The sequence below is a fragment of the Botryllus schlosseri genome, chromosome 1 (assembly GCF_051294905.1).
Source record: "Botryllus schlosseri isolate E-star chromosome 1, Bs_hap1, whole genome shotgun sequence".
In the NCBI taxonomy this organism is placed as follows: Eukaryota; Metazoa; Chordata; class Ascidiacea; order Stolidobranchia; family Styelidae; genus Botryllus; species Botryllus schlosseri.
Genome location: NC_137236.1, coordinates 25670674 through 25742762, shown reverse-complemented (window position 1 = coordinate 25742762; position 72089 = coordinate 25670674). Strand labels below are relative to the sequence as shown.

At 39.6% G+C, this 72089-nt stretch overlaps 1 protein-coding gene and 1 long non-coding RNA gene across 3 annotated transcripts; one reads left to right on the top strand and one right to left on the bottom strand.

The window, feature by feature from the left end:
- Positions 1-26849: 26849 nt before the first annotated feature.
- On the bottom strand, positions 26850-71370 carry LOC145446073 (uncharacterized). Of its 2 annotated transcripts, XR_013917201.1 has the most exons (4): positions 71199-71370; positions 70912-71018; positions 68029-69457; positions 26850-27711 (listed from the first exon to the last, which is right to left on the bottom strand). It is a non-coding gene; the product is annotated as an uncharacterized LOC145446073 (long non-coding RNA). The 2 variants fall into 2 exon arrangements; XR_013917200.1 differs by lacking the exon at positions 26850-27711 and having other exon boundaries at positions 67575-69457; positions 71199-71365.
- LOC145445811 (G-protein coupled receptor GRL101-like) lies at positions 54788-63113 on the top strand. The gene is made up of 10 exons (XM_080323952.1): positions 54788-54842; positions 55027-55125; positions 55560-55689; positions 56592-56740; positions 56803-56984; positions 57541-57666; positions 59239-59349; positions 59406-59624; positions 60746-60900; positions 61789-63113. Exons 4-10 carry the CDS (start codon positions 56648-56650, stop codon positions 62031-62033), a joined length of 1131 nt encoding a protein of 376 aa, XP_080180078.1. The 5' UTR covers positions 54788-54842; positions 55027-55125; positions 55560-55689; positions 56592-56647; the 3' UTR covers positions 62034-63113.
- Positions 71371-72089: the final 719 nt, after the last annotated feature.

The following is a 72089-nucleotide window of genomic DNA, read 5'->3' as shown; positions in this document are numbered from 1 at the left end:
AAATTGCCTTTGACCAAACGAAAAGTGGGCCGTAAGTAGTATATACGATCGCTCGCATGACGCAATGGGGTTCTTATGGGCCCGCTCGTGACTTGCCGCGAAAACTCGTGTTGGTGACCACACCCTTTTAGACCCCCTATCGCTGGTGACTTGCCATTGTTTCTTATGGGATCTCTGGTGACCCCACCCTTTCAGGTATAGGGCTCGCTCATGACCTGCCGTGAAAACTCGTAGTGATGATGGTACCCTTTCAGACCCCCTATCGCTCGTGATGTGCCAATGGTTCTTATGGGATCTCTGGTGATGTGTCATTGTTTCTTACGCGGTCTCTGGTGATGTGCGATTGGTTCTTATGGGATCTCTGGTGATGTGCCATTGTTTCTTATGGTATCTCTGGTGACGGCACCCTTTTGGGTATAGGCTGCGTCGGTGATGTGCCTGTCATGTATTCTTACGGGATCTGTGGTGATTCGCCATGTGTTCTTATGGGTGCGGCCGTGAATTGCCCTTTCGGGTGTAGGCATCTCTCGCACATCGTACTTTCGCATGTCGTACTTTCGCGTATAGGCTGTGTTGGTGATTCGCTATGTGTTCTTATGGTTGCGTCGGCATATCGTACTTTCGGGTGTAGGCATCTCTCGCACATCGTACTTTCGCATGCCGTACTTTCGCGTATAGATTGTGTTGGTGATTCGCCATGTGTTCTTATGGGTGCGGTCGTGATTCGCACTTTCAACCATCTCTCGCGTGGTGTTGAATAGTCACCAACAATAACCGCACAAACGGAAACGTGGCTTGTTGTGAGGATTAAGCAGTGCGACCTATATTTCGAATGACCTGCGTGTGGAATTGTTTCACGACCAGCCACATGCTACTATCGATTACACTAATCCAGTCAGCGCTATTACATTCAGGAGTATTCAGTATTCAGCAGCGACACGAAAAGCAACCAACAAATAACCGCGCTCGTAAATTAACACTTCAAAAAGTGTAAAATAGATTACAAATCCCGCGATCGCTAACAAGATAATGTCTCGGGTATAACCATTTTAGTGATTTGGTGTAAAAGACATACCGATCGCTCACAAGGTAATATTTCGGTAATTAGTTTGTCACAGAGCCGTCGCAGACGGTGATTCGAAAACCAACAATTTGACACTTTCTGGTGGTCGCTATATGTTTTGACACTTCGAACAGCGGCTGACTTTAGTTGCACGATAAGAATTATGAGAATATTCAATCAATGTATCAATTTGTCAAATCGAAATGAAATTCACTACACAAACCGAGTTGATTCGTATTTGAATGTGTTAATTCGGTACAATTCTAATTATTTTGAGAAATCTTTTCGTGATCTTTTGATTCGACCATAACCCGAATATTACTGACGCCGACTTTCAGCTACATCGAATTATTCGCACATTCCACGCCGCTGTTTTCACACTTATAGAATCAATACCAACTATAATTCTACAAGAATCAAGAATCACAAGTATGTGCATTATACAGTTATTGTCTTTATCAACATGAAATCAAACTCTTAACAAAAACACGCATCTTATCACTCGTCAACTCTATCATGAAAACCCTCGAACCCGTATTATTAAGAATGTTATAGTACGGTATCGGAATCCATTCGCGAGATGTACTAAAGGTAAATCCAAATAATCCAGAATGAAATATTTGGACTTGACATAGTGTGAATAGAAATAGGTTTGACAAACATGACTACCAACTTTGATCCAGTCACATTTCAAGATTACACTTTGAAACAATCCTTGAAACTTACAACTCTATTCACGACTGAGTTTTCCATTTGTCAAATAGAGTTTCAGTAAATACTATCGCGATATTTTAATGTGTTACTACACACAATAGAATCAATCAATGAAATATCGCCCGTTGTTGTAAATATTTCTATCTTGACAACCACTTATGCATACCGCGATCGAGTTGTGACGCGATGAGTTAAATCGGAATATTTCAATCTATTTGTCGAAACCTTGAACAAACTATCAGGTTATTTTTTGTTGCAATCGAGTGATTCCCATACACAAAAGAGTAAAATACAAAAAACCTTGTCAAGTCAATCCGTTTGTAACTTACCCAACCAAAACAAAAAGTATCGTTACGAAAAGTAGTCAAGACTACGCAAGTAATCACTACAACCAACAAACATATCAAGTTCGGTTTTAGGCATATACCACCAACTCGTCTTATTGGAATGTCAGCAACTCTTTACGGTCATAGTTACAACCACATTATCTAATTTACCCGACCAACTCGTCATGATCATTCCTCAAATCAACACAAACGCGATCACCGACTTGAGTTAACCACAAAACGGCATCAAGTTTTTAATCCACTTGTAGCTGACAGATTATTCGAATACATCGATGGAGACTATTATTGAACTCGTCGATATTGTTACTTCAACAAATTATCGCTTACGCCGACTGCGAAAGTTAATATCGAATGGTAAGGATTGATCACATATTTGTTGAACACAGACATGACAAAGAACATGATCGGGATTTTATAAACTAGTCATATTACTTTTCACATCTATCAATATCAGAATACAAGTCATCAAACTTTTTTGTTAAATGTAACATAGCACTTTTGGAATCGGATTCGTTATAGTCGTACAAATTGTATTAAACCCAACATCAAAAGGACTTTTTTAGTTCATTGAAATCAAATCATTCGTCTTCGACTTGTGCTTTTTTAGATTGCCCGCAACAATTCGTTTCGAGTGAGTTGTAACCAAAGTCGGGATATCTTTGTGTCCACAGATATGGAAGATGAATATAGCTAACACAATCACGAATCGACGTTTCAGAGTATTTCACGGATGTAATAAACTTGTTAGTGTCACCTATCTAAAAGTACGCACGCGTTCGATTTCCATACCGACTGTTGCGATGTTTAGGATTCACTTACAATAACCACGGGTGAGGATTTTACATCAATGTCGTTACTGTCGGAATTCACAACAGAGAATTGAAACATTACACAGGGTGAAAATATCTCTTTGATATCAAAGCACTACACCAAGTACACGATTAATACTCAACTCCGCTCACACTTTCTATATTACATGCTAAATGTAAAATATCACGAGGTCGCACTCTAAGACTTTGATCATTACAAAAGTAAATTGGAATATGTTTGCTAGATGCATTCAAATCAGCTAGAAATGTCTGGTGCACAACAATCGTAATATCAAGGAAGTACTTGCTACACTATAATTCACTAAACGTGTTTTGTATTGTTGTTCATTTGTAGTATTGATTGTTTTTGAACCCTCAAATAATAATTCCCGACATGAAACTAAGCCGCCGAAAGTCGTTACCATCACAAAGAAACAATTTACACGATGTTTGCCAAATGTATCCTATAGTTAGGGGAACTGGAATTATTTGTAAAACACACTCTGGTAAAGAAATCGAAAAGATATCGTACACCTAAATCTGATAAAACCATTTTGCACTTTGTGTTCGTCAGTAGTATCCATTTGAATTTTTCAATTTCCTCTCATCAAAGTAGATGTAATCATAGTCGCTAAAGAAATTACTTGGATGTGTTTGAATTCTAGACATAGTTCCAATTTACTCGACGCAAGACCCAAGAACAACCGTAGTTTACAACCGTGCACACATATCCAAAATATCGCACACTATGCTATTCCTAAAGTACAAACACCCGATACAAAATATTACTTGTTGTGTTGTTGCGGCATCATCTTCACAATATCACCCTCAATACAAATGATGTTTATGTGTAACATGCTATTGATTTGAATCACACCCACCTGACGGAGGAGGATTTACTCAATCTTTACAAAATGGATATTGACCAACATCACATCATCGGATTGTATCTGTTTTGTTGGATATGAGTTATGTTAGTTTAACAGTAAACAAATTTCACCCTCTTGGATTATGAATTCAATGCGTTAGCAGTCATTCGATATTTTGTTTGTGTCAACTAGTTACTTTGTATGTTACTCCACAACTCTTACAAAAGTACGAAGGATATTAACATCGCACTAAGTAATTAACTTTACTCGATATTCTCGCATTACGAAACTAAAGAATGGTTGGTTAGACTCTACAAACTGTTTCGATATCACAAGACCTTTATTGTCTGAATGGGTGTTCATGTATCTTAATAATCAAATAGTTCAACACAGAACTAGTACTAACAGAAACATCAGAGTTGTTTACACAAAAGTTTGTATATGTGCACAGTATGCGAATACCATGTGTAAGTCCAGCACAATTGCGGTATCCATCCGAGTTTAGTTAACACAAATTTATTACAACGGAGTCACGTAAACTTTCGTGAAAGAAAAGCATACTCACTCCCAGAAGGTTATGTCAATGCCATAGCAGTACCCCAACAGCAAAGTACATATGTTTTCTAGTCACGGTCCTTACATCTTTCACATAGATCAATCTACTTTGCTAACGAAAAGTGCTGAGTCATCACATGATCACCCTCACAACAAAACAGCTAGTAGATATTATCATTCAAAATATTCCTAACCCTTTACACACCAGTGACAAATCATACAACGAATATGTTTTGTGGGTCGAATTGTTGTTCAGCGTCAAGTCTCCATGTTGGAGCGTACATTAAAACAGCGCAGTCACAATCCAATTAAAACCACGAATCTATTTTCATTTCGTCACATACAGAAAAATAAATTTAATTTCCCAAAACATACTTGTAACCAATCGCTTTCATTAAACATACAACACCATAAAAGTATTTACTTTCTACAACATAGACATTCCGATGTAGTCAAGAAATATTTTTATTAATCAAAATCATCGACTTCTGTTTACGGCGTTAGTGTGTGCATGTCATATATGTGGGATCCGTATTAAAATGGACACGACGCGACTGAATGTAAGGAGATGGAAGTCTATCGCATAGATTTACATGCGGTCTTCGCTACGGTTTCAAAAAACTAATCATCTCTTTTGCATTGATCGAGACCGGCCATGATTGTGTTTGTCATATGCGAATGATAGGGTTACTGTCAAATCTACATACAACAATCTTAATCTTCTGACGATCATAATAGCAATTTCATTTTCCGCCCCTTCATAATTGTACAACTCGGTAACTACGTTTAACAAGACCAATCACACTACCGGCGTTGAACACAAGATACCTACCCAAGTAAAAATATCATTCTGGTTTGGACAACTGACGTTTACCTGTGTAAAATTATCATTTTCACTTGGAGGTCCACCGTTACCTAACTAAAATACCATTGTCCTTTGGAGATTTATCGTTTACCCAGTGTAACAATCCCCTTTTCACTTGGAAATCTATTTTTGGCCTGAATAACAAACCCCTTTTCACTTGGAAATCTATTTTTGCCCTGGATAACAAACCTTTTTCATTTGGAAATATATTTTTTCTCTTGGTAACAAACCTTTTTCACTTGGAAATATATTTTTTCTCTGGGTAACAAACCTTTTTCACTTGGAAATATATTTTTTCTCTTGGTAATAAACCTTTTTCACTTGGAAATATATTTTTTCTCTTGGTAATAAACCTTTTTCACTTGGAAATATATTTTTTTTCTCTGAGTAACAAACCTTTTTCACTTGGGAATATATTTTTTCTCTGGTTAACAAACCTTTTTCACTTGGAAATATATTTTTTCCCCGGGTAACAAACTTTTTTCCCTGAGCAACAAACCTTTTTCACTTGCAAATATATTTTTTCCTGGGTAACAAACCTTTTTCACTTGGAAATATATTTTTTTCCCTGGGTAACAAACCTTTTTCGCTTGGAAATATATTTTTCCCTGGGTTACAAACCTTTTTCACTTGGTGATCCGTCGTTTACCTGAGTAAAAATATCATTTTCCTTTGGGGATCTGGCGTTTACCCAGTGTAACAATACATTTTCTCTTGGTCATCTAGCTTTTCCTAGAGTAACAAAACCATTTTCATTTTGAAATCTGACAACCACACCGACAATTTGATATTTTTGTATTTTCTTACAGCGAACAGCGACAAAATATACACCAACAACGACTCCGATACATTTGTCTAATCAAATATTCACTTGTGTTGGTGCATCCCATCAAAATCGTCGGTTACCCACATGCAATGCGCTCTTGTACACAGAAATGCATGTTTTGGAAAATTGGACAATAGGCTTCGATAGTTCTGTGATGTCCGGGTTCGTGCTTTGGATTTTCCAGAGTCAAAATGTCTGAATAAAACACCTCCTTGACGATGGTTGGTATGTGGATAACGGTGTTCGGAAAACGGTTGGATTTATGTCACCCATCGCGATAACAATTCCAGGTCGAGTTTTCCCCCGCGCGTTTACTATATTGTGTCTTTATTGGTCAATGTATGTCTCGACATTCAGTTTGAAATCGGAAACCCCGATAAGTATGTAACCGGATCCGGATATCAACTCTGAATCGATAAACCAATGAACAATATTCAAATTAAACATGTTACATTCCACGAAAAAATACCATCCAGACATACGTCGCGCTTGTTTGCCCACATCAGTATACGCGTAAATGGAGGTGTGTGACATTGCATGCAATGTGTTGGTATACAAACATCGATCCACAGACATTATCATAGCCGGTAGTTTTGATGTAGATCGAATGTCATCACACCCGATAACAATACCAATAAGCCACATTGCAATGACTCTGAGTCAATCTGAAGTATGACAGACAGACACACAAACATGGAACCGTAACATGGGTTATTCGCACGACGGTGAAAGTGAACTGTACAACATATACCAATAGAGCGTTCACAGTGGAATATGCGAACCATGCACAATCATATACCCAGATTTTTGTTGGATATGTGCGAAACCAATAAATCGATACATTTCTGTTCCTTCGACATCAATAATACAAGCGTCATTCCAATGCATCGCTCGAATGTTAGGTTCATCGGGTGTAAAATCCATGTCAAACAACACTGAAGTGCCCCTTCCGTGATTAATTATTTCCACCATCGCATCTTGTCTGTGTCGTAACACTATGGTGCGGGGAGTTGAAAAACGGTGGATTGTGAAACGGATTGACATGACCAACAGAATCGGCGTCAATAGACTTGTGACGATGTCGTTTCAAAATGATACCGATCTCTTGTGGCGACGACCGTTTCGAAATGACACCGGACGAACTGGACCCTTACGATGATGTGTTTTATGATTTCTATTGTGGTGTACGATTGCAGTCTTTATTCCACAAAAACACACCTTATTGAATCACAGTATCAGTCCGAGATTTGCACGATATTTATCTGGAGTCGTTATGTGGGAGTAGCGACATCCATGCATCGTGACTGAAAGACTGATTGCAATCATTTCGAGCACCACTTCGATAGTTCACCATGGTCAAACGCTGCAGCAGAAAACTTCGGTGTGGACAACACATTGATCGATGTATCCAATTGGTCTGGGTGGTCTGTCCGGAGATAGGGCCATGACTATCTTGTAATGTTACAACACGATAACACCATCGAGTAAATCAGTGAACGGTATCGAAATATCGATGTAATAGCGCAGACTCAGAGTCATGGCAATGTGGCTTATTGGTATTGTTATCGGGTGTGATGACATTCGATCTACATCAAAACTACCGGCTATGATAATGTCTGTGGATCGATGTTTGTATACCAACACATTGCATGCAATGTCACACACCTCCATTTACGCGTATACTGATGTGGGCAAACAAGCGCGACGTATGTCTGGATGGTATTTTTTCGTGGAATGTAACATGTTTACTTTGAATATTGTTCATTGGTTTATCGATTCAGAGTTGATATCCGGATCCGGTTACATACTTATCAGGGTTTCCGATTTCAAACTGAATGTCGAGACATACATTGACCAATAAAGACACAATATAGTAAACGCGCGGGGGAAAACTCGACCTGGAATTGTTATCGCGATGGGTGACATAAATCCAACCGTTTTCCAAACACCGTTATCCACATACCAACCATCGTCAAGGAGGTGTTTTATTCGGACATTTTGACTCTGGAAAATCCAAAGCACGAACCCGGACATCACAGAACTATCGAAGCCTATTGTCCAATTTTCCAAAACATGCATTTCTGTGTACAAGAGCGCATTGCATGTGGGTAACCGACGATTTTGATGGGATGCACCAACACAAGTGAATATTTGATTAGACAAATGTATCGGAGTCGTTGTTGGTGTATATTTTGTCGCTGTTCGCTGTAAGAAAATACAAAAATATCAAATTGTCGGTGTGGTTGTCAGATTTCAAAATGAAAATGGTTTTGTTACTCTAGGAAAAGCTAGATGACCAAGAGAAAATGTATTGTTACACTGGGTAAACGCCAGATCCCCAAAGGAAAATGATATTTTTACTCAGGTAAACGACGGATCACCAAGTGAAAAAGGTTTGTAACCCAGGGAAAAATATATTTCCAAGCGAAAAAGGTTTGTTACCCAGGGGAAAAAATATATTTCCAAGTGAAAAAGGTTTGTTACCCAGGAAAAAATATATTTGCAAGTGAAAAAGGTTTGTTGCTCAGGGAAAAAGGTTTGTTACCCGGGGAAAAAATATATTTCCAAGTGAAAAAGGTTTGTTACCCAGAGAAAAAATATATTTCCAAGTGAAAAAGGTTTGTTAACCAGAGAAAAAATATATTCCCAAGTGAAAAAGGTTTGTTACTCAGAGAAAAAAAAATATATTTCCAAGTGAAAAAGGTTTATTACCAAGAGAAAAAATATATTTCCAAGTGAAAAAGGTTTATTACCAAGAGAAAAAATATATTTCCAAGTGAAAAAGGTTTGTTACCCAGAGAAAAAATATATTTCCAAGTGAAAAAGGTTTGTTACCAAGAGAAAAAATATATTTCCAAATGAAAAAGGTTTGTTATCCAGGGCAAAAATAGATTTCCAAGTGAAAAGGGGTTTGTTATTCAGGCCAAAAATAGATTTCCAAGTGAAAAGGGGATTGTTACACTGGGTAAACGATAAATCTCCAAAGGACAATGGTATTTTAGTTAGGTAACGGTGGACCTCCAAGTGAAAATGATAATTTTACACAGGTAAACGTCAGTTGTCCAAACCAGAATGATATTTTTACTTGGGTAGGTATCTTGTGTTCGACGCCGGTAGTGTGATTGGTCTTGTTAAACGTAGTTACCGAGTTGTACAATTATGAAGGGGCGGAAAATGAAATTGCTATTATGATCGTCAGAAGATTAAGATTGTTGTATGTAGATTTGACAGTAACCCTATCATTCGCATATGACAAACACAATCATGGCCGGTCTCGATCAATGCAAAAGAGATGATTAGTTTTTTGAAACCGTAGCGAAGACCGCATGTAAATCTATGCGATAGACTTCTATCTCCTTACATTCAGTCGCGTCGTGTCCATTTTAATACGGATCCCACATATATGACATGCACACACTAACGCCGTAAACAGAAGTCGATGATTTTGATTAATAAAAATATTTCTTGACTACATCGGAATGTCTATGTTGTAGAAAGTAAATACTTTTATGGTGTTGTATGTTTAATGAAAGCGATTGGTTACAAGTATGTTTTGGGAAAGTAAATTTATTTTTCTGTATGTGACGAAATGAAAATAGATTCGTGGTTTTAATTGGATTGTGACTGCGCTGTTTTAATGTACGCTCCAACATGGAGACTTGACGCTGAACAACAATTCGACCCACAAAACATATTCGTTGTATGATTTGTCACTGGTGTGTAAAGGGTTAGGAATATTTTGAATGATAATATCTACCAGCTGTTTTGTTGTGAGGGTGATCATGTGATGACTCAGCACTTTTCGTTAGCAAAGTAGATTGATCTATGTGAAAGATGTAAGGACCGTGACTAGAAAACATATGTACTTTGCTGTTGGGGTACTGCTATGGCATTGACATAACCTTCTGGGAGTGAGTATGCTTTTCTTTCACGAAAGTTTACGTGACTCCGTTGTAATAAATTTGTGTTAACTAAACTCGGATGGATACCGCAATTGTGCTGGACTTACACATGGTATTCGCATACTGTGCACATATACAAACTTTTGTGTAAACAACTCTGATGTTTCTGTTAGTACTAGTTCTGTGTTGAACTATTTGATTATTAAGATACATGAACACCCATTCAGACAATAAAGGTCTTGTGATATCGAAACAGTTTGTAGAGTCTAACCAACCATTCTTTAGTTTCGTAATGCGAGAATATCGAGTAAAGTTAATTACTTAGTGCGATGTTAATATCCTTCGTACTTTTGTAAGAGTTGTGGAGTAACATACAAAGTAACTAGTTGACACAAACAAAATATCGAATGACTGCTAACGCATTGAATTCATAATCCAAGAGGGTGAAATTTGTTTACTGTTAAACTAACATAACTCATATCCAACAAAACAGATACAATCCGATGATGTGATGTTGGTCAATATCCATTTTGTAAAGATTGAGTAAATCCTCCTCCGTCAGGTGGGTGTGATTCAAATCAATAGCATGTTACACATAAACATCATTTGTATTGAGGGTGATATTGTGAAGATGATGCCGCAACAACACAACAAGTAATATTTTGTATCGGGTGTTTGTACTTTAGGAATAGCATAGTGTGCGATATTTTGGATATGTGTGCACGGTTGTAAACTACGGTTGTTCTTGGGTCTTGCGTCGAGTAAATTGGAACTATGTCTAGAATTCAAACACATCCAAGTAATTTCTTTAGCGACTATGATTACATCTACTTTGATGAGAGGAAATTGAAAAATTCAAATGGATACTACTGACGAACACAAAGTGCAAAATGGTTTTATCAGATTTAGGTGTAGGATATCTTTTCGATTTCTTTACCAGAGTGTGTTTTACAAATAATTCCAGTTCCCCTAACTATAGGATACATTTGGCAAACATCGTGTAAATTGTTTCTTTGTGATGGTAACGACTTTCGGCGGCTTAGTTTCATGTCGGGAATTATTATTTGAGGGTTCAAAAACAATCAATACTACAAATGAACAACAATACAAAACACGTTTAGTGAATTATAGTGTAGCAAGTACTTCCTTGATATTACGATTGTTGTGCACCAGACATTTCTAGCTGATTTGAATGCATCTAGCAAACATATTCCAATTTACTTTTGTAATGATCAAAGTCTTAGAGTGCGACCTCGTGATATTTTACATTTAGCATGTAATATAGAAAGTGTGAGCGGAGTTGAGTATTAATCGTGTACTTGGTGTAGTGCTTTGATATCAAAGAGATATTTTCACCCTGTGTAATGTTTCAATTCTCTGTTGTGAATTCCGACAGTAACGACATTGATGTAAAATCCTCACCCGTGGTTATTGTAAGTGAATCCTAAACATCGCAACAGTCGGTATGGAAATCGAACGCGTGCGTACTTTTAGATAGGTGACACTAACAAGTTTATTACATCCGTGAAATACTCTGAAACGTCGATTCGTGATTGTGTTAGCTATATTCATCTTCCATATCTGTGGACACAAAGATATCCCGACTTTGGTTACAACTCACTCGAAACGAATTGTTGCGGGCAATCTAAAAAAGCACAAGTCGAAGACGAATGATTTGATTTCAATGAACTAAAAAAGTCCTTTTGATGTTGGGTTTAATACAATTTGTACGACTATAACGAATCCGATTCCAAAAGTGCTATGTTACATTTAACAAAAAAGTTTGATGACTTGTATTCTGATATTGATAGATGTGAAAAGTAATATGACTAGTTTATAAAATCCCGATCATGTTCTTTGTCATGTCTGTGTTCAACAAATATGTGATCAATCCTTACCATTCGATATTAACTTTCGCAGTCGGCGTAAGCGATAATTTGTTGAAGTAACAATATCGACGAGTTCAATAATAGTCTCCATCGATGTATTCGAATAATCTGTCAGCTACAAGTGGATTAAAAACTTGATGCCGTTTTGTGGTTAACTCAAGTCGGTGATCGCGTTTGTGTTGATTTGAGGAATGATCATGACGAGTTGGTCGGGTAAATTAGATAATGTGGTTGTAACTATGACCGTAAAGAGTTGCTGACATTCCAATAAGACGAGTTGGTGGTATATGCCTAAAACCGAACTTGATATGTTTGTTGGTTGTAGTGATTACTTGCGTAGTCTTGACTACTTTTCGTAACGATACTTTTTGTTTTGGTTGGGTAAGTTACAAACGGATTGACTTGACAAGGTTTTTTGTATTTTACTCTTTTGTGTATGGGAATCACTCGATTGCAACAAAAAATAACCTGATAGTTTGTTCAAGGTTTCGACAAATAGATTGAAATATTCCGATTTAACTCATCGCGTCACAACTCGATCGCGGTATGCATAAGTGGTTGTCAAGATAGAAATATTTACAACAACGGGCGATATTTCATTGATTGATTCTATTGTGTGTAGTAACACATTAAAATATCGCGATAGTATTTACTGAAACTCTATTTGACAAATGGAAAACTCAGTCGTGAATAGAGTTGTAAGTTTCAAGGATTGTTTCAAAGTGTAATCTTGAAATGTGACTGGATCAAAGTTGGTAGTCATGTTTGTCAAACCTATTTCTATTCACACTATGTCAAGTCCAAATATTTCATTCTGGATTATTTGGATTTACCTTTAGTACATCTCGCGAATGGATTCCGATACCGTACTATAACATTCTTAATAATACGGGTTCGAGGGTTTTCATGATAGAGTTGACGAGTGATAAGATGCGTGTTTTTGTTAAGAGTTTGATTTCATGTTGATAAAGACAATTACTGTATAATGCACATACTTGTGATTCTTGATTCTTGTAGAATTATAGTTGGTATTGATTCTATAAGTGTGAAAACAGCGGCGTGGAATGTGCGAATAATTCGATGTAGCTGAAAGTCGGCGTCAGTAATATTCGGGTTATGGTCGAATCAAAAGATCACGAAAAGATTTCTCAAAATAATTAGAATTGTACCGAATTAACACATTCAAATACGAATCAACTCGGTTTGTGTAGTGAATTTCATTTCGATTTGACAAATTGATACATTGATTGAATATTCTCATAATTCTTATCGTGCAACTAAAGTCAGCCGCTGTTCGAAGTGTCAAAACATATAGCGACCACCAGAAAGTGTCAAATTGTTGGTTTTCGAATCACCGTCTGCGACGGCTCTGTGACAAACTAATTACCGAAATATTACCTTGTGAGCGATCGGTATGTCTTTTACACCAAATCACTAAAATGGTTATACCCGAGACATTATCTTGTTAGCGATCGCGGGATTTGTAATCTATTTTACACTTTTTGAAGTGTTAATTTACGAGCGCGGTTATTTGTTGGTTGCTTTTCGTGTCGCTGCTGAATACTGAATACTCCTGAATGTAATAGCGCTGACTGGATTAGTGTAATCGATAGTAGCATGTGGCTGGTCGTGAAACAATTCCACACGCAGGTCATTCGAAATATAGGTCGCACTGCTTAATCCTCACAACAAGCCACGTTTCCGTTTGTGCGGTTATTGTTGGTGACTATTCAACACCACGCGAGAGATGGTTGAAAGTGCGAATCACGACCGCACCCATAAGAACACATGGCGAATCACCAACACAATCTATACGCGAAAGTACGGCATGCGAAAGTACGATGTGCGAGAGATGCCTACACCCGAAAGTACGATATGCCGACGCAACCATAAGAACACATAGCGAATCACCAACACAGCCTATACGCGAAAGTACGACATGCGAAAGTACGATGTGCGAGAGATGCCTACACCCGAAAGGGCAATTCACGGCCGCACCCATAAGAACACATGGCGAATCACCACAGATCCCGTAAGAATACATGACAGGCACATCACCGACGCAGCCTATACCCAAAAGGGTGCCGTCACCAGAGATACCATAAGAAACAATGGCACATCACCAGAGATCCCATAAGAACCAATCGCACATCACCAGAGACCGCGTAAGAAACAATGACACATCACCAGAGATCCCATAAGAACCATTGGCACATCACGAGCGATAGGGGGTCTGAAAGGGTACCATCATCACTACGAGTTTTCACGGCAGGTCATGAGCGAGCCCTATACCTGAAAGGGTGGGGTCACCAGAGATCCCATAAGAAACAATGGCAAGTCACCAGCGATAGGGGGTCTAAAAGGGTGTGGTCACCAACACGAGTTTTCGCGGCAAGTCACGAGCGGGCCCATAAGAACCCCATTGCGTCATGCGAGCGATCGTATATACTACTGCCGTAGACCAATTTCACCGAGCCGTGAGATTTATGCTTGTGTCCACACCATATAGGACACTATTAACAAACTATGAAAACTTGTATAAGAAATGGTAAAATATCAAAAAGTCGTAGCTTGCGTTGCGTAGCTTATTTAGATATCTAAGCAGGTAGGTATGGCAACCGCCATCGGCATTATGTTACCCCTTTGATGTATAGTTGGATACATGCTGAGTCATCTTGGGTATCTTTATATATGTCATTATCGCCAATTTAATGTGGCGAGTATTAATTAGTCGTATCCTCCGCTTTACAGCTGTAACACCAATGGATTCTTCGGCGATTACACATTTCTATTGCTATATCGCACAGTATCCATTGTGTTCAAGTTGTTATTGACCAGTTCCAAAATTCGAAGGTAAAATCAAACGCTGATTCTTGACTTCGGTAATGACATGATTAATATAGCCTAGTTATCAGGAGAAGGCCTATGCTCCAAACCGGAAATAAGGCCTACTTTGAAATACATTGAATTCCCCTATTATTGGTACTGCGGCCCGCGGCGTCATCAAAAAGTAGGAATTGGCCCGCGAGCACACTTGAGTTTGAGACCTCTGGACTAAAGAATCTATACTGTGATAGTGTGATTAGATAGACACTTTACATGCTGGAAAACTATCTTCTCGTAAAGCTTGGTGTTTTGGGGAGCCCGAAGTCGTTTTCTAAGCGTCTCGGTCTGGGCAATGGTGGGCCAGAACGTCAAGGCAATATGCTCAATTGCTCATTCATATCTGGAAATTCTTCCTCCATGGAATGATATTACAATCGCCGAAGCCGTAACGGCTAGTAGGCAATAGTAAGATGGGGCATAGGAGAATAGCTCACATTGAATGCCAACAACAATATGTCCAAACTGAAATCATCAGCATTTCAAAATGCTTTACTAAGCGTTCTTCCGAAATTTCAATTCAGGTCGCGGGCCGCGTGTTGGTGACTCCTGATGTAGGCCTATCGCGTTCAAACACTGATGTGACGTCTTATTAATACCGGCAACACACTAATTACTATCAAGACATACAGTAATTTATATTGATACGAATATTAAAGTCTGACCGAAGCATGAACAATATTAGCGTATGACCTTATCGACAGAACATTCCCGTTCAAACGATTCGAATGAAATCAAAATTCGTTCTGCGGAAAAGCTGATTTAATTCAACGCCTCACAGTGCGCAGTTGAAGGATATGCCAATAAACGTTTGCAAGGGGATGGATTTTTTCAAAAATACTGGTGCTTGTACTTGCATATTTTGCATATTATCCTATCTCATCACACGTGATCAGATTTGCCTGATGGAAGTGATGACTTCGGCAATTCACGGCATGTAATTGTACAGTAAATCTTATGCAATGTCCACGCCACGCGAAGAATACTATTCGTTAGTTTCTCGCAGATTACCTTCAAGTTAGTCCATTGTTATTATATTTATAACTTTGTTAAACCATGTTATTTCGCCATTCCCAGAAAAAGACTGCGCTATTGAAATGATATCAGTATCGCTGACGCGTACGAGACCATACTAAAAGAAAAATCTCTTTCGTGAGGCCCATGTCATTGCAAATTATCATTTCTTCACAGTGAGCAATGTACCTCGGTTTCAGACAATAGCGAGAACACTATCTGCCCTTGGCAATGTCCCTTCTAATTTTTCACGAGTCTGCGCGCTTGCGCGGTACCTTGGAGAACAGTGCGCAAAGATTTTAAAAAAAGAGTCATCACTTCAGATTTTTTGTGCGCAGCTTAGATTTCTGTGCGCAGAGACCGTTTCAACACTGCGCATTTGCGCACGTGCGCCGCTTAGAGGGAACATTGTATATAAGTATTTACCTAGAAATTCAAATAAATTGGCAGTAATTCAATCAGTTTTACGTCAACCACCTATTGTAATTGTGAAATATTCAGTTGGAATATAATATTATTCATTTATTTCAAGGCACAATTGTTTTTTGTACGATTTTCTCCTGTAAGCAATTTACTGTAGTCTCTCGGAAGATTCCAGCAATGATCTGCCATAATATGTTCGTCTCATCTGCCCTAATATATTTCATTGTTGTTTTGATGTCTTGGTGGAATCTCCCCCCTTGCTAATCAACGAGATATTCAGGAAATATATCAAGATGACTGAACAGGAAATGAACTTTTATGCTCAATTGCTCATGTTTGTTACTCGTTTTCAATATGGAGATAAGAATTTTCGGATCAACTGTTTGTAGTTGGGTGCTTTGTGATCATGATAATCTAAACAGTTCTATTCACTACATCTTAGGATAAATCCAATGCAGTGAACTCCTTCCTAATATGAAATTAGAATATTGCATCCGTATTTGAATCCGAAATCTTTCCTAAATACCAGATTTAGCCTTCTCGTTTGATAGGGACACTATAGGGAAAACAATATATTTGGTTTTTACACGCCTCTTCTATCTCGGTAGAATGACCAATCGATACAGGACAATTTGCATTTCCGTTGTGCAAAAGTACAATTTTGAGGCTTGACAAACTGCTTTTTTGAGAGAGATAGATAGATATTCTTTTTCGCCTGTACCATTGAGATGCTTTGACGACGGAGTTGCGATACGACGGTGAGGTCATCTAGTCTGCGCCACCGTTTTTTTCTCTCCTCCATGCTATCCGTTATTGCTGACCGCCTAGCACAGTGGTTCTTAACCTTTTTTCCTCCAGCGCCCCCTTTCAAAAATTATCGTGCTCCAGCGCCCCCCAACCGCATATTGTAAGGAATGTAATAAAGACAATGAGTAAGAGGGAGGGCCGTAACAGCACTTCGTCATCCCCCTTAAAAATGATTGCCTTGCGCACCCATAGCGTGATAAACCAAACTTCCGAGGGCTTCGCCCCCAAAAACCCCGTAATGGGGTTTCGATTGTGAGCAAAGTTTGTGTGGCATGGTCGCCCTAGGTAACAAAATTTTCTATAATGCATGAATGTATAGGTGGTAATTACATATATAAGTCGCTATAAACTTTTTATCCTCTCAGCCCACGTAATCAGATTTACCAGTAGCGCTGATTGAGCTGTTGTATGGGAAGATGGTGGGCACGTAATTAATAATTAAACATATTCGGGCGTGCCCGTAGGTACAATTAATTCGTTACCAGGGCCGTAACAGCACTTCGTCAGCCCCCAAAAAACGTTGGTCTTAGTCCCCCCCATCGGGTGATAAACCAAACTTCCGGGGGGCTTCGCCCCCAGACCACCTTTCGGTTATCCACTATTTGCTGATACTAGTCATCTACATTGGGTGTCCATTTACTTAGCCAGGTATTCCCGCCTAGACGCGCGAAGCGCTAAAAATTTCAATAAATAATGATTGAATTGGTAAATATGATCGGGAATTGCATGTATATCGATATCAAATTTTATCCTCTCTCTGCTCACGTAAACAAATTTACCGGTAGAGCTGAGTGATGTGTAATTGAAAAGGTAGGACCCCTCAATAATAATTATACATCTTCGGGCGTATACCCGTTAGCAGGAACGAAACGGTACTTCGTCAGGCCCCCCGAAAAAACTGGGTGTTGGGCCCCCATAAGGTGATAAACCGACCGCCCCCATCACGTTGTTCGTTTTGCCACGAAATCAGCTGTACTGTTTAGCGAGCCAGTGCGACGTGCGAAAACTTTCGATAATATATGATAAAATCGGTCAGTAAGATCGGGAATTGCATATATATTGCTATTAATTTCTTGTCCTCTCTGCTCACGTTACCAGATTTACCGGTAGAGCTGAGTGAGGTGCAATGTTCCGTCTAAGCTGCTCATGTGCGCAGTGACATGGTATCTGTGCACAGAAAATCTACGTTGCGCACAACTAATCCGAAGTTTTGATCTTTTTTTAGTCGTTACGCACTGTTGTCCAAGAATCTGCGCAGTGAGTTTATTGAGTGTGCGCAGACGCATCAAAACGTGGAGCGAACAATGTGAGGTGTCTTGGAAACTGTAGGGCCCGTAACTAATAATTAAACATAGTCGGGCAGGCGAACCCGTTGGTATGACTTCGTTGCATGATGTTATTTCGTGGCCTCCTGTCTGCTTTATCAAAAAATATAGAATCGCCCAACAGGGATATCGCCCAACAAGAATATCTAGTTTTAGATATCCCTGTCGCCCAATCGTACTAAACTAAAAGACGAACACGATTTCAAATTGGTATTTCTTCACTGGCATATATTTTTTCCCTGCCGGATGTAATTCGTCTTCTGGGGTTCAGATTGCCAACATAGGAATATTCGGTGCCAGTCATTTAGGCGCCCATGGACAATTAAACCTATATGTCTTTTGTAGGCTATATATAACGAAGTTTTCGGTGTTCATTTTCTCTGAATACTCATTAAGGATATGTCCTACCACCACATCATCTACTGCGAAGCCATTTTCTCCAGCGCACCCCATACCGCCCCCCTGTGCCCAGCGCCCCCCATATCGCCCCCTGAGCGTTTCCGCCCCATTCAAAATCGCCAGCGCCCCCCAGGGGCGCTGGAGGAAAGGTTAGGAACCACTGGCCTAGCAGGATAGCTGTGGATACCAATTTTCGAGTTTTTGGTATGACCGTTTTAGAGATGTTTATTCAAATATGTACATAAAATATCAAAATTTCATAAAGAAAGTCTTTCCCCATCATCATTCATCAGGTCATCTCGTATCAGCCGTTGTCGAAGTCGGATTTGTATTCGCGGTCGTAGTAGGCGCCGTCGTAAGTTGGCGGTCGTAGTCGCTCGGCTCATCTCATCGCAGCAGTCGATGTCCATTCGTGGTCGCGGTCGTAGTAGGAGCCGACAGTACTTGGCGCTTGTTTGCGTGTGTTTTTCATATAAATTCGGTGGAGTGGTGGTAGGTGGGGTAGGAATAGGGTAGGGGGGGTGGTGGATAGGGTAGGTCGGGGGAGGGTTTAGTGGTTTAGGGGTGGGGTAAAGAGGGATGGGATGGGAGGTTTGGGGGGCTGGGATAGGTTGTAGGTGGATTGGTTGGGCTTTGTGGGTCGATCAATACAATACGATTTATCGCACAAGCGTTTAATGGGCTCGCTTAAATTATTCGGTATATTTTAGTTCTTATATAGTAGATGCGTTCGTCAATATTTTGGGCGAATTCATTTTGTATGTCGAGTGCATTTTTCCATTCCCACACAAGGGTTTTCACGTTCATAAAAGCTTGTATTATAGTCGGAGCTTGTGGTCCGTCGTAGACGTAGCTCATGATCTCGTCGGGTGTAGCGTCAATAGTCGTTTGCAGGTCGTTCTCGAGATCCTGTATTACAAAGAGAGAACAGTTTTTTGTAAGTTGAACATTCGGCGAAGGTGTGACGCAGAGTATCTTCGGCGTGTTGACAGAATTTGCATTTTTTTTTCAAGTAGGCGTCATTTCTTCGTACCCAGCCTGCGTTGGTTTTTCTGGAGCCTGTAAAGTAGCTCTCAGTGTTAATGCGATACGAAATCTCACGTTTCTTGTTGTCAATGTGATATTTGATATTGGGTTGGTATAGCCAGACATCTCTTTCCAGTCCACCATGCGGCTTCCTCCTTGTTGCGTTTTTTTTAACAAGGATCTGGTACATTTCTTTCTGGATTAGTTCTTGTATATCTTGTGATTGGCTTTTAATTACGTCGAAGATTTCCTTTTCCTTCTTCCATTCCTCCGTCAATGTATTTCTGTGAGGGTAGAGGTTGTTGTATAAATTGCAATTTATATCGCCCACCTTCGTTGTCAGATTGTACATCGCTTTTGCATGGCAGATATCAATTGGGTTCTCGAGTCGACTCAGTTGTTGTAGTCTTTTTGCTCTCTTTGCTTGTGTTGCAGATTCGATATCTGGCATATCAATTCCTCCTTCTGGCTTAGTTCTGATCAGTTGCATTCTGCTTTTTTGCTCGAGTTTCTCAGGACTCCACAGTAGGCCGAAGACGAGGCGTTCGAGTTGCTTGAGCTTGTCGCCTGGAATTTGCTTGTTAGCATATGTAAAAAGTTATTTTGCTAATTATGTATGCCTTAATCGCCGTTATTTTACCAATCCAAGAAAGCCGTTTTGATTTAATATGCCTTACGCTTTTCTCGACTCCTTGTCAGAGTCTGTGGAAGTTCATTTCCAGTTCGCTTTCTCCGTGGTATAAGCCCAGTATCTTAATTACTGGCTTTAGCATATGTGCGTGCGCAGTTTCTTGCAGTCTGATACGTGATTTTTCGTTCAGCGGTAGGATTTCCGTCTTGTCTGTGTTGATATCTTGACCTGTCACTCTATGCAAGCTTTGATATACGTTAAGGACTGTGGTAATAGAGTCAGTTGTTCTTAGATACAGTGTGACGTCATCAGCAAATTGGTCTAATTTATGCTTTATCCCGTCGATTCGGATACCTTTGATGTTGTCGTTAGTGCATAGCAGGGTTGTAATGACTCGAGTCATGACTCGACTCGAGTCAGACTCGAGTCACGATTTTTTTGTGACTCGACTTGACTCGAGTCATTTTCTTGAAATGGGAAAATGACTCGACTGGACTCGAGTCAATATTTGGATTGACTCGACTTGTACTCGAGTCATTACGCATGACTCGACTCAAGTCATTGACTCGGCTTATTTTATGTGACTTGAAGGTGAAGAAAGTTGCGAATCACAATGGTTAGATCAACGCCTGTGACGAATTCTGTCGACATCGCTATTTGTCACCACTGCATAATACAAGGTTGACAATCTGTCAACGTGTGTGCCGATAAAGTTACTTAAAATTACTGGGCTCGCGGACTCACCCAGGACCTTCCGCGGACTCAAATGAGTCCGCGGACTCGGGGTTGGGGAACACTGCTCTAAGGACATCCTTGTCTAATGTCCCTTGTACAATTTACATTGGCTGCTTGGAGGCCGTTAACCTCGAGGGTCGCAATAGGATTATCATATGTGGCTTTGATCACTTTTAGAGTTTCTCCCGGGACGGGCAGTTTGTCAATCACTTTGAAAAGCATTTGTTGGTCCACCTCATCAAAGGCTTTCCTTGCGTCTATGGTCATTATATAACCTTCTAAAGGTTTTTCTTGATGATAATTCACAATTGCACTCACATTGTTGTGTATCACGTCCATTTGTCTTCCGGGAATTCCCACTTTCTGCGTCATGTTGATGTTGCTCGTAATTTCCTCAACCAGTCTGTTATTGAGAATTTTCGCCATTATTTTGTAGTCCGTGTTTAGCAGCGAAATGGGTCGCCAGTTCGCTAAATCCTTTTTGTCCTTTCCTTTGTGAATCAGAATAATTTTAGCGCGTTTCCAGCTATGCGGTATGTTTCCGTATATTAGCGCGTTGTTTATGATTTCTGCTAATCTCGAACCAATGTTTTGCCACGTAGCAAGGTAGAATTCCACTGTTAGGCCGTCGAAACCCGGTGACCTTTCCCTGTTCATTGCTTTCAGTATTTGTAATATTTCGCTAGATTGTATTACCGATGTTTGTTCATTGTCTCTCCCGTGCATGCGGTCGTGCTGATACGATGATAGATATTCGACTTGAACGTACGAATTAATGGCGTCGTGTCGGGTCCACAATTCTGCGTAAAATTGTTCAATCTGTTTAGCAATAATATTACGGTCAGTCGTTACCGTTCCATCTCTGAGCAGGAGTTCTTTAAGCTCGGTCTTGCGCCTTCTGGTCTTCAATTCTTGCCAAAATTGTCTCATCGTGTTAGGTTCACCTTCGCAATGGTCAATTTTGGTTAACATGCGCAATTTTCCCTTTACCCTCTGATACGTTATCTGGGAGCCACAGATTTATATTTGTCTATTTCATATCTCTTGCTTACGTTGGCAATTCTATTAGTCTGTCCCACCATTGTTTGTTTGTTTGTTTTTGGGTTATTCATGGTGTGTCGACTGCTATGGTCATTTACACCAGGCCGATATTCTTCTTATTTTTCCGTAACTGCCGACTTATAGCACGGCCCACCCCTAGGCTTTTGTAAGACACCGCTGATGAGGTGGTGAGGAGGAGCCTAGGTAAACCTCCAACACTTAGATATCGAATTTCGGAAGTCGACCTCGGTCGGACTCGAACCCGCACCCATTGGTGTTGCAGCCGCGGATTATACCACTGCGCTATCTCGCCACTCCCACCATTGTTGAATTCCGTGACAGTGTTGGATATTATTTTCTTCGAAGCTTATGAGATTAGATATTATATCTCGGTACACTTCATCTCGCAAAAGGTCATTACTACACTTCCAATTTTTTCTTCCCCATAGAGTGCCTGGCTCAATTGCAAGTGTTATTGTCGGACTTATGTGGTCAGCCACAAGGTTATTTTCATGTCCTGCATTCTGAACAGGGCCCACGAGTTCACGAGTTGCGTAGAAACGATCTAGTCTCCTCGCGTTTTTTCCAGTGACGTAAGTGAATACTTCGGCAAGAGGATGTTTACTCCTAAACACGTCAATCAGTTCCGCGTCGTTAGTTAGCTTTTCAAAGTGTCTCTCGGCGCTTCTAACATCGAGGTTCTGTTTAATTCGAGTGTCTTTTTTGTCAATAAGTCGGTTGAAGTCACCACCCAATATAACCGGGACTTCAAGTTCATGGATTTCTGATTCGAGTTGAATTAGGAAACCATCACGTAACTTTCTCGCATCTGCGGATTGTCCAGACGGGGCATAAATATTTATTATAGCTATTGGGCATTTTTCAATTTGAATGCAGAGGCATTGTGCACGGTTTTCTATCATGCTGTAGTGACGAAAAATTTTACCTTCGTGATGTTCTTTGATCATTATCGCATTGCCAGAATATTGTCTCACTTCGTTCTTTGTGTTGAAGTAGATAATAAATCCTATATCGGCTGCCCAGTTACGTATATCCACATTATCGATCTTATGCGTTTCCTGAATCAATAATATATCCAAATTCGAAGTCTGTATACATTGTTCCAAATCCTGTAGTCTGTTTGATAATCCATTTACGTTAATCGATGCTAGCTTCAATAGGTTCGCCATTGATTATGTTTTGGGGTCTTGCGGGATTCTGGCTGTCTTCTTTTTCGTGTTGTCTTTTTTAATCCCATTTATATTCGGTTTTGTTATTATTGCTTGGTTGCTTGTGGTGTTTCTGGTCGTTACTCTGTTTCCGTTTTGTTGTTTCGCCGCCCTATCACAGCTGGCGCTCGATTTTGGTCCTTTGATGGCATTAGGCGGTCTTTTATTGAGCGCCATTTCGGCCGTCTGTGTTTTTTTTGATTTGCTTGATTCGTGTTTTTCCTCGTTGACCTGAGGATGTACGGACTGTTCTTATGTTGTGTCTTCATTCCCGAATGCAGCGTCCGGTGATGTGTAAGATTTCGTCATCACCGGTCTATTCGGCGCTGTTTGATTTCTGTTCGTGTCCTCATTCTGACTCATATTCAGGTCAACTGGTTTCTCTGTTGTTATTTTCGTCGATTCGTTCGTTTCGTCGGTTATTCTCTCACCAGCATGGGGTTCGTCTGAGTTTTCTCTCACAAGTTTATCTGCGATTTGATCATTGACTCCCTCAGCCTTTTCGATTCCAGCCTCGTGATCGCTTTGTCTTTTGCTACGTTTTGCTTTGCATGTTTCTGCGCCATGGCCAAGCCCGCCGCACTTCGCGCATTCCAATTTGTCGGCTTGGCAATCTCTGACCATATGACCCGCCGCCTTACAGTTGTAGCATCGCTTTTGATATGCATCTACAGCAGTCTTGGTCCAGCATCTCACACCATTAATAATCATACTTTCTGGCATATCTTCTTTACCGAAATCCTCCATCCAGATGTTAGTGAAGCCGTTGTAATAGTTAGTATTCTTGTAAAATACTCTTGTCTGATTGACAACCGTTCCGAATCCATATTCGCTCAGTTGTTTAACTGCCGTGTCCTTTTTAGTTTAACATGCTATGCCTTTGACAATAAGATGTGTTGCTGGACGCTTTGGGAGCTCTATGGTTATCTCGTTAAACCTTGCTTGCGTAGGGTTTAGGCTTAGCTGTTGTAGCAATTCGTATTTTAGCTTCCTTCCACTTTTCTCGCTGACAAACAAATATTTCGCACCAGGTCATGTTTTTATTGATAGAATGACTGAGAACGACATGAGGGTTCTTCATAGTCAACTATCTCTTTATGCGCAGTATAAAATTAGAATAAAAAGTACGATTTTCTTCCTATCAAGTGAAATGGGGTAGATACAGTAATTTTGGGCTTTTTTAGGGGTATAAATATATCCTGAACAAGAGCCAATCTGGCAAAACTAATGTGATATTGGTAATCAGCAATCTCGAAAGCCCCTGAAACGGCTCTCAGATATTCTGCCAAAAATTTTTTTTCATTTTTTTTGACCAGTGTAATGTTTCCTTTACAAACTTATGTCTACAAATTGAGCTAAGTCTATAGCAATAAATTCGATTACATGGGGTGCGAGAGGATATAATTAATAGTAATATGCCTTTATTACGCGCTATTGCGATTCGTTCGTGAATCGCGTAATACTGGATTAAGTTTCCTATAGTGTGTAGGGCCGTAACAGCACTTCGTCAGCCCCCCAAAAAAACTTTGGTCTTGGGCCCCCCATAGGGTTATAGTCCGAACGTCTGGGGGGTTTCGTCCCCCAGACCCCCCTCCGGCGATACACTTTTACCCCTGTTTACCACTAATAATCATGTTCACTGGGAGTTTATTTTGTGGATCGCTTTTGCCGCCTAAGCGCGCAAAAATTCTAGAGTTCAAGCTTTCATCGGTCAGTATGATCGGGAATTGCATACATTGTTATCAATTTTTATCTTCTCTCAGCTCACGTAATCAGATTTGCCGTTAGAGCTGAGTGAGGTGTGTTTGAAAAGGTAGGTCGACTCAATAATAATTAAACATCTTCGGGCGTATACCCGTTGGCAGGAACGAAACAGCACCTCGTCAGGCCCCAAAAACGTGGGTCTTGGGCTTCCATAGGGTGATAAAACGACCCACCCCATCACGTTGTTCGCGTTTGTCACGAAATTACCGGTACTGTATTGTGAGCCAGCGCCACGCGCGAAGATTTTCGATAATTTATGATAAAATCGGTCCATCAGATCGGCGATTGCATATATAATATGCTATCAATTTATTGTCCTCTCTACTCACGTTATTAGATTTATCGGTAGAGCTGAGTTAAGTGTCTTGAAAACGGAAGGGCCCGTAAATAATGATTAAACATCTTCGGGCAGGCGAAACCGTTGATATGACTTCGTTACATGATGTTATTTCGTGACTTCCAGTCTGCTATATTAAAAAATATAGAACCGCCCAAACGTAGGCTTCTAAACTAAGAGACGCACACGATTTGAAATTGGTATTTCTTCACTGGCATAAATTTTTTCTTAGCGGGATGGTATTTGTCTTGTTAGGTTCAGATTGCAAAGACAGGAACATTCGGCGCCAGTCATTTAGGCGCCTATGAACAAGTAAACCTATATGTATTTTGTATATATAGCGAAGTCTTTGGTCTGCATAAGGGCATAGACCAGTGCTCTTCAACCGGGGTTGTTGTAGGGGGAGATGTGGTACCGATGGATCACTGGGACCGAAAATACTTTGAAAATTCTCTATGATAACTCCATGATTACACTCCGTGAACTTGTCTACAATTGCATGCTGGCAAAATCTTTCCTCACATACAAAAAAATTAGACGTGGGCGAGCTATGGGGTCTCTCACAGATGATTTTTGTTTTGGGGGGTCTGAACTAAATTTAGATCGACATATACATTTTTCTTTGTAACCTTCAACACGAACAAACCAGCGATAATTTTTATTGTGAAGTGTAGGGCTTGTATCAGGCTATATAATGGCACCTAATATTTTTTCAGTACTTTCGTTGAGTGGACTTTTTTTGGATTCATGTATAAAATTCGTAGGGTGGGGACCAATGATACAATAGCCAAATCAAGCAAAATAATCAAGCATACTAATCATGAAATCGATGAAACATGCCTACGTACAGAAAATCTTTATCTAATAATTGCATATGATGTTTTATCGCTATAACGAGGTATTTGGAAGTCACACTGTCGATTTCGGGCAATTTGTATGTACCCACAAATTTATAAGTTCGAGCCTAAATCGAAACGTGATTTTATGACAACATTTGAGTTAATATTTATTCTATTTTTTCACAATTGCGACCAAACATTCTTCTTTGGCTTGCTGCAGCTTAGATTATAATACTGAGCAAGAAAAGTAGTCACATTTGAGTTTTTTAGGGTATATGTGTCATAGGTCCCCGGGTCGTGTGTCATTGGACCCACCGGGTGGGGACCGATGACATGTTCGAGCAACAAATTTTGAACGTCCATAAATATTTTTTGAAAAGACGGGTATTCATGTATATGTGCGCGATACGTAGAGCTTGTATCAAAGTGCTGAGCCATCAAAAGATCTGCTGTTTTCGGCTGAACATTTCGGGGCCAGCGATCATTTTCCAATTTTTGATCCATCGGTACCCCATCTCCCCTACACCCTGTACCAGAATTTGCAAAGGGTGTACCACTTGGATGGGGTGTACAGGGGTGTACGAGATCCGAATTACAATGAGCCGATGGCTAGCTATCACAAAGGCAGGTTTATGGGCCATTACAGGTTTACGCACAGGTTAATGAGCAATATGGTACGATGTTATCTCAAGTGTAATACTGTACACCGCTTGATTGTGATGTCATAAGCATTTCTCCTATTCATTTAGCTGTTGGCAATAGACCAATGGATCCGTTTGGTGTTGGAAAGTATGCAGTTAACAAACATGTTTTCAGCTAGTCATTTGTCTTTTAGTGATTTTTGAGGGAACCGCCGCGATAGCTCAGACTTCTTGAATCGGTACTTCCTACCCGACGTTAATAAATACCGCAATGCACATAAATGAAGTGACTTAGCCAGCCAGGGTCGAAACAGCTTCCATGTTGAAATCGAAAACCTTTTGTTTTAAAATGCCGATTTTATGTCAAATGTTTCGCCATACATTTGCAATTTGGTATTTTGTTATTAGTGATGCAAATTAGCGACAATAGACTGTGTATAGCGGCATACGATCTGAGGTTACTGACATCTCTTGCAGCCCAAGTGCTACTATCGACTGTGTGTGGTGTGGTGTGGGGCAGGCCTGATACGCAGTAGGCTGGTGCGCCTGCTATCATCGCTGATCTGAATTACCGCTTCTGCAGCAGTAACTTTACCTACTCTCTCCCCAATACTGTTACATTTAGGTTGATTTACGTTCGTAATGCCATGCTGTTTTGCGGCTGACACGAAATAAATTCCAATTTGCGTGGCGGGCGGCTTAACTGGCTGCGAATACACTCTGTGACCAAATACTATTTTATTCAAATCCAAATTTTTTGACGGCAATAACTCCGCTTCTACTGGTCGGAAGTGAACCAAATTTGAAGAACATCGTTTTTATAGACAACCTAATACTTTCATGGGGTGAACAGTAAAATTTCAAATTTTTCGTTATTTATTTTATATAATAAATAGAAACTTTCTTCTCCCGTAGCAATGCGGCTACCGGTTGGAATTGAGCCAAATTTGGTGTGTAGGCTTAAGTTAGGTAACCTAACAATTTTATCAAGTAGCCAGTACGATTTGAGAAAAATTGTCATTTTTGAAGACCCATAATGAACAGGGGTGTACGAGTTTTGAGCAAACGGTAAAAGGGTGTACCACGTCGAAAAAGGTTGAAGAGCACTGGCATAGACCTTTTCGGCCAAGCGTTTCTCGCTGCCAATCGTTCTGACGCACTTCTTGGAGTCGCATGTTATATGGCCTAAAACTTGATTGTATGTCTTGGTGGGTCGTGGCGCGGTAATGGCCCAATAACCAATAATAAAGATAAATGGCTACTTGAATTTTGAAAAAATTGCTTAAATATTCCAAAAATACTCTATGATTTATGCTAATTCACGAAATAATTTTGGGCCTCCCATCGAGCTCGGTTTGGGGTGCGGCAGTTACGGTGCTGATTTGTGTGTGTATGTTAATCGTATGTATAATTGGTAATGATGGAAATACCTGCAGAAAAATGGGTCAGGAATGATTTCGCGTATTTCATTTGGGCTCTGGCAAATCAGCTTCCTCACTTGATTGAGAATTATGTATATACACACCTTGATGTCGTTACTGGACATCTTACTGTCGACTGCAGACTGAATTTGCAGCATCCAATGAGCTACCGGTAGGTGTTATGTTCGTGCATTTTACGTTGGTGTCGTTTGTTTTTTATTTGTCTAGGATTAGTAATTACCGCCAATCATTATTTCCTCGTGTGTCGTGCTTCGTATTCATACCCTGTGTTCTATTGTCTACTCGTCTTTCGTTTAACTGAACTCTGGATCGTGTCGCCTGTCTTAAAGTTATTCAGCTGTATAATATACTGATTTCATATTGCAACCTCGTCGTATGAGTTATTGTTCAAGCAAGATCAAGAACATAACAATTGTTGTCAGAAGTCGGATTCATAGTTATTTCTGCGACGAAGATGAAGCATGGATTCAGGTATGCTAAAGCTGCTCGAGAAGCAGTAGGCAATGATGGCGAGCTTACATGAAACAAAGGCAAATCAAAAAGCACAGCTGGAGCAGCAAAATGCTGGTCACAGATAAGATTTGGACCAAAAACGAGCACAGCACAAAGAAGATATGACACAGCAAAAGCTGCAGCATTAGCGCAGAGGTTAAGTCCCGGTGCGTGAACATCTGAAGCTACCGCTCGTAATTAGATTCGTTTGTAAAATCAAAGGAGAAATGGGACCAGTATCCGCAACGATTCAACCATCACCTAGCAATTTACGGCATTTCCAACATGGAGAAGAAAAGAGCGTGTCTACTCCCATGGGTTGGACCCGAAACCTACTCGCTCATACGAAACTTGTTTGGTGCTGCTGATGTCAGTGCACAATCCTTCGACGCGTTGACTGAGAAGTTGTCTACTCACTTCAAGGACTCAATTCATGTGCAAGCAGCCAGGTACGAATTTTCCAATTGCAAAATGCAGCCGGGACAGTCGTACGCCGATTGGATCGCTGCTCTACGCGGAATCTCCAAGGATTGCAACTTCACATGCTCAAGAGAAGGCTGTGATCAGAGCTACGTTGATAACTAATGCACGATCTCATCATTAAAGATACGCCGCACGCACATGTGAGACGGCATTGTCTTAACACAAACCAATCAGTCCCTCGACGACGTGTTCTCAAAGTAGCCGCAACATACGTGAGACCGCTTGAATCTGATACGGTTATCCAGGGCGAGAGTAACGGTAAAGATACTTCCATCGTCAATAAAATGACGGGAAGTTATCAGAAGGGGAAAAAACCTTCCAAATCCATTTAAGGGCAACTTCCCCGAAATACTGATATCCTGCAGCCGCTGTTTCATCGATCACCAGAGACAAGACTGTCAATATCGACATGCAGTATGTCAGAAATGTGGTCGTAAAGGTCACATCAAACCTGTGGGCATGTCGACCAAACGCAGTGTCACGCAACAGGTCACATCTGTCAATTTCTGCTCAACGCCGCTCCTCTCCTTCGACATCGATCAACTATATCGACGAGTAGGAAACCAGCTCTGGATCAACTCCAGCATCGACGGCATTGCGTGCCGACACAGTGGGACACTGGTGCACCCGCCTCCATGGTGGGATTGACTGGGTACAAAACTTTGGCTCTCCGAAACTCTCAGCATACCATTGCTCTTTCGTAGCGTACATCGACAAGCCACTGAAAGTGAAAGGTATTTGCGCTGCAGGTGGGTTCCGAAGTTCGAGTTGGCTTGAAATTGGTAGTTCTCGACGAACACCGTGGGCAAAACATTTTTGGTCTCGATTGGAGCGATGCTTTCTCCATGCCCGCTAAGGGAACGTCTGCTTTGGATGCAATTTCCTCGCAGATGGTCAAATCGCAGTCCTGTAATACTATTGACGTTTGTGATTCGAACGACAAATTGGTAGCCTTTCAAGTCTAAGTTTCCCTCTGTTTTCTCTAATGTATTAAGACGATGCACCAAGACCAGTGGTTCTCAACCTTTTTTGACACGCACCCCCCTTGGAGATGGTCAAAAGATTCGCGCCCCCCATGAAACCCCTTTCAATTATCGTCATGTCAAAAACAGCACATCATCTAATACAGAGGTGGGCAACGTTTTTGATAATCATGGCCGCATTTCGATTGCTTATGTAGCGAAAGGCTGCATTCCAGGGCATAGCCGCAATGAACCATCTGGACGCAAAATTCCTATGGTAAACTGTCCATATCCATTCCGGTGAACTCCAGACTATTCTACTTTTCACAATGGCCTATTGTGCGCACCGAAAAAGCGAGTGGCAATGTTATGAATAGTTGCGGGGAGCTGCGCATTGTCGCGCGAAGCGCGAAAAATTTTCAGGGCCGCGAACGAATTGTAATTTCTTGACAATTCCCATTCCGGCTCAGATTAAGAAGGGCGCTACTGCATTAAAATCGAAAAATGAATTCTTGTTGAATTGTGCGGAGGGCGAAGAAAATTTCAAGATTAATTAAAATCTCTCGAAAATGCGGGAGTGAATTAGTAATTGCAATTTCCATGTCTACGGCCGCCAACACATACTAATTGAATTAGGCGTCGACGGCCGCTCAAATTCCCTTCTATACGGCCGCAGGCTGCCCACCCCTGATCTAATAGTATACATAAGGTATATCTTACGCCAATTTTGAATCTGCATTCCAGTTGTTGAGTCTTTTACATTGCTGAAAAATTTCTCAAAACTTATTTGAAAATAACAAAAAAACATAGAACAAGACATCCATTAATTAATTTCAAGGTAGGTCACCCTGAGACTAATCCTGATGTTGGTAGTGAGTACAGAGAGCAAGGCGTCGTTCTGTCCTGCCAGGCTAAATTTGATCAGTTTTGGAAATTAATTAAATTGTGTTGATTTATAGCCTAATTGAGGCCGACACCGGGACACCTATGTTGGATCTAAGTCTGTCTTAGGCAGTGCAGTTCGCAAGCTACTAACAACAGCTGCCCAGCGCGACAAGCTTTAGGCTACTGTCAAAGCTATGAAGCAATGAATGACTTACACGTGGGAATTGCTCTCTGTATCTCCGAAGAATTTCAAAAAATTGCTCAAATGAAGTTGAAATCAGACTATACTCCGTTGAGCGCGGTTGCTAGAGTTGCAAGCTTTCTTGAATATGGAATAAATTTCATCTTCATTAATCGTCTTCTCATAATGGATGTGAAACACATGTTCAGACACGTACAATATATACCGACTTTGTCAATTTCTCGCGCCCCCCCCCCCCTATATTGACTTCGTCAATTTCTCGCGCCCCCCTGACAGCTTCCAGCGCCCCCCAAGGGGGGCGCGCCCCCAGGTTGAGAACCCCTGACCAAGACAAAGGTGACAATTCACTTGAAACCTAATGCCAAGCCCGTATTTAACAAGCCACGTCCTTTGCCTTTCGCAAGGCAAATCGCTTTTCAAACCGAATCGAGTAGATTAGTCAATCAAGGTATCCTCGAGCCAATCAATTACAGTGATTGGGCAGCACCTATTGTTGCCGTCACTAAGTCTAATGGATCTGTACGCATTTGTGGTGACTTCAAAGCATTGAAACAACAAATTCAGATAGATCAACATCCCCTGCCCTCCTTAGATGAAATTCTTCATAAGTTACCGGTTGGTTGTATTTTCACGTAAATTGATCTTGCCGATGCTTATTTTCAACTAGAAGTAGATGATGATGCGAAGAATTTGTGTGTCATAAACACGCAATTCGGTCTTTTTCGTTACCGACGCATGTGTTTCGGAGTCGCATCTAGTCCCACAAATTTTCAACGTTGTATTGATGACATGATCGCCGCCTTACCCAGTGTTGCTAGTTTTATCGATGACATAATCGTTACTGGCACTGATGAACGCGGCCATTTTCGCAACCTATCGCTACTCTTTGAGCGCCTCAGGCCGCACAGAATATGGTTTCACCGTTAACTTCGCTAAATGTGAATTTTTCGAAAGTAGTATCGAGTATCTTGATCATATAATTGACAAGGACGGCAAACGCCCGTCTAACAAATCCGTTGAAGCAATCAAACAGTTGCCTAAACCTCGGGATGTTCGCCAGCTACAGGCATTCCTGGGCAAAGTCAATTATTATCGCGCGTGTATTCCTAATTTTACGAATAAAGCCGCTTCGTTATATCGCCTTCTTCAAAAAGATGCTAAATTCATTTGGAATACGGACTGTGACGCAGCTTTTTGCATTCTCAAAAACGACGTAATCGACGCTACGCAGTTAGCTCATTATGAAGTAAACAAGCATCTCATTTTGTCAACGGATGCTCTCAATTCGGAATCGGCGCTGTCCTCTCAATCGAGCACGGTGGCGAAGAGAGACCGATCTCGCACGCATCGAAAAAGCTTTCCGATTCGCAAAAATCCTACTCTCAAATAGAGAAGAAAGCTCTGTCAATCATTTACGGAGTCACTAAATTTCGTCAATTCTTGTACGGTAGAAAATTCACGCTCGTAACGGACCGCAAACCGCTTTTAGCTGTTTTTTCGCCGGACATGAAAATTCCCGTGATTACGGCGCAACGCTTACAGAGATGGGCACTAACGCTCATGGCTTACCAATACCATATTCGCAATAAACCGACTAATCAGCACGGAAACGCCAACGGTTTATCTCGCCTACCAAAGGGTCCCGACGTTGAGTTTGACGAACTGGAAATTCGTAAAAACGCGGAGATCGTTCACGCTATTAATATGGCATTCGATGGCTTACCGTTAACTCGCAATGAAATCTGCGACGCGAAACTGAAAGACAAAACCATGGAACTAGTAAAATTATCTGTCACTTATCGTAACTGGAATCCAAAGACGCACGTTGATGATTTCACTTGGTTTTCGTCTCGCAAACATTCGCTCTCTGCACGAAGACATAGTGATGCTCAATATTGATGGTTTTCAGCGCGTAGTAATTCCGCTGTCACTTCGAGCGAGAGCCTTATCATTGTTGCACGAAGGACATTGGGGTATCGCGAAAATGAAGCAGATGACTCGACGTTACATCGCATGGCCTTCCATTAATCGCGACATTGAAAATCTCGAAGAGTTGCGACGCTTGCCGTAAAGTAATGAAAGCGCCTGGTCGTCAGTATCGCGAATGGCCAAAAACCTCTGAAAGCTTTGAACGGATTCACTTGGACTTCGCAAGTCCAATGAAAAATAAAATGTTTCTTGTTATCGTCGATGCGCATTCGAAATATCCTTACGTTAAAGTAATGAATGTCGGATCTACCACGACCTTGCGTGTAATCAACGTTTTGAGGGAAGTCTTCTCGCCCGTAATAATCGTCACGGATGGCGGACCGCAATTCACATCGAATGAATTCGATACGTTTTGTTCGAATTTGGCAGTCAACCATATCACATCACCGTCTTTTCAAACTGCCTCGAACGGGGAAGCGGAGCGCTTCGTCCAGACTTTAAAAACTGGATTGATAAAAAATTGCGACGTGGAAAAAGATCTCAGCTTCGAGCTGCAAACACTTCTCGCTACGTACCGATGTGCACCGTACCCGGGCATAGACTAGAAAACGCCTGCTGAGATTTTACATGGTCAACAGCCACGCAATTTGTTAAGTTTGTGCTCGCCCTTCGATAAATCGAAACCAGTTACGGCATTTTGAGATTGGTTCCTCGGTTTACGCGCTGGGGTGGTGACGGAAATATTGGGACGTGTTGTGTACATTATAAAAACAGATCATGGGTATCGGAGAAAGCATGAAAACCAACTCCAACCACGCTTGATTTCCACCATTAATGGTACAGCCACACATGAAGTTGTTCAGCCTCAACGGTCACAACCTGAGCAGTGAGCAACCATTGGTCAGGAATAGGGCACAACGTCCTGCAACTATAGTCCTGCTCGAACGTCGGGCTGACGTTATCCGCTTAGAATTCGAAAACAAATTGAGTTCTATCGGCGAACATAAATTACCTTGTACTCTTAAAAGGGAGGGAATGTTATGTTCGTGCATTTTACGTTGGTATCGTTTGTTTCTTATTTGTCTAGGATTAATAATTACCGCCAATCATTATTTCCTCGTGTGTTGTGCTTCGTATTTATATCCTGTGTTCTGTTGTCTACTCGTCTTTCGTTTAAGTGAACTCTGGATGGTGTCGCCTGTCCTAAAGTTATTCTGCTGTAGAATATACTGATTTCATATTGTAACCTCGTCGTATGAGTTATTGTTTAAGCAAGAGCTAGATCAAGAACATATCAGTTAGGCAGATATTATGAGCTATACTATACCGTTACTATTGAATAGTCTTGGATAATAGCTTACTTGAATCATCGAACGTAACAATACTAATAGATAGACCATGTTTCATGAATTAGTTCTGATGATATTTTGGCTTCGGGAAACGCGGAGGCTGGAAATAAAATTTAGGGGTCGAAGGTATAAAAAAAGGTTTTAGAAACCATTATATAAGGGGCGGTCAACATATGGCCCACAGACAGATCCCGGTCTTACATGATCATGTGGCCAACCTAAGAAATATGACCATCAAACTTTTTGTATTTCATTTTCTCATGTCATATCCGCCAACTGGTGAAGTTCCCCGCCCCTGCCTTATATAATGGTTAAACCGTTTCAGCTCGGTTTATATCGTCTTTCGGGTTTACGATTTAGTGGTATGTAAAACCACGAAACATTAGTGGCTAAAGCATCAGTAGGCCTACATCGATAAACAGTGAGCAGGGGCTGTCTGAGTTTTCCAGATGACAGTTTCGTTTTCAGGGAAAGGAGTTACTGATTTTACGTGTGGATATATGCATTCTGCTCAGACGTGCTTCAGGGACAACGCCCATTGTAGGGTCGTTCTGGAAAAACATATTACAAACCGGTAAGTTCCTTCATATACATGACGCTGTGTGCTTTATTATAAAACTACCCGCGCAATCAAACGAGGGTGTAGGGGAGATTTGGGACCGATGAGACACTGGGACCGAAAATACTTGAAAAATGATATGTGATAATCCCATGATTACAGTACGCAACTTTGTCTACAATAGGGTTGCCATATTTCTGCAACCCAAATTCCGGACACTCTTTAGCGCCCATTATTGGATTTCAAAATGAGTTATGACGTCACAGTAGAAAAGCTTTGCTCATAGACCAGAGGTGGTCACGATCCGGTTCAGGAGTATGTGGCTGTGTGTTGTGCAACCGGGACCGAAAGCACATGTTTTCAGCCCCTTCCGCCAAAATAAACAGTGATGTTAAGCCAACACTATAGGGTAAACGATGAAACTTCTGGGCGGGGGTGCTTGCTGTAGGAATCTGGTTTTTATATCCACCTGGTCGTTAAAATATTTGAATGAATTCTGTCAATATTATTGGTTGTTCCATATATTACTATTTAAATACTACTCTCCGCCCACATGATTGGAGTTAGCGGTAGAGCTCGTGGAGAATGAACAGTTCGAAAATACGGGGACCGTAATTGCACATCGTTACGTCATGTTTATGTTCTAGCGATAAGATTGTTTATCAACCTTATGCCGGCGCGCACCACGGAGATTTATAAACACCCCGCATCCAGTGGTTTCCAACGTTTTATGGTCGCTACTCCATCTCCAATTTGAATATGTTCCGTGGCTCAGATCAAAATTTGACGAGCTGATTACTAAAAGAAGTCAGCACCTTTGCTCACATTTACTCACGGGCTATTTGGGAGGCTGATTAACTTCAACATATTCGCAAACCCTAGAACAAAGGTAACCGACCCTTCGTTTGGAACCACTATCTTTGAATAAAGCATTTAAGCGGCCTTAACGATCTCTAGGAATATACCGTTCTCCTATAATCGCGATTACAATTAGGCTTATTCCAGTAAATTAAGGTTGTTTCTATGTATATTTTATTGCAGTTTTCTGCGAGGATCGACAAATGAAAATCAATAAATGCGATGGCAAATCGCGCGCAGCGCGAAAAAAAATCATGCATCAGCATAAATATTCCCAAAAATTATTGTTTTTACGCTGATTGACGAAAAAAATTATGAGCCTACGTCAAGTCTTCAAAATTCCGGACATTTGCCATATTTTAGAAATTCCTCCCGAACGCTAGTTTGAACAGTGAAGTTTCGGACATGTCACAGAGGAAATTCCGTACGTATGGCAGCCCTAGTATACAATGGCATGCTGGCTGAATCTTTCCTCGCATGCAAAAAACTTCGACCTACGTGAGTTATAAGGTCTGTGACAAATAATTTACGTTTTAGGGGGTGTAAGATAAATATGGATCGACATATACATTTTTCAATATTACCTTCCACACTAACAGTAGTTATGTAGATCGGTCGTGATTTGCCTGGGGTTCTTATGGGCGGGGTGGTGACTCGCCTGAAAACCGGGGGTGGTGACTCGCCTTTTTAGACCCCCCTCTCGGCGGTGAGTCGCCATGTGTTCTTATGGGTGCGGCCGTGATTCGCCCTTTCAGGTATAGCTCGTGGCGGTCATTCGCCGTGAAAACTCGGGGTCGTGACTCGCCTTTTTTGCTATAGGCGGTGGCGGTGATTCGCCTGTCGTGTATTCTTACGCGGTCTCTGGTGACTCGCCATGTGTTCTTATGGGTGCGGCCGTGAATCGCCCTTTCAGGCATCTCTCGCACGGTGATGAATATGTATCAAGTAAATAGTCATGTGAATGAACCTTTGTTAATGTGTATATCGTAAATTATTATATATGATGTAGTTTAGTCGTGACAAATGACCGATCGTGTTCTAAGTCTTTCCTCGCTATTGATTGCTAGCTGGATAATACTTTCAGTTCGGATTATTCGCACCTTCCGTACCGCTGTTTCGCACCTATAGATTAGTCTGCTGTTCACAGTCGTGACTTCACCGCGATAGCGCAATTTTCGAATCAGTCGCATGGTAATGTTTTGCTATTTAGTTTACCACAGAGCCGGCGTAGACGGTGATTCGAATACCAACAATAGCCGCGTTCACATACCAACACTCCAAAAAGGTGTGAAATATTTCCTACGAACACTCACAAGATAGCACATCAGAATAGTCATCTCTCGTGGTTTGATGTTACAAAGATAGGAATCACGCACAAGTAATATTTTGGTAATAAGTTTGTCACATAACCGGCATAGATGGTGATACCAACAATAGCCGCGTTCACAAACTAACACTTCAAAAAGGTGTGAAATAGGTTGCAAACCCCGCGATCGCTAACAAGATATTGTCTCGGACATAACCATCTTTCGCGACTTGCTGTTACATACATTCCAATCACTCACAAGATACTATTTTGGTACTTAGTTTGTCACAGAACCGGATTTCACTGGTAAAATTTAATAATTAACGAATAACAGAGCCGGCGTAGACGGTGTTTCGAATACCGACAAATTCTCACTTATTTCTGATCCCGCCCTAATCCTTTGCGAAGTTGACGCTTATTCGAAAAGGTGTGAAATAATTGTAAAACCCTACGTCGCTGACAGGATAATGCATCAGACATAGCGATCTAGTTATAGCACGGGTCGGAATCCATTCGCGAGATGTTCTATAGGCAAATTGAGATAATCCGAAACGAAATATTTTGACTTTGGTGTTGTGTGAATTGAAATAGGATTGACAAACATGACTATCAACTTTCCACAGTCCCATATTGATATTATACGCATATTGATTTGAAACAAGTAATGGAACATTGCAACTCTATTCGCGATCCGACTTTTCGTTTGTCAAAGCGACATTTTAACATCTTACCATACTCAAAAGAATTATTTACAACATTAACAAGTATTCAAAATCTAGTTTTCACTTACTTGATTATATCACTGCAACTCACAAATTTGAATTAATTCATCCTGGTTGTATTCGTATGATCGGTCGTTTTTATTCAATTGTAAAGGTCGTTACTATTCTGAAGACAATGTAAGCTATTTACTAATCGACACATAAATGACTTGACATAAACATATTATATTTCGAGTATACGAGATTTGAATGTCTGAACAATAACCGAGAAATAATTTATTACAATAAAATACGTATATTACAGCGTAAAAGATGTTTGAATGTCAGCAACTCTGTACGGTCATAGTTACTACCACTAATTTACCCGACCAACTCGTCATGATCATTCCTGAAATCAACACAAATATGACCACTGACTTGAGTTAACCACAAAACAGCATCAAGTTTTAAATCCACTCGTAGCTTACGGATTACTTGAATGCTGGTTATGTTTTGTTGTAATTGAGTTAACGAAATAGTATTACGTCTCGACATCTTACCATCTTACCATATTCAAAGAATCAACCACGAAAACATTGTCAAGTAAATCCGTTAACCGACCAACTCAAACAGTATCAATACGAAAAACAACCAAACATACACGAATCCATACAATCACTAAAACCTAAAATCCATAACAAGCTTGGTTGTATTCATATCCCTACGCGTCTTTTTTATTCAACTTGAAAAGTCGTTACTATTCTGTAAGATAAAGGAATTACTACGCGGTATATTCTGCAAGACAAACTAATTACTACTCGGTATATTTTGAAAGACAAAAGTAATTACTTCTCAGTGTCGGCGACTTGAGATTAACATAATATGTTTGAGTATGCGAGATTTGACAGTCTGACCATCGTAGTTTCTTACAAACGAACACAGGTGTTATATCAAAAATTATCATGATGTAAACATAAGGATTGACACATTGATCATTACTTTATTATTAAATTATTTGCGTTAATTAAACCCGGCGTTGTGGTAAATGTTATGACAGCAACAAACTTTTCAGTACCAATGTTATTAACATATTAAGCTGTAAACTATGTGTGTCTGAAATGTTTTGATTGGGAAGATTACTCCACCTTGGTAAAAATCACTCTGCGTATCGCGATATCAGGAAATATTTTACAAATGTAATTGTTTCCAGTAACCAAGACTAAAGATGAAACAGCAATATCGGTATTATTACATTCAACAATCAGTACAATTATTAAAATCTATCGTTTGCGATAAACAGCACTAGAGATGTAATAATTCCAGTATTCATACATTGAACATCCGATACAAAATGCTTTATTATCCCGATTCCCAACGGGTAATTGAAACGACTAAGTGTAGAATCAGTATATCAAAATATCGTTACCATTGAATCCAACGATTTATTGTCGGAATTTGCGACAGAGAATTGAAACATATGCACTTTACAGAGTGTGAAAATATCACTTTGAGTATCGAGTACCGTTCGAAGCTAGCAATCAATTCTTGATCATTTCAGTAACTCCCCATTGTGCGTGCTAAATGTAAAATATCGCGAGGTTATACACTCTAAGACTTTGATCATTACAAAAGTAAATTGGTATATGTTTGCTAGATGCATTCAGTTAGAAATGTCTGGTACACAACAATCGTAATATCAAGGGAGTACTTGCTACACTGTAATTCACTTAACGTATTTTGCATTGTTGTTCATTTGTAGTATTGATTGTTTTTGAACCTCCAAATAATAATTCCCGACATGAAACCAAACCGCTGAAAGTCGTTACCATCACAACGAAACCATTTGTACGATGTTTGCCAAATGTATCCTATAGTTAGGTGTACTAGAATCACTGGTCCAACACATACACCGACAATGCAATCGAAAATTTCCCCATTGTCATTCGTCAAAGTAAAGGTCGTTACAATACTCAACCCATAAAAGATCTTACTTGTATGTGATTGAATCGCAGGTAATTAACCCACTAAATCAAACCATAAGGAAATTTCACTCACTCATCGGATATGAAACAGCGTCACTTAATCGACGTAGATCGTTTTACTAAATGCAAATCATACCTGACCAACAGAAAACAATTTTCACTCACCTTGTAATGAAACCAAGTGGTGGGCCTTCGTTCAATATTTTGTCTGTGTCAAATACTTTGTAATAAACACAATGGAGTGGTTGAGCTTTTCATCATCAAGCTGTCATTATTAAATCAAGATTTCGGTAAACTTGTAAATGTATCATTTAACTAACCGAGTTGTATGCACAGTTTGATATTTTTATCATTTAGTGATTGCTGAACATACCACTTCGAAATACTGCGTTGATCTCAATTCCCTTTGTCCTGATAATCACAGTACTTTTGTTTTGAATTCATAACAATTGGCTTTTCTATGACATGATAAATTAGAAGATTTTGAAGATTGGTTGCATATCACTAAAAATAAGATACCACACATATTATTACTGTTACTCCATTCATCGGTATTTTTTCCGTTGTCGATTTCCAAACGAGTAAAATTTATTACTTGAGTTGCTCTGCTTACTATATTTAAATGTAAACTCACCCGTCTTTCAACAACAAACAATGTTAAAAAAGTATGCAATCAAACACAACAAGTTTTACGATACTAATTATTATCCCACATAACTCATTTCTTACCGAAGACGTATGAAATATATTCATGTTACACGAAAATATTCGCTCATGCTACAAACCTGTACAATGATTGGTGGTGCTTTCAAACTGTTTCGATACCTCAAGAACTTTATTGTCTGAATGGTTGTTCATGTATCGTAATTATCAAGTAGTTCAACACAGAACTAGTATTAACAGAAACACCAGAGTTGTTTACACAAAAGTTTGTATGTGTACAGTATGCGAATACCATGTGTAAGTCCAGCACAATTGTGGTATCCATACGAGTTTAGTTAACACAATTTACGACACCGAGGTCGCCTCATCTTTCGTAAGACAACAAACCAAGGCTTCAGGATATGTCCATGTCATAACAATAAATCAGCTACTCCAACAACAGAGTACATATGTTTTCTAGTTACGGTGCTTACATCTTACACACAAATCGACCTACTTTGCTTACGAAAAGCGCTGAGTCATCACATGGTTATCCTCACAACAATACAACTAAAATATATTATCATACAAATTGGTCGTTATAGTTTGCCCACCAACGATACATCGTACAAGTAGCAAGTCTCGAGAATCCAGTTATTCAAAAAAACGTGAAAGTGTTTCTACACCAAGTCGGTATGTTGACGAAAGCATATATTGTAATATCATGATCGATTTACATTCGTTGGTCACAAAATGTCACTACTCTAAATAATTATTTTTCACTCAAAGCCTACTTGTCACCATTCGTTTCATCAATCACGAGTTCAAGAAACCTGCTACGACATGAATTGTTATTTTTATGTTGTGTAAATAGGGAATAATTAATTTTAGTAACACTTTATCAACATCATCGAGTTGTGCGAATAGATTTACATGTGGTCTTGTGGTTTTAATCGAAGTATACAGCACGGTCTAATGTAGAGTCATCTCTATTGTACAACAACTCGGTAATCGAAATGCATTAAAATTTAAACAACGATCTTGGTTCGTCGCACCAAAAAATATGTTTACTATCACGATACTCTACACAGGCCGTGTAAATCCTTTTCACACTCGTAATAGTATACCAACAGCTACCGGCGACAACGTTTAACAATACCAACGACACTAAACATACGATACCTACCCAAGTAAAATTACCATTTTCACCTGGAGGTCGGTCGTAACCCGAGTAGAAATACCATTATCCTTTGGAGATTTATCGTTTACCCAGTGTAACAAACCCCTTTTCCTTTGGTAATCTATTTTTCTCTGGGTAACGAACCTTTTTCACTTGGAAATATATTTTTTCTCCGGGTAACAAACCTTTTTCACTTGGAAATATATTTTTTCTCTGGGTAACAAACCTTTTTCACTTGGAAATATATTTTTGTCCCCGGGTAACAAACCTTTTTCCCTGAACAACAAACCATTTTCACTTGCAAATATATTTTTTCCTGGGTAACAAACCTTTTTCACTTGGAAATATATTTTTTCCCTGGGTAACAAACCTTTTTCGCTTGGAAATATATTTTTTCCTTGAGCAACAAACCATTTTCACTTGGCGGGTCGTCGTTTACCTGACTAAAAATATCATTTTCCTTTGGAGATCTGGCGTTTACCCAGTGTAACAATACATTTTCTCTTGGTCATCTAGCTTTTCCTAGAGTAACAAAACCATTTTCATTTTGAAATCTGACAAACACACCCGAAAATTTGGTATTTGTTGTATTGACGATAGTTTGAAATAGATTACAACGAACAGTGATGGAAATATACACGGACTACCGGTTTCAGAGTATACCCCCTTCAGTCGTATCACATCAATATCATCGGTTACTCACATACAATATCCTCTTGTACACCGAAATGCATGTTTTGGAAAATTGGACAATAGACTTCCATAGTTCTGTGATGTCCGGGTTCGTGCTTTGGATTTTCCAGAGTCAAAATGTCTGAATAAAACACCTCCTCGACGATGGTTGGTATGTGGATAACGGGGTTCGGAAGACGGTTGGATTTATGTCACCCATCGCGATAACAATTCCAGGTCGAGTTTTCCTCCCGCATGTTTACTATATTGTGTCGTTATTGGTCAGTGTATGTCTCGACATTCAGTTCGAAATCGGAAACCCTGATAAAGTATGTAACCGGATCCGGATATCAACTCTGAATCGATAAACCAATGAACAATATTCAAAGTAAACATGTTACATTCCACGAAAAAATACCATCCAGACATACGTCGCGCTTGTTTGCCCACATCAGTATACGCGTAAATGGAGATGTGTGACATTGCATGTAATGTGTTGGTATACAAACATCGATCCACAGACATTATCATAGCCGGTAGTTTTGATGTAGATCGAATGTCATCACACCCGATAACAATGTCATACCAATAAGCCACATTGCAATGACTCTGAGTCAATCTGAAGCGTGACATACAGACACACAAACATCGAACCGTAACATGGGTTATTCGCACGACGGTGAAAGTGAACTATACAGCATATACCAATAGAGCGTTCACAGTCGAATATGCGAACCACGCACAATCACATACCCTGGTTTTTGTTGGATATGTACGAAACCAATAAATCGATACATTTCTGCTCCTTCTACGTCAATAATACAAGTGTCATTCCAATGTATCGCTCGAATGTAAGGCTCGTCGGGTGTAAAATCCATGTCAAATAACACCAAAGTGTGCTTTCCGTGTTTTATTATTTCCACCGACGCTTCTTGTCTGTGTCGTAACACTATGGTGCGGGGAGTTGAAAAACGGTGGATTGTGAAACGGATTGACATGACCAACAGAATCGACGTCAATAGACTTGTGACGATGTCGTTTCAAAATGATACCGATCTCTCGTGGCGATGACCGTTTCGAAATGTCACCGGACGAACTGAATCCTTACGATGATGTGTTTTATGATTGCGTGTGAAATCGCGAGGTAGTGTTCTATTGTGGTGTACGATTGCAGTCTTCATTCCACAGAAACACACCTTATTGAATCACAGTATCAGTCCGAGATTTGCAGAATCACTGTTCGCGATATTTATCTGGAGTCGTTATGTGGGAGTAGCGACATCCATGCATCGTGACTGAAAGACTGATCGCAATCATTTCGAGCACCCATACTTCGATAGTTCACATAGGTCAAACGCTGCAGCAGAAAACTTCGGACAACACGACGGATATTGACCGATGTATCCAGTCACTAGCGATCTGGGTGATCTGTCCGGAGATAGGGCCATGACTATCTTGTAATGTTACAACACGATAACACCATCGAGTAAATCAGTGAACGGTGTCGAAATATCGATGTAATAGCGCGGACTCAGAGTCATTGCAATGTGGCTTATTGGTATGACATTGTTATCGGGTGTGATGACATTCGATCTACATCAAAACTACCGGCTATGATAATGTCTGTGGATCGATGTTTGTATACCAACACATTACATGCAATGTCACACACCTCCATTTACGCGTATACTGATGTGGGCAAACAAGCGCGACGTATGTCTGGATGGTATTTTTTCGTGGAATGCAACATGTTTACTTTGAATATTGTTCATTGGTTTATCGATTCAGAGTTGATATCCGGATCCTGTTACATACTTTATCAGGGTTTCCGATTTCAAACTGAATGTCGAGACATACATTGACCAATAACGACACAATATAGTAAACATGCGGGAGGAAAACTCGACCTGGAATTGTTATCGCGATGGGTGACATAAATCCAACCGTCTTCCGAACCCCGTTATCCACATACCAACCATCGTCGAGGAGGTGTTTTATTCAGACATTTTGACTCTGGAAAATCCAAAGCACGAACCCGGACATCACAGAACTATGGAAGTCTATTGTCCAATTTTCCAAAACATGCATTTCGGTGTACAAGAGGATATTGTATGTGGGTAACCGATGATATTGATGTGATACGACTGAAGGGGGTATACTCTGAAACCGGTAGTCCGTGTATATTTCCGTCACTGTTCGTTGTAATCTATTTCAAACTATCGTCAATACAACAAACACCAAATTGTCGGGTGTGTTTGTCAGATTTCAAAATGAAAATGGTTTTGTTACTCTAGGAAAAGCTAGATGACCAAGAGAAAATGTATTGTTACACTGGGTAAACCCCAGATCTCCAAAGGAAAATGATATTTTTAGTCAGGTAAACGACGACCCGCCAAGTGAAAATGGTTTGTTGCTCAAGGAAAAAATATATTTCCAAGCGAAAAAGGTTTGTTACCCAGGGAAAAAATATATTTCCAAGTGAAAAAGGTTTGTTACCCAGGAAAAAATATATTTACAAGTGAAAATGGTTTGTTGCTCAGGAAAAAAGGTTTGTTACCCGGGGAAAAAATATATTTCCAAGTGAAAAAGGTTTGTTACCCAGAGAAAAAATATATTTCCAAGTGAAAAAGGTTTGTTACCCAGAGAAAAAATATATTTCCAAGTGAAAAAGGTTTGTTAACCAGAGAAAAAATATATTTCCAAGTGAAAAAGGTTTGTTACCAAGAGAAAAATAGATTACCAAAGGAAAAGGGGTTTGTTACACTGGGTAAACGATAAATCTCCAAAGGATAATGGTATTTCTACTCGGGTTACGACCGACCTCCAGGTGAAAATGGTAATTTTACTTGGGTAGGTATCGTATGTTTAGTGTCGTTGGTATTGTTAAACGTTGTCGCCGGTAGCTGTTGGTATACTATTACGAGTGTGAAAAGGATTTACACGGCCTGTGTAGAGTATCGTGATAGTAAACATATTTTTTGGTGCGACGAACCAAGATCGTTGTTTAAATTTTAATGCATTTCGATTACCGAGTTGTTGTACAATAGAGATGACTCTACATTAGACCGTGCTGTATACTTCGATTAAAACCACAAGACCACATGTAAATCTATTCGCACAACTCGATGATGTTGATATAGTGTTACTAAAATTAATTATTCCCTATTTACACAACATAAAAATAACAATTCATGTCGTAGCAGGTTTCTTGAACTCGTGCTTGATGAAACGAATGGTGACAAGTAGGCTTTGAGTGAAAAATAATTATTTAGAGTAGTGACATTTTGTGACCAACGAATGTAAATCGATCATGATATTACAATATATGCTTTCGTCAACATACCGACTTGGTGTAGAAACACTTTCACGTTTTTTTGAATAACTGGATTCTCGAGACTTGCTACTTGTACGATGTATCGTTGGTGGGCAAACTATAACGACCAATTTGTATGATAGTATGTTTTAGTTGTATTGTTGTGAGGATAACCATGTGATGACTCAGCGCTTTTCGTAAGCAAAGTAGGTCGATTTGTGTGTAAGATGTAAGCACCGTAACTAGAAAACATATGTACTCTGTTGTTGGAGTAGCTGATTTATTGTTATGACATGGACATATCCTGAAGCCTTGGTTTGTTGTCTTACGAAAGATGAGGCGACCTCGGTGTCGTAAATTGTGTTAACTAAACTCGTATGGATACCACAATTGTGCTGGACTTACACATGGTATTCGCATACTGTACACATACAAACTTTTGTGTAAACAACTCTGGTGTTTCTGTTAATACTAGTTCTGTGTTGAACTACTTGATAATTACGATACATGAACAACCATTCAGACAATAAAGTTCTTGAGGTATCGAAACAGTTTGAAAGCACCACCAATCATTGTACAGGTTTGTAGCATGAGCGAATATTTTCGTGTAACATGAATATATTTAATATGTCTTCGGTAAGAAATGGGTTATGTGGGATAATAATTAGTATCGTAAAACTTGTTGTGTTTGATTGCATACTTTTTTAACATTGTTTGTTGTTGAAAGACGGGTGAGTTTACATATTAATATAGTAAGCAGAGCAACTCAAGTAATAAATTTTACTCGTTTGGAAATCGACAACGGAAAAAATACCGATGAATGGAGTGACAGTAATAATATGTGTGGTATCTTATTTTTAGTGATATGCAACCAATCTTCTAAATCTTCTAATTTATCATGTCATAGAAAAGCCAATTGTTATGAATTCAAAACAAAAGTACTGTGATTATCAGGACAAAGGGAATTGAGATCAACGCAGTATTTCGAAGTGGTATGTTCAGCAATAACTAAATGATAAAAATATAAAACTTTGCATACAACTCGGTTAGTTAAACGATACATTTACAAGTTTACCGAAATCATGATTTATTAATGACAGCTTGATGATGTAAAGCTCAACCACTCCATTGTGTTTATTACAAAGTATTTGACACAGACAAAATATTGAACGAAGGCCCACCACTTGGTTTCATTACAAGGTGAGTGAAAATTGTTTTCTGTTGGTCAGGTATGATTTGCATTTAGTAAAACGATCTACGTCGATTAAGTGACGCTGTTTCATATCCGATGAGTGAGTGAAATTTCCTTATGGTTTGATTTAGTGGGTTAATTACCTGCGATTCAATCACATACAAGTAAGATCTTTTATGGGTTGAGTATTGTAACGACCTTTACTTTGACGAATGACAATGGGGAAAATTTCGATTGCATTGTCGGTGTATGTGTTGGACCAGTGATTCTAGTACACCTAACTATAGGATACATTTGGCAAACATCGTACAAATGGTTTCGTTGTGATGGTAACGACTTTCAGCGGTTTGGTTTCATGTCGGGAATTATTATTTGGAGGTTCAAAAACAATCAATACTACAAATGAACAACAATGCAAAACACGTTAAGTGAATTACAGTGTAGCAAGTACTACCTTGATATTACGATTGTTGTGTACCAGACATTTCTAACTGAATGCATCTAGCAAACATATTCCAATTTACTTTTGTAATGATCAAAGTCTTAGAGTGTATAACCTCGCGATATTTTACATTTAGCACGCACAATGGGGAGTTACTGAAATGATCAAGAATTGATTGCTAGCTTCGAACGGTACTCGATACTCAAAGTGATATTTTCACACTCTGTAAAGTGCATATGTTTCAATTCTCTGTCGCAAATTCCGACAATAAATCGTTGGATTCAATGGTAACGATATTGTGATATACTGATTCTACACTTAGTCGTTTCAATTACCCGTTGGGAATCGGGATAATAAAGCATTTTGTATCGGATGTTCAATGTATGAATACTGGAATTATTACATCTTTAGTGCTGTTTATCGCAAACGATAGATTTTAATAATTGTACTGATTGTTGAATGTAATAATACCGATATTGCTGTTTCATCTTTAGTCTTGGTTACTGGAAACAATTACATTTGTAAAATATTTCCTGATATCGCGATACGCAGAGTGATTTTTACCAAGGTGGAGTAATCTTCCCAATCAAAACATTTCAGACACACATAGTTTACAGCTTAATATGTTAATAACATTGGTACTGAAAAGTTTGTTGCTGTCATAACATTTACCACAACGCCGGGTTTAATTAACGCAAATAATTTAATAATAAAGTAATGATCAATGTGTCAATCCTTATGTTTACATCATGATAATTTTTGATATAACACCTGTGTTCGTTTGTAAGAAACTACGATGGTCAGACTGTCAAATCTCGCATACTCAAACATATTATGTTAATCTCAAGTCGCCGACACTGAGAAGTAATTACTTTTGTCTTTCAAAATATACCGAGTAGTAATTAGTTTGTCTTGCAGAATATACCGCGTAGTAATTCCTTTATCTTACAGAATAGTAACGACTTTTCAAGTTGAATAAAAAAGACGCGTAGGGATATGAATACAACCAAGCTTGTTATGGATTTTAGGTTTTAGTGATTGTATGGATTCGTGTATGTTTGGTTGTTTTTCGTATTGATACTGTTTGAGTTGGTCGGTTAACGGATTTACTTGACAATGTTTTCGTGGTTGAATCTTTGAATATGGTAAGATGGTAAGATGTCGAGACGTAATACTATTTCGTTAACTCAATTACAACAAAACATAACCAGCATTCAAGTAATCCGTAAGCTACGAGTGGATTTAAAACTTGATGCTGTTTTGTGGTTAACTCAAGTCAGTGGTCATATTTGTGTTGATTTCAGGAATGATCATGACGAGTTGGTCGGGTAAATTAGTGGTAGTAACTATGACCGTACAGAGTTGCTGACATTCAAACATCTTTTACGCTGTAATATACGTATTTTATTGTAATAAATTATTTCTCGGTTATTGTTCAGACATTCAAATCTCGTATACTCGAAATATAATATGTTTATGTCAAGTCATTTATGTGTCGATTAGTAAATAGCTTACATTGTCTTCAGAATAGTAACGACCTTTACAATTGAATAAAAAAGACCGATCATACGAATACAACCAGGATGAATTAATTCAAATTTGTGAGTTGCAGTGATATAATCAAGCAATGGAAAACTAGATTTTGAACACTTGTTAATGTTGTAAATAATTCTTTTGAGTATGGTAAGATGTTAAAATGTCGCTTTGACAAACGAAAAGTCGGATCGCGAATAGAGTTGCAATGTTCCATTACTTGTTTCAAATCAATATGCGTATAATATCAATATGGGACTGTGGAAAGTTGATAGTCATGTTTGTCAATCCTATTTCAATTCACACTACACCAAAGTCAAAATATTTCGTTTCGGATTATCTCAATTTGCCTATAGAACATCTCGCGAATGGATTCCGACCCGTGCTATAACTAGATCGCTATGTCTGATGCATTATCCTGTCAGCGACGTAGGGTTTTACAATTATTTCACACCTTTTCGAATAAGCGTCAACTTCGCAAAGGATTAGGGCGGGATCAGAAATAAGTGAGAATTTGTCGGTATTCGAAACACCGTCTACGCCGGCTCTGTTATTCGTTAATTATTAAATTTTACCAGTGAAATCCGGTTCTGTGACAAACTAAGTACCAAAATAGTATCTTGTGAGTGATTGGAATGTATGTAACAGCAAGTCGCGAAAGATGGTTATGTCCGAGACAATATCTTGTTAGCGATCGCGGGGTTTGCAACCTATTTCACACCTTTTTGAAGTGTTAGTTTGTGAACGCGGCTATTGTTGGTATCATCATCTATGCCGGTTATGTGACAAACTTATTACCAAAATATTACTTGTGCGTGATTCCTATCTTTGTAACATCAAACCACTAGAGATGACTATTCTGATGTGCTATCTTGTGAGTGGTCGTAGGAAATATTTCACACCTTTTTGGAGTGTTGGTATGTGAACGCGGCTATTGTTGGTATTCGAATCACCGTCTACGCCGGCTCTGTGGTAAACTAAATAGCAAAACATTACCATGCGACTGATCGAAAATTGCGCTATCGCGGTGAAGTCACGACTGTGAACAGCAGACTAATCTATAGGTGCGAAACAGCGGTACGGAAGGTGCGAATAATCCGAACTGAAAGTATTATCCAGCTAGCAATCAATAGCGAGGAAAGACTTAGAACACGATCGGTCATTTGTCACGACTAAACTACATCATATATAATAATTTACGATATACACATTAACAAAGGTTCATTCACATGACTATTTACTTGATACATATTCAACACCGTGCGAGAGATGCCTGAAAGGGCGATTCACGCCCGCACCCATAAGAACACATGGCGAGTCACCAGAGACCGCTTAAGAATACACGACAGGCGAATCACCGCCACCGCCTATAGCAAAAAAGGCGAGTCACGACCCCGAGTTTTCACGGCGAATCACCGCCACGAGCTATACCTGAAAGGGCGAATCACGGCCGCACCCATAAGAACACATGGCGACTCACCGCCGAGAGGGGGGTCTAAAAAGGCGAGTCACCACCCCCGGTTTTCAGGCGAGTCACCACCCCGCCCATAAGAACCCCAGGCAAATCACGACCGATCTACATAACTACTACTAACAAACCAGCCATGAATTTTAAAGTGAAGTATAGGGCTTGTATCTGAGTATATAATGGCACTTATTTTTGAATCAGTACCATCCTCGAGTTGACTATTTTCACTTCAAATACAATATTTAGAGGGTGGCGTACCTATCGCACCATAGCCAAATTAAGCAAATAGTTGGACTTACTAATCACTTAACAGAAACACGCTTACATATATAGAGATTGCAAATCATAGTCAGCTGCGGTGTTTTATCGCTATGGCTAGGTGGGGGAGACGTGGTACCGATGAATCCTTAATTCCAAAATGATCTCTGGCCATCAAATCTTCAGCCAAGAATAGCGGAGTTAATATAATTTGTTTTGATATTATCTATTTTAATATTGTAGGTGGCGAAGATATATTCTTTATTGTCATGCTGTTGTTTACATTAGTACACAACAAAACAAGTTGAAAAAATTGAGTTTTTAACGTTTGTCTCATAGATCTTATCGGCGTGCGCCATTGGACCCTCCGGGTGGGGACCGTTGATACGTTTGAGCAACAAATTTTAAACGTTTATAAATATTTTTTGAAAATGAGGATACCCATGTAAATGTCCGCGATCGTTAGAGCTTGTATCAAAGTGTTCGGACAGCAAAAAATCTGCTATTCTCGGCTGAAAATTTGAGGGCCAGAGATCATTTTGCAATTTTTGATCCATCGGTACCACATCCCCCAATCTTATGGAACGTTTTGTTGAGGCCGAGTGCTCTGATAAGATGTTAAAGTATTCCTACTCACATATTGTAAGGCAGAATATACTGCAATGCTTGATATATAAAGAGAGTCATCGAAAACGAGTCAGCTTTGCCAGTCCTCGATACCAATCAATCTACTTTCCGATTACAGGTTGAAAAAAGTTGGATTCAATTCGTCCCGTCGATGGATTGTTTGCGCTGCCACGGTGGTGAATGAGTTTAAACTTAACTTGTATTTAAACTGCTTTCTTAAGTAAGTACGGAAATCTCACGACTTTTCACATCGAAAAAGCTATTACCAGACTCATTTGCCTCGAAGTCTATACGACAAGATCTTTTCTTCAATCCTTCGTATATTATTTGTTGTGTATTTGTATGTTTAATTGTATCACGGCGCATGATCGTTGTCCAATGCTCTTGAGAGAGAGAGAGAGAACGAGAGAGAGATAGAGAAAGAGAGAGAGAGAATCTTTATTCGTATACATTTTATATCAACAATACCTTGGCCGAAAAGGACTGCCCTTATGTTGACCGAAAACCACGAAGTCCAATTGTCCATAGGTAATATTCCCCAGTGGAGAAACACCAATCGGGAATCGGGTGCGTCTTTTTAGAACAGTGGTTCCCAACCTTTTTCGACCCATCGCCCCCTTTTCAAGGTCAACACCGATCATCGCCCCCCAAATTTTGTGCACCGATAATTGGGCATACAGACTGTAATGACCGGCGGGTTGACTAAAAAAAAAAAAAAGGTCATCTTTCTCCGCTCAGAGCTGAAAATAACGTTTTTTCGCTCCGCATTGCTAGGTGGATGACTAAAAAAAAAAAAAAAAAAAAAAAAAAAGGTCAGCCGTTTTTACGCGTCATCGCCCCCCTATCGCCCCCTTCGCTATTTTCGCCCACCTTCGCCCCCTTTGTCCATTTTCGCCCCCCTGTCGCCCCCTTTGTCATTTTCGCCCCCCTAGATCGCCAAATCGCCCCTTGGGGGGCGATATCGCCCACGTTGGGAACCACTGTTTTAGAACGCTTTGGCGATTTCAATATCTTATCACATAGCAGATGGTAGGTCACGAAATAACGACATGTAACGAAGTAATTACACCAACGGGCCCGCCCGAATATTTCCAAGACAGTTCCTCACTCAGCTCTAGCGGTAAAACTGAGTAGGCCACTACGTGGGCTGAGAGAGGTTAAAACATAGAGTTCAGCTCTAGCGGTAAAGCTGAGTAGGCCACTACGTGGATGAGATAGGTTGAAAAATATAGCAATATATATGCAATTACTAATATTATTGACCGATTGAATCATGAATCATGAAAAAATTATGCGCTTCGCGCGATTAGTGCATAAACGTTGCCAATTAGTGTAGACAAGACATCTCGTGCATCTCGATGGGGATGATCTGTGGGCGAAGCCCCCAGAAGCTTGGTTTAGAACTCTATGGGGATCCAAGACCAACGTTTGGGGGGAGGGGGTGACGACGGGTTGTTTCGGCCATTCCAAATACATTTCAATGTATTGATAGAAAAACGTGGATAGGGGGTTAGAGAAACTTTAAAATGTATCACGTTTAATATTGTTTCAAAATATGACGGCAAATATGTATATTTTTGGGTAATTAACCGTCACTTTGTCATTCCCCAATATCAACACATCCACTAAGCACCAATCCGTATAATTCCCTGCTCCCAATTTAGAAATGAAGTCAATGCGCTGGATAGTCTAAAACAGTGGTTCCCAACGTGGGCGATATCGCCCCCCAAGGGGCGATTTGGCGATCTAGGGGGGCGAAAATGACAAAGGGGGCGACAGGGGGGCGAAAATGGACAAAGGGGGCGAAGGTGGGCGAAAATAGCGAAGGGGGCGATAGGGGGGCGATGACGCGTAAAAACGGCTGACCTTTTTTTTTTTTTTTTTTTTTTTTTTTAGTCATCCACCTAGCAATGCGGAGCGAAAAAACGTTATTTTCAGCTCTGAGCGGAGAAAGATGACCTTTTTTTTTTTTTTAGTCAACCCGCCGGTCATTACAGTCTGTATGCCCAATTATCGGTGCACAAAATTTGGGGGGCGATGATCGGTGTTGACCTTGAAAAGGGGGCGATGGGTCGAAAAAGGTTGGGAACCACTGGTCTAAAATATCTGACTCCGCCCGCCAACATATTTCCGCTTCTCATTTGGCCCGCGGAGAAAAGTAATTGCCCACCCCTGTCTTGAACGATGGACTTATTTATTTATAGCTATCAGCTATTACTATACTAGCCGACTATATACGCACCAACAACGCTAGCGAATTAGTATTATGAAAAATCTATTTCTATCTATTACATCCGTGTGTGGTCTTTGTTCTTGTTATTACAACTATAAATTTTTGTCTTTCCATTAGCTCGCGTGATCGGTTTATTCTTATGATTATTCTTCCATGGTTATTGTTCATACCGCAAGGTTACGTTCATTATCCACGATGGTCTCGCGCGTAACCATCAGACTACATGATACTAGTAATATTTTTTTGTTAACATTTTTTGGTAATATTTTGTTTGAGACATCATCAAGTAATGATTGTCGCTTCTCTGATGAAATTGGATGTCGCTCAGTCGTAGGATGACAGTTGATCTCAATTAGCATTTCTTCGCAGACGCAATATATTTAGTTGCGAGTTGCGGGTGAACCGTGGGTGGGGCTGAGATTGCAAAGATATGTCATTTGGGCGCCTCGACATATCATTATTGGATGCTTCGCTTTAGACCGAAATGCAGCGGCCATTTTGGGCTGATGGGTTTATCGCCACTTTCTTTTTAGCACCACACTTCGCGAAGCCGCATGTTGGCTGAAAATTAATATCTGGCGGAGTGCCTTAATGCGGAAGTGTCGGGTGCCGAAATGTCGATGCCTAAAGCTCCTGCACCCATACAAGCACATGCCTAGACCAAGCTATCCCAGTGGTCTCAAGCTATACTAATAATATACCGTTAATCCATACTTTCAAGTGCCCTTAGTCTTTTACTGTAACAAATATGAGTATTTTTTCGGAGGGGTTACCATGGCAGAAGCAAGAAATCCAGAAAAAATTCAGATTAAAAAAATCTGCCCAAAATTAATCTTAACTTTATTTTGGTTTACGAATCGATGTAAGCCGCCCTTCGACTTTTGATTGTAAAATTGTATGAAATTATTTATATTCGACAACGTTTTGATTCTGGCTCGTGTAAATTTTACAAAAGTGTCCAAGGTCCCAGAATACTCTCTCGTGAGTCGCGGACCCCAAACGGACGTCGGACACAATAAGTTCCAGAATCACTGATATAAATTCTATTAGTGTAAAGACACCCGAAAAGTCTTTCATGGCGTTCCAAACAATATATCTCTGACAGTATGTGTTCAATTGAGCCATGAATTTTCTACAGGTACCGTTGTATCAGTGTATCCTATCACGAGGTGTTGACGAAAAGAAGCAGAGGAAGTCAGGTACATCCATGCTAGCGTTGAATTGAATGGTAATACTATTGTTATAAGCAGCTTATCCATGAAGAAAATGCCAGTGAATAATTTACTGTTACTCATTAGCATACTTCGCCATCCGAGAGTACGATATAACTGGTACAAATTCCCTTGGTGTTGATATAGAACTTTAGATGTATATACATTTTAGAAAAATAGTTCTTTGGAAAGTTCAAGTAAAGACACAAGAAATTGCACTTATTTCTCGTGCGATAGTACTCACAATGGAGCATACATTCAGGGAAAAGCGGTAAGCATTTGAAGTGTATAATTTATCCGTTTCCCACAATTATAGGTCGCTCAAGTGAAACATCAGAATATACTGTGGATTTTGCAAAGTGCGATATCCATAAAAATACAGCATCTATATATATAATATGACATTCGAAGATATTTATTGCAAATCATATAATTTCCTATTTTATTTCCATTACCTACACCATGGATCTCGTGACTCAATGTTGCAATTTTATTGACGTTTTTCCGTGCAGTAATGCAAAATCAGCATATTTGACACTTGGGGAATAATGACAAACGGAGTAGAACCACAATGACAGACTTATTAACTTATACGTCAATCCGGGTACACGAAACTGATATATTTAAAGCAATAACTATGGGACGCATCAGTCGCGTCCAATAATGATTTTTTTGCTTTGGTAAATTGAATCTCTCGATTTCTAGGTTTGCGACGGCAGCAAGGATTGTTTGTCCGGAGTAGACGAATGCCAGCCTGGCTGTATAGTCAGTGCATTTTCAGATGAACGGTCTCTGATTACTAACAAAGGTGTCCTTCTATTGGTGTGGATATTTAGTAAGTTGCGTATAGTCAGTGCATTTTCAGATGAACGGTCTCTGATTACTAACAAAGGTGTCCTTCTATTGGTGTGGATATTTAGTAAGTTGCGTAATCGATAGGGTTACCATATTTTAAGATCCGACAAATTGGACACTTTTTCAAATATCAATAATGGACATAAAAATTGGAAATTTATACAGAATATTCTGACAGTCAACTTAACGCGTCGGTACCTTTGTCAACTTCGACGACAGCTCCAGAAAAAAAAATATTGACACGTGTACTTTGTTGCGATATAACTATGGCCGCATCTGTGTGGTCGCCTAACGTTCAAAACAAAATAAAGAGGTCGGATTGCGAAACAAAGATGACATTCAGGCGTACTCCTAGGACATTTTAGTTTTATTGAAAGAAGAGCACAAATCCTGCTTGTATAGTCCAGATATCTAATCGCAAATATATGTTACATATTAAGATCTAACCTGCATATTGAAATGACTGAAGGAGAATAGTTATGTTCATAAATTAGTTCAATGTCATCATCATTCATCACTATGTCCGACTTGAGTCCACTTTTTTTATTCACTTTATTACTAAGGGCCTCATTGTTTTAATGCATTTTGCAATCTTATATTTCGGAAATTTCGTGTTTTTGAATTTTATCCATAGCTTTTCTTTATATAATGATACATTGGCATATGTTTATGTTACCGATTGCTTGTTCAATATCTAAAAGTCACCTTGTAAAAGCAGTCGAAAACTTCGCTATAGGCCTACTGAATATTTGAACTGGCTTAAAAAACTAGTGAAATTACAGGGATTCTTCAATATTTGGAGGCGATGCAATAGTTCAATAGACAATTGTGACAACACTGTGCTGTTGAGAGTAATACAAGTGAAAACTTGTTGTTGAACAGGCATCTTTGCTATCATCGGATGTACTTCTGTAGTTGTATCGACACTGCATGACATTATGAAATCTGGGGGACGTGCAACCAAGTCATCGCGCACAAACATCAACAAGCTCCTTATACTCAGTCTATCGATTTCTGACTTACTCGTTGGGGTAATGAATCGCATGCGAATGTTGAGTGCTGACGTCTTTCTCATTCTCACTAACAACTACAGGTATACACCGTTTCCATTTGCATCAAAGCCGTTCAAGTGGAAGGGAGTTACTGCAATATTGACGTTGATTGGAGATCAAGCACCACTTGTTCTATGTTGGGCGCTCTGTTGATCATTGGGTCCGAACAATCGGTTCTGACTATGGTTTTAATAACAGTGTACCGTCTCCATGCTGTCATGAGGTAAGTATTGATATAGATTGACCAGGGACGGGCAACACACGGTCAGCGACGTGACTTTGTGTGGCCTACAGACAGTTTCCGGTCGTACATGATAATGCGGATCTATTGCCGCAGCCTTCCGCAATTCTCGACTATAATTGCTTACTACGTAAAATAATAGTGGCTGTAGGTTATTCTTTCTATTTTTCGGACACAAATGTTAGTTCAAGTTTCAAGTTTATTCATAAAATTTCATCATTTCAAAAATCACAAGACTGCGATACCATGAAAGATAGGAAGGTCCGGAAACGACTTGGAGTAGTCTTTGTGGTCAGATACCCATCTGGGCCTAGGCAATTTAAATAGTGATTGTTAGTTATTCCTTCCTTCGTCCTTAGTTTCCCTTGTTTCCGACATGCATTCTGAATTCAAAAATCAAAATCCATTCAACAACGGTATTTCAGGATATCTCCTGCTCATTTTACCCCTTCCTCTCTATGTTCTCGCTAGTCCTCCGGTTCCGTGGATTCTGTTAGCATGTTCTTCCATAGATCTGATTAGATTTCGTTGATTTCAGACCCATGTCAAGGCCGAAATTCAAGACAGCAGGAATTTTCCTCATGGTATCCTGGACGGTCTCTATACTATTTGGATTGATACCGTTGATCCCTTCCAACGAGGATTACTTTTTGAAATTTATATCGTGAGTAGATAGCTTTAATAATTTTACGGTGTTGGGTCAGGGTATGTGGAGATTGAATAAATATGGAAACTCTATGTCCCAAGTTTATATTCGCGAAAACAACATAGAGACTTGATCCAATATAGTTTACAACGAATGCAACCAATGAAACTAGAAAGACATAGATTATAAGGATGGTTACCATGTCTGATCGCCACCTCGGCGAAACAACGGGTAAAGTAAATATTAAACGTGGAATCGACACCGGTATGTACTCTTGCGACATATTTGTGTTACCACTCGCACTGGGAATTGTAAAAACCTCAAAAATAAACCATAAGAATAACAAACCGCCGGGTTTTCTGATATGCTTCATTTTCTGTACAATGCACTGATAATTAGTTGATTTAGTTTTATGAATCATATCTGATCAAAAATTGTTATTCAACCCTTCATATGCGCTTTGGATTACAGCGAGAATCAGTGAACACTAGGGTTACCATACGTCGTCTTTTAAAAGGATCTGTCCTCGTTTTTGAATTTTCTGAAAGTTTCCTCGGAGGACGCCCAAATGTCCTCTTTTTTGAGATTTTGGCCCCTTTTTTTGAGAATTTCGTTTAAATATGGAGTAAATTCGAGTGAGGTAGCCTACAGTAAATCAGCATTGAAATAACTCTCCGGCGGCTATTTTGGGCGCTGGGCCTGGAAATTGACCTTTTTTATTCCTATTCAGTCAACCGACCACGAAGTGGATGAAGATTTACCAATTTTTCAGTTTTCCTCCGGTATTTCAGGTCTAAAAAATTTGAAAAAGCGTCCTCTTTTCAGATTTACAAAATATGGTAACCCTAGTAAACACGATTTTCCATACCACATCCACCGCAAACTGATAGTTACGCACTCAGCTTAAGGTAGTGACAGAAATGGCAGGAAATATTTGAGTTACAGTACAGTAGATGAACATTCCTGCTCAATACACGCAAAGGTCATTTGCAACATGACGAAAAAACAGGATTTGTTAGAGCTTTACAGGAAATTGAAATTGAATAAGCACAGTCTCGTGACCAGTAGTGTATAAGTACACCGTAGCAATAGTATGAAGAATTTTGAAAAAAAATGTAGGTTCTTCATTCCCCAAGATCTCACGCACGGACATGATTACGGTTGCATTTAAAACAAATTTAAAACAACATTTTTTTCAAAGTCATGACGTCACGAATATTCAATTGTGACGTTATAATGGATTGATATTGCCAATTGAAAATTATAGGGTAAATATAGCCCCTTTGACGAAATATCTATACTATTGCTGTTGAGCAGACTATTTTGAGGGTTCCAACCATCCCATATCGTATTCGTCGGTATATCGGGTGGTAATCGCCCGTTGGCTTATACAACATATTTTTGGAAAGTATTTAGACAATAATGGCATAATTTTACCACTTAGAAATAACACAATTTTTCAAAAGGCCTTTGTTTAAAACACAAAGTGCTTTAAAACACCGTTTGTTTTAAATGGAACCCTAGACATGATGATATTAAAATTGGATGAAATTTATGCGCTCGAACAATGACTATGCTAAATGTTTCCAGATTTAATGACACTTCGATTTTCAAAACGAAGGTCAATCAGACCGATCAGAAGCGCATCATTACCTGGCTCAGTTTAATGAAGAATGTCACAAGCGAAGATAATGTTGACAGGTGATACCATACTGATTAGTGCAAAACGTGTGAAATTGAAATTATTGACTCAACAGCACTGGGTGGGGAACGTTGAGGAGACTTGTCGCAAAAATCAATCCAAGTAACCCGATAAAGACGGCGCATGAATTCGGATACTATTCCAGTCACACAGTTTGCCTTCCCACATTATTTCCTGACCGCAAAGACAAGTCATGGATGTACTCGTTCATTCTTCTGGTAACCAATTTTCTGGCGTTCGTATTCATGCTCGTCTGCTACGTGAAGTTATACAGGTGAGAGATATAAGTTCACAACAAAGCCTTCGGTGCTCGTATATTTTAGGATGCGTCTTATGGAAATCATTTGTTTTTTACGCAAAATTTCGAAAATCACGTGGTGGAATATGTAAGATATTTGAGCAATTGAACTCAGTTTGAAGACCGTTGCCCAATTTGTACTTATCAAACCAACAAAATGACATTCATCGCGAAAACGCTTGTAATTTCGCTTATGATATAGATTCATTTCATCATGTTCTTTAGCAGTCATTTCAACTTGCCTATATCGATAAACTTGCGTATGCCATGCGTATAATATTATGCGACAACCAACCCATGCACCAGAGGCAATATATTGAGCATTGATATTGTGACCAAGTGCCTAGTACTGATTACGGTCGATGTTACCTGGCTGGACGAACACAAATCACGAACCTTCTTATCTGATTGCGCAAAGCAGGGGTCGCGAACCTTTTCCGCTAGAGTAGTCGTATTGGCCAAATATTATCAATTGTATTTCCTAAAGAACGATATGTCAATCACCTTTTGCGTGACAATTAGGGATTCGTGACTTGATGGTGCAAGGAAATCGAAATTGAAGTTAATGTTAACTCAGTCTCACGTCCAGGATCCATGATGTCTTATATTCACAACGTCTGATTTTGGAGCATTGATTGTATTTTATTGTCGTGCCGACAAATTATCTCTTACATTGTATGCCATATTTAGGCCTTTTTCGATCGTGGTGCATTTCATCATACGTAGTCATTGGCTGCGTTGCAAAAGATTACCACATGATAAGAATTTACTGACTATAAATAACAACAATGTAATGCCTTGTATACTGTGCAAAATTTGCTGCGCATGTATCAAATATCACCCTTGAAAAATTTTACAAGAAAAAAACGTCAAGAAAAATACCACGGCTTTTCATTAGCGCGAATAATTTAAAACTGTATATATATAAAACTATATATATATCTGATACGATCATTGAACCGTATTTTCCTCGCGAATCATACTTTCTCGACCCCGTCCAAAGGGCTACGTCAACGACAAAGATCTCTGAAGACAACTTTTGCATTTTCGAAATTCTACAGTGTAGAAGGTCTATCACACTTGTAGTTCTTTCACAGAAAGGCGAGCAGTACAAGGGCTCTCGAATCAGCAAAATCTCGCGACCAAAGGAGCAAGCAAAGCGCTACTATGCAACGCAAGCTCACCAGGATCCTCGTGTCCGATTTTCTTTGCTGGATGCCTGTATGCATTATGGGTTTCTTGAAGCTGGCAGGTACATGATTACGAATTGAGAAACAAATTTCAACTCTCTACTATCATAAGTGGGTAGGTACCTAGCAGTGATTCTCAACAGTTGCTCTAAGATTCAGGGCAATATTATCAGGGGACATTGTTCTTAGTCTCATACGTCGGACCGGCAAATGTCATCAAATATTCAAGTTTAATGACGTATTTGGTTTTGGTGATGGGAATTACTACAGAGAATCAACACAGACTAATATAATGGACTTACAAAGTCATCTGCAGCATCGAGTAGCGTCACTTGTGCGTGACTTGCGGGATGCTTGAGGTTACTTGGAGACGAGCCAAACACAGGATCGATAATAGCGGGTATCAATCCAATGCATTTGACGCACTGCTTCCGCACCGGGTCCCCATAACGTATGCAAGGACTGTGGATATTGACTTCGTTGTCTGCAATGCACGTGATGATAACCTATACGAGTTTATCAATAGTCACCAAGGTTCATTGATCCTACCTCCCAAACACACATACAATCGACTTTACATCAAGATGCAGTGTTAATCACTTCCTGCACCCAGCGAAGTCCGGCGGGCTTAGAATGATAATTGCCTTGGCATATTTTACTGTAATGGCATCAGTAAAATGATTAGCGTCTTTCGAAACTGTTACTGCAATGTTACGCATTGACTACATATAATGGAATGAAGAGGAATAATCCTGTTCCTAGTTCCTGAATGGGGGTTGGAGATATTCCATCCAAATCGTCTTTGAATGTGACAGTGTTACATACAATTGCAGAGTAGCAAATCGAAGCGATATTACCTATATGTATAACAAGCATGTACAGAATCTAATGGTGAAGGGATATCGTGTTCAATTATCATTTATACTTTCGTTTACAATAATTATTTTTAGGTATTAATATCCCGGACGACGCCTACCTGCCAACCGGTTTACTCATCCTCCCGATTAACAGCGCTCTCAATCCATTTCTCTACTCCAATCTTCCTGATCGTCTGTTAGCTCAGAAAAGCAAATTAGTCCGTTGGTTATGGAGCTCTCTTCCGCCCCACCGGAAATCAATGAAAATGAACGTGATCGAGATGGACACTTCGAAACGAGTCGGCCTGGACGGTGAAAACTTGAAATTGCATTGTTAATTTTAGGAGCAGAAAAATGCCTTGGATATTGCTATATATCATTAGTTAACATTTGGGATGACGTTTCTAAAATATTATCTCTACGTTGGTGTTGAGCGTGCATGTAATCAGTTTTTTATTGATGTATAAGACTTTGGACGGTTTTGGACGTTGTTATGAATAAAACTTTATGCTTATATTATCGGTGTTTTTTCCGCCCCCTGCGTTTTTATCATTTCAAAATCCTCATTATATAGCCTGAATGAGTGACGTGTGATTTCGACAAGAAACACTTCTTAAATTAGTAATGTGCTAAGCGAAAAAGTATTCGATTGCTTGCAACCCTCTTAACGATTTTCAAGGATGTGTTTATCGCATATTTTAACCAATACTTTCAAGATAACATAAGCAGCGAACCCCCGAAATATTCCTTAACATAGAGGCTTGCGTCGTATAAATTTGCTTTTGCTATACACCCCTAATCAGCAAATATGGTCGGCTACTTACGACCAAAACTGCTTCACGAGTTTTTGTATCCTGAGTCAAGCCGCAGCCTAAAGATATATGACACGATTAGACATATGTAGAACGTTGCTACTCATCAATTGGCATTAACTACTTATATTATCAACTTTTGGTTGACTACTTTGCTCCATTATTAGTGGTAACAAATTTCCTTCGCATATGAATTTGTAATGGTACTGCATTTACGTATTCATCCGATAAAATTGGAATGCTACTGACTTTCACTTAATGATTGTCGGGGGTTCGAAATTGCATGCGAACAAGAGCAAAATAAATCGCCGGACGAATATATTCAATCTACATTTCATTTTTGATGATTTCTAGCGAATATGTAAAAAACACCTTACTTTTTATTTGAAACTCTGTCCTTCTCATTTTACGGCGGCTGTATATTACAACATAACCGGGATAATAATGTATTCAATGTATTGATTCATATTGCATGCTATTTTATATAAGAATCATAATAAACGGACTTTTGATGTAAAAATATTTCGTCTGGTATTTCATTGCATCACTAGTGTAACCTGCCTATTTCATTAGAGTAGTACCACAAAGTCTTCGATTACTGAAACGTACCAACATCGAATCGGGACGCGACAAAAACCGCTATAATACAGTTATCACGAATAGAAACATTGTACAGTTCCGATACGGGTAGAACAGGGACGGGCAACTTCTCCAGTCGTTTTTACGGGTTTTTATTCACCTATACAAGGATTAGGAGTATTTAAAGCATCTTTTAAGTTTGAAGCATAGAAACCAAAACAGTATTCAATGAATTTTTAATGTAATGTATTTCAATAGCTGTTCAACTCAATGAGACATCTGTGGTCGATCAAAGTGATAAACATGTTCTTTGTACTCGTATACTGCATGTCACACACAAAGAAAACAAACAACCAAAGAATAACCCAAAAACACTATTTATTGTGTCATAAGAAAAAAATGAGTAGCCTACAGTCACCATAATTTGACGTGGTGAGCTAATATTGGAGACTTGCGGCAGATTGTGACTGCAGGCCGTATGTTGCGCGCCCCTGGTATAATGTGTATATACGAATGAGGGCATGGGATTTTTCCAAATTTACCAAGTTAAAAATTCATTACGATTGAGCGCAAGTGTAAACGCTGGTAATGAAATCCTTTTCGTGTTGACAAACTTACACGTAAGCCCCACTCTCGCACTCTACTCACACATACACGCTTAAATACTCTACAGGTAAAAAGCAACTAGTGGGGGATTGCGGGAGACCGTCGCTGCAGGTCACATTATTACGACCGAAAACTCTCCGTGGGCCGCTTACAATCATGTCGCGGGCCGTATGTTGCCCGTCCTTGGGGTAGAAGATAGATAATAATGGACTAGTAGTAATGGTTCAGGGTGTATCTTCGCAACCAACGTCAAACGACTATAGATGTGGAATTTGACGAAATAAATTTAGTCACCGAGATACAGGAGCTGTTTAGCCTTATTCGCCCAGTTTTTATTCCCATTTTCAAAAGACTTGATGCCAACACATCCCAAAATAATTTCTTTCTTACCATATATAGAACGTGAAAGAAGGCATATTTTACAGTAAAGCTATTGAGGATAAATTTTTGCAATATCAAAATAGAACCAGTTGAGTTAGTATTGCAAGGAGGCAAAAGCTACTTGAGTACTTTCAATATGTAGTGATGCATTACCGACCGCTAGGGATGGCGTGAACCTCTAAAGTCTAAAAGATTCATGTTACTGTGAACGCGAAACTTTTTGAAAGGTTCTGTGTGAACGCGATCGCGAACGTATGACGCCAAGTGACGTCTTATTGCCTATTCAAACACTGTATTTCAGTGAAGTGATATATCAACGTAGATACCTAGAGACGACTCAGGCCACATTATGCCACAATGCTGAAGTACATGCTGACTTTTTAAATGCTATCAAATGTATCAATGCTATAATTATCCCATAAAATCAATATCTTCTATAGCTTCGCCAACAATTTCGAAGAGGACTTGCAAGGGAAAATAATCTTACACCTTGGCCATCTACGCCAGACCAAACATTGTATTCGGCGTCTGACTATTGCTTGATACACGGCAGTGTGTAAAACGTGTTTCTATATACTTGCTACCGAAACTACCCCATTAACAAGTTGTACAGCAGGCAGCAGCCAACACCCCAATCGCACTGATTTGGTTTTTATGATGCAATAAACATATCAAATCAAGTTGGTTCCCATACGCATAGGCATACTTCATTTTTGCATTAGACAACGATGTACTCGTTATATCAATTTTATTGCTCAGTTGAATAAGCATCATTCGCTGACTACCTCAATGTAGCATATCTCGTTCTTGACATTGTGTCATTGCGGGTCAATCTCACAGCAGAGCGTCACTAAATATTTACAAATGGAAAGCTGGATATTTCGCGCAAACTTTTGCAAACAAAGCAAGTAAAATTTTTGGGATTGGCCAGGTACACGCTCGCTTAGAGTTTTTTTAGGCTGCTAGCGCCATGCATGGAGTGGCTCGAAGTGGCAAAGCGTAGAATTTCAACAAGATGTTATAATGGCGTGAAAAAAGCAAATCATGTCAGAAGGTTCATAGTTCATAGTTCCGAACCTACCAAGGTTCTTTTGTCAACGTGAACCTCTAAATTTCTGAGGTACACTCACAGAACGCGAGCGTGAACCTCACGTTTACGCAATCCCTACACCGACCGCCTTAATAACTGTATATCTGTCATTGCGTTACGGTTAAAAGGGTTTGGGGCATTTGCATATTTGGTACAAGTCAGTCATGAAGATAAATATCAATGCAAACCCAGATGGGCAATGAGAACATCCAATTACCTGTAACGTACTTATCCTGTTGATTTGGCTTGCAACATTCAATTACTTATTCGTAGTAGCTACCTTTATCATATTTTGGAATCCGGAGAGGAGGACGCTTTCCAAAAGTCATAAAAATTAGTATACCGAAATTGAAAGCAGCTGACTTAGAAAAATTTACAGGAAATCTTGTTGCATTGATAAAACAAAAGTTTGACTAGGTGTCCTTGGAGGACATTTTCAATTTCGTGAAAAGGGAGGACAAATCTTTCAAAAGGAGGACGTATGGTAACCATACATTAAGCAAAAGAGAGATGGAGCTAAGTAGCTAAATTGATATGAAGCAATACCATGTCAATATTAATTGCTTTCGTGATGAAAGATGATACGGGCTGGAAAATATGCGTCCGCGGGCCTCGTGTTGAGAATCCCCGGTATGCACCATTCTGCGTCCGCAGTTGAACATAACATGCTACCGAGATTTATTATCAAGTTCAATGTTTATATACCGACAAAAGGTGTTTAAGTAGGTGTTTTTTAATCTATTATTTATCTCGCTTGGTTTGGTTTCGGAATTCGAAAATACACCTAAAATTGAAAGACGACTGACAAACCGGTTGCTGACCTTGAAGAAAAACGATGTCCATCCGACCAACGGGATCGCAAAGACCACGCATGTACGGACTGCCAAAAACTCACAACGACAATGTCCCAGTGAGACCGATACCCTCCATGATCGGGTCTGCTAAACATCAGCCGGCAAAATGGCTTATTGACATTTTGGAACCTGTTCGGGAATTGTACGGCACGGAATGCGTTCGCGATTCGTTCACGTTCGATGGTGAAATACGAAACCTGGATTCTCTTTACGAACGTTCCGCTGCATGAGACTATTGATATTTGTGCCAACGCGCTTTACGGTGGTAAGTTACCACCACCATCAATCCCGCGAAACGTCTTTGTTGAAATTTTACAAGCGGCAACCTGTTCCGTGGAGTTTAGCTCTAACGAGGTCATGTTTCGCCAAATAGACGGCGTGGCAATGGGTAGTCCCCTGGGACCTATTTTGGCCAACATTTTTGTAGGATATTATGAGAACGAGCTTCTCTCCCAGCGTGAGTCCGTCAAACCACTATTGTACCGCCGATATGTAGATGATACTTTTGTCATCTTCAGAAATGAGTCAGCGTGTGATCAATTCCTAGTTCGCTTAAACTCGCTTCACCCGGCCTTGCAATTCACAATAGAAAAAGAACGCAATACCTCATTATCATTTCTGGACGTTTTAGTCGAAAAGCGCAATACCAACAAATTTTAAACGTCTGTCTTCAGGAAACCGACATTCACAGGCCAATGCCTTCGTTGGAACTCATTCAGTCCTCGTCGCAGAAAAATTAACCTCATAGGCACCCTCGTGCATAGAGCGTTGAGTATATGTTCGGGTAACAAACTGATATTATAACTAGGGCATGACATGTCAAAAAAAGTCAAAATTAGGTCAAAATTGTAGCGTTAGGTCAAAATTTGTCAAAATTGTTTACATTTTTTGACCTCTGCTTTTCGTTTGTATCCTAGATTTTGCGCTGTCGGTGAACTTATCATTTGATATTTTACAGCTTGTAGCCTACTTTATAGGCTCACCGTTGTAAACGGACCATCATCTGCTCATTGTGAATCATAAATGGTCAAATGAAACTAATAGTGACATGGTTTTATGGTCAACGTACCGCAATATCCTAGCTGAAGCAAGACTGCTTGGACATTGCATGGTTCTTATATCAAGAAGCGCAAGCTGAAAAATTGTGATATAGACAACATTGTCAGAATGAAGCAACACGGTTTGTCACCAGCAGTGTGCACACAACTTGAGTGTTGTCAGCCAACAAATGCTGCTGTTGAACGTTCTTTCTCCGTTCTTGGCAAGCTACGTAGTAAGGACAGACACTTTCTACCCGAGAATGTAGGAAAGGATCTTTCGTTGTACTACAACAAATTTTAATTATTCCCACCAGAATACGTAATGTAACTACTGGAATTCTTCATAGGGCTAGATTTCGTTAAAATACTAGTTTTTCATGTAAAAATCTGTCAGTTTTAGAGCCCAAAACGTTTTTTCAGGCCAATCTACTTTGTAAAGACAGACAGTTCCAACCAGAAATGAAGATGAGTAGTACAATTTTAACATTATATACGAAAATACCTAATTTGCATACGTATTTGGTCAAATTTCGGTTTTTTAGGTCAGAAAAGGTCAAAATGTAAATTTTTTAGGTCAAAATCTTCCGTTTTTTAGGTCAAAAAAATTGCTCTAATTATAACTTGACAACATCCGAAAAATCTTACTTGATAACGGTTACCCTGAACACGTCATCATCATCATCATCATTGCCAGCCTCTTGTTTTTCTGATACATTTGTGTATGTATGTGCATGTGCATTAGGGCTCTTCAAAAATGACCTTTTTTCTCAAATCGTACTGGCTACTTGATAAAATTGGTAGGTTACCTAATTTAAGCCTACATACAAAATTTGGTTCAATTCCAGCCAGTAACCGCTTTGCTACAGGAGAAGAAAGTTTCTGTTTATTATTTAAAAATAAATAATGAAAAATTTGAAAATTTTCTGTTCACCCCATGAAAGTGTTAGGCTGTCTATAGAAACGATGCTCACCAAATTTGGTTCAATTCCAACCAGTGGAAGTGGAGTTATTGCCGTCGAAAAATTTGGATTTGAATAAAATAGTATTTACGGTGAGCACAACTATAATAAATAAACAAAGAATCGGTCACCGTAATCACTATTTTATTCAAACCCAAATTTTTCGACGGCAATAACTCCGCTTCCACTGGTTGGAATTGAACCAAATTTGGTGAGCATCGTTTCTATAGACAGCCTAACACTTTCATGGGGTGAACAGAAAATTTTCAAATTTTTCATTATTTATTTTCAAATAATAAACAGAAACTTTCTTCTCCTGTAGCAAAGCGGTTACTGGCTGGAATTGAACCAAATTTTGTATGTAGGCTTAAATTAGGTAACCTACCAATTTTATCAAGTAGCCAGTACGATTTGAGAAAAAAGGTCATTTTTGAAGAGCCCTAATGCACATGCACATACATACACAAATGTATCAGAAAAACAAGAGGCTGGCAAGGTTTGAAAATCATTATGCCAACAAGACATAGCGATACATTCAAATTTGCAGTGCAGTAAAAAAAGCAAAGCATCGAGTCGAAGCAACAACTGTCAAATCAAGTTGCAAAATTACGTTCACTATATGAGAATACCATAGGAAAAAAATTCAAAGTGGCAGGTTGAAGTTCTTCAATGACAGTAAAAAGACATGCACCGTTGCACACTAGGGAAATATCCGACGTTGATATTTAAGAATTAAGATGGCAAGTTTCGAAGGTGAAGAGGTAATACGAATAGAGATACAAAAAAAACAGGATGTTTTATTCTGGTCAATTGCTCGTTAGGACATCCTCTATGTGCAGATCTGTCACACATTGAGCAAGGTGCAGTATAACAAACAAAGCACTTCTACTCGGGTTTCGCCTACTTGTACTGCATGTTTTTTTACTACTTCTACTTAGGTTTTCCAGACATAACCAGTTAGATAGCCCCTATAATGTAGTAAATAGTGAATGCAATTTAGAAATCGCACAATTGGAGTGCCATTATATATTTTTCGCGTACATCCTGCAATTTTGAAAGCGGCCTCTACCAACTGCAGTAACCTGCAAGTGTGCGACTCGTTCTACTTTTGGAAAATACTCAAGTAGTCACAATTTCAGATCCACCTTTACTTGAGCAGCAAGGATGACTCACTTTCACCCCTTTTTGATCGTATATGCCGTGTCTAGAGCGGATGAAAATAATAATCTGAAGATTCAACTGTAACTTGTAAAAAATTCCACAGCAAGCAATGCACACTTGCAACCAACAATCTCTCTAGCTGGAAATATCTTCAATCTTCATACAGGTTCAACTTGCAACGAGGTCAAAAGTTGGTATGAGGGAAATGACTTTATACTGCATCCTCTTCCTTGTCTGCGTAAGACTGAGACAGGATATGGACTTGTTCTGCATTCTTGTCCTAAAATAATTAGCAAGAAAATCATTACAAGCGAACATGAAACGATCCTTCAAAATGCTACCAATTCCGAACGCCTTGCAAAATTCATTCAAACACTGACAAAGTACAGCATACTATGCATAAACGCACAAATCATGAATATTAAAATTTATAATCGTTATGGAACAGTGGACACTAGGGGTGTTCAAAAAAAACTTTTTTTCAAATTTGATTGGCTTAGCTGGCAAATCATTAGGTTACCTAAAATACCTTGCACAAAAAATTTGACTCATTTCAATTCGCAGATGCTGAGGTGATCCAATTAGAAATTTCCATCATTTTTCAAATAATAGTATTTACGGTGGAAAATTTCACCACTCCGACATGATCAAAAATGCCTAAGATGTAGGGATGCTTATTCCCACTCATTTCCATCTTTACAGGGGCCTATGGTAGAGTTTGGATGAAGACATCGCCAGTTGACGAATAAAAGATATGACACGGATTAGCTGGAAATTAGTAGACTTCATTGAAATAGCTAATAGACACGTTCAAATGATGGTGATTTCGACATGCATTTGTCGTGTTGTCAGACTAGGTTCCGACCCATTGTGCTGTATTCAAGTTGGTGAATTACTGATTAGATGCGCCAGGCGAGGCCTACAATATTCGTATCGTAGGCCTCGGATGCGTGCTTTTACGTCTGCTATCATCTGTAGGCTACTAATTCTTGTCTGGTTTATACACTCGCATTTCCTCGATGTCACTTGTCGGTGTTTGATCCGTTGATCATACTGCGCATTGTGCAGTGCACGGCGTTGAATTACGTTGTCAAATAGTGATGCAACACAAGGTTTTCTGTGGCGTAAATTCTGAATTTATTCAATTAGTTCGAACGGGAACCTTCTATTTTCCAATACAATAACTTCATTGCTGGACGTACTCGAGCTCAACCATATCGCGGATCGAATTTCAAACCATTTAGCGCGTCCGCATGCACGCTATAATCGCTGGCATGAAATATCACGTGCGCCAGACTATGCCTGATATCGTTACCAGCCTGAACTATCGAGTCTACAGCAGGACTGGCGCATGTGATAACATCGCTGGCCTAAACTATAGCGTCTGGTACAGGCATCATATGATTTGCCTGCTATCTCTACTTATTTGATTGTTATGTTATACTGGCTTAAGACTGACAGCGTCAAATTGAATAAACCTGAATCTGCGCAATTGGCCACGAACAGACGCGAACGAACGTAATTGATTCGCGCTAATACTGAAAATCAGAAGATGCATGTACTTAACCGTAATAAATGATGCTAACTTGGTAAATTTGAAGAAATTTCAAACCCCTCCCTTGTTTCATCTGATCACCCTATGTAGAAATAGAAGTCGGCGCCTATGAGATGGTTATGCAATATAACCATTATCCCCTCTTCGCAATATATTTAGACAATCAATATTGCATCTACCTCGTATTGCTGATTTCTGTTTTTGGATGGTGCATGGCGCAACACCGATCTGACTTCAATCTCGTAGTCCTTTTCCGGAACAGTCGTAGGAATATTGCAACAAGCACCTAAACAGGAAGATTATAATAAACAATTTATAGAGACGACAACTAGTTCAACCTACGATATATAATATATTGTATAAACTTAGTGCACACAGAGCTTTCTTCCCAGTTCTGCCCAACTTTATCAGTTGCCACTCTATTGGGAAACTCAGCGCTAATCAATTAAATATACCATATACTCACCATTTCCAGTAGGAAATTCCCAGCAGAATGAACCTAGACGACTCTCTCTAGGAAGGGCTACTTGCTGAGACAACGTATCTGAACAGATAAATAACAGTCAGTGGCAACTCAAACACGCAATAACGGGCATGGGTTGATTAAACGCAGTCAAATAATGGTAATTTTATAGCTGGCGAACAGAGAGCGCAAAATTTAATAAAACAGGTCTCAATAAAAAGCTACTTTCGCACTGATTCAGAAAATATAAATTAAAATCTGGTACGGGCACTAAAACGCCCTGAAAATTGCTTTTAAAATCTGCATTGTTTCTAACAAAGGTAGCGGCAGTAGACAATGACAAATCAAATGTGTAGAACTGATTGTGACATCATTGAACGCCTTGGCGAAGTCGTGCTGAATATATATTACAATGAAATTCAAGAACCGCTGTGCCGAATGGAACAAACTGTTTTGTAGATCGGCCTGTTGCGTACCAAGAAATACGCGTTGATAGTAAATTCTACAATATATGTTTAGATTGTTTAGGCTTTTGTGCTATAATTTATACTTATCCAAATTTTTGAATGCGCGACGACGCATAAAATACACAAACTATTCACATTACGACTTATTTGCGCTACAGCCATTGATACGACGCGCTATACTCTGAGAATCACGGGGAATACGGCAAGCGACTTCGCCAAGGCGCCCAATGATGTCACAATCAGTACGATACATTGAACGGTCATTGTCTACCGACGTTACCATTGATAGAAACAATACCGACTTAGCCCTTCGAGGGCGATTTCCGGCGCGTTCCAGTGCCCGGACCAGATTTTAATTTCTCTTTTCGGAGTCAGTGCGAAAGTAGCTTTCGATATAGACCCGTCTAATTAAATTGTCCATTCTGGT

Coding starts and splice junctions, on each gene's coding strand:
- LOC145445811 (XM_080323952.1), top strand. CDS start 56,648: ATGAAATCTGGGGGACGTGCAACCAAGTCATCGCGCACAAACATCAAC. Junction 57,667..59,238: donor TACTTTTTGAAATTTATATC/GTGAGTAGATAG, acceptor AAATGTTTCCAG/ATTTAATGACACTTCGATTT. Junction 60,901..61,788: donor GGGTTTCTTGAAGCTGGCAG/GTACATGATTAC, acceptor AATTATTTTTAG/GTATTAATATCCCGGACGAC.